Consider the following 72,089-nt stretch of genomic DNA (forward strand, 5'->3'; position numbering starts at 1 on the left):
TATGAAGAACTTCTATAACTCCACGCCAAAAATTCAAACAGTCCAATTTAAAAATGGGCATAAGACATGAATAGATAATTCTCCAGAGACACCCAGATGGCCAACAGGTACATGAAAAGATGCTCACCATCACTCATCAGGGAAATGCAAATCCAAACCACAAGGAGAGATCACCTCACACCCGTCAGAATTGCTATCAAAAATATAAGAAAGAAGTGTTGACAAAGGTATGAAGAAAAAGGAACCTCCGTGCACTGCTGGTGGGAATGCAAACTGGTGCAGCTGCTGTATGGAGATTCCTCAAAAAATTAAAAATAGAACTATTATTCAGTAATTTCACTACTATTTACCCAAAAGGATATAAAGACACCAATTTCAAGAGCTACATGCATCTCTCTGTATATTGCAGGATTATTTCAATAGCCAATTTATGGAAGCAGCCCAAGTGTTCATTGATAGATGAATGGATAAAGTGGTACACACACACACATGCAATGGAATATTAGTCATAAAAAATGAATGAAATCTTGCCATCTGGATGGATATAGAGAATATAGTGCTAAATGAAATAACTAAGAGACAAATACCATGATTTTGCTCAAAGAAAAAAGACAAGCAAAAAACCAAAACAAACCAAAACCCAAAAAACAAAACCAAAACAGACTCTTAGGGGCACCTGGGTGGCTCAGTTGGTTAAGCATCCGACTTCGGCTCAGGTCATAATCTCACGGTTCATGGATTTGAGCCCCGTGTCGGGCTCTGTGCTGACAGCTTAGAGCCTGGAGCCTGCTTTGATTCTGTGTCTCCCTCTCTGTCTCTTCCCCAGTTCGTGCTCGTGCTCTGTCTCTCTCACTCTCAAAAATAAAAAAAAATAAAAATAAAAACAGACTCTGAAATATAGAGAACAATTTGATGGTTACTAGAGTGGGGCACAGGGGGTGTTGGGTAAAACAGGTGAAGGGGATTAAGAGTACACTTATGATGAGCATGGAATAATAATGTATAGAACTGTTGAATCACTATGTTGTACACCTAAAACTAATATAACACTGTATGTTAATTATACTGGAATTAAAATTAAAAATGTTTTAAAGATGGGGAACCTGGGTGGCTCAGTTGGTTAAGGGTCCAACTCTTGATCTCAGCTCAGGTCATGATCTCACGGTTTTTGAGTTCCAGCCCCCTGTTGGGCTTTGTGCTGACAGTGTGGATCCTGCTTGAGATTCTCTCTCTCCCCCTTCCTCCTGCTCCTCCCCCATATTCTCTCACTCTCAATTAAACATTTAAAAAAATGTTTTAAAGAAAGATTTTAAAATTAAAACATCAAGGGGTCTATAGGGAAATAAAAATTTTATGAAGTCAAAGGGATCCACGCATTTATTGGGACAACGCAATTGTCTTTAAATTACTTTCATTCTTAATTTTACAGATTCTAATGCTACCTGTGTTTCACGTTGTTGACGGTGCATGAAGGTTAGGAATTCCACACAGAGACAATCTAGATCTCTTTTAGTAACACTCCTATTCACAGTTAGATCTTTGGTTCTGAGAATACGCACTGGCATCTACCTTGTGCCTAACGTTAGGACAGGTGTTTGGGATTCTATCAGCCTTTTAGAAGCATATAGTTTCGTAGGAAAAAAACAGGTCCATGGGGGTCGAAGTGCCTGATCAATGCGCCAGGGTCGGCTGTGCTGTCTGGGGAGTAGATGGCAGCTCTGAAATAGATGAAGTGAGGTAGCAGATAAGTGATAAACGGCCAGCACCGGACAGGTGAAACAATGGGTGGGGAGTCGTCCACACAAGGGGGTCAGCAGAGATACGGGGGAGTAAGTATTGCTTACGAAGTAGCCAAAAGCAGAGTAGCGGAGGAGAGAAGGGGGCCTAGAGGAGGTTGAAGTGGTGGGTGGTGTCAAATTACAAAGGTAGCAGAAAAAACGAGGACTTTCTCCTCCAGAAGCATCCCTTATCAGATATTCACCTGTTGATCTCACCCTGTTGTTTCCATACGTGACAGACCACAAAAAGTTCTTCACGGTAGAATGAAGTGATGTTATTCCTGTACTCCAGAATTTATAACAAGACATCCAGTCAGAATGTCAAAATATGAAGATGGCACAAGAACGTAACCAGAACCTAGAAGTTCCTCTTGCACCCACTCCGAATTACTACCCTCACCTCCTCCCCAAATTTACTACCTTAACTTCTAAAACCACAGATTCATCCTGCCTGTTTTTGAATTCATAAAAACGGAATCATGTGCTTTTGGCATCCAGCTTTTTAAAAAATGTTTAAGTGCACACACATGTGCGCACACACATAGGAATAGGGGAGAAGTGGAGAGAGGGAATCCCAGGCAGGCTCTGCACTGTCAGCACAGAGCCCGAGTCAGGGCTCAATTTCACGAACCACGAGATTGTGACCTGAGCTGAAATCAAGAGCCCCAACGCTCAACTGACTGAACCACCCAGGCGCCCTGTGTCCAGTTTATTTCAATCATTATTCTAGTTCGTTCACTTTCCTTGCTAGATGGTATTCCATTTCATGAACCTACCACAATTTATGTCTTCTACTGTTAGTAAACATGCATATTCTTTTTGCACTTATCAGTAACACATTTGTGTATATGTCTTAATGAGGAAAAAAACACATTAGGAAGGTCAAAAAAAGGCCCTGAGTCCAAGAATGGTGGCATCAGTTTCCACTGCTGGGGAAACCCACAAGCTGACTGGAGCTGGGTTTTGTGCCATCTTCTGTTACATTAATGGAAGACTGTTGTGCAAAATAACCCAAGGCCAGGAAGGAAACATGTTTTTCAGTTACACTGTGGGGGAGGCTAAGTCTAAGATAGGTCTTGACTTTTTTACTGCATGGGGGCACCCAAAAATTTGGAAGGAGATGAATATGTATACGTTACGCACATTTTGAGTGATTGTTAACTCAATGTTCATAGTCTTATATATCAATGTAGAGTTTAGATATGGGGATGTTCCGGCAGAAATAAGAATGTTATCTTTTCCTAATTGAAAACAGACAGTCTTACCAAGATAAAATTTTCTGACCTGCTTATAAAAATGTGTCAAGAAAACATGTATACTCCATTTCTCCTTGGGTTAATTTGGCAATTTGTCCACTGTTTCTAATTACTGAAAATTTCTAAATGAAGGTTTCCTTGTAGAGGCACACCAGTGTCACCTAGTGTTCAGAAGATCAACTTCAGGCTGAAATAAGCTTGTAGAACTCTTTCTAGCCTATTTTCCCACATAGTCCTGGGGTGGGGGTAGGGGAGGGGCAGGGCAGTAGAGGAAATGGGATTTGCATGTAAATGTCTGGTTCAGACTTCCTTCCCACCCCTGCCCCATCCATAGACGTACTTGTAAATGCACTGGGGAATGCTGCCCAAACCCTGAAAAGTGATTTAGAGGATTGTTTAGTCATTTGTTTTAATAGGATTACAAGCATAACGTACATTTTTAAGAGAAGATATGGACATTTAAAAAGAAGCAAAATTTCCCCATCATTCCAGTTATCCAATCCTTCAAGCGCTCTGTTTGCTGTTTGGACATGTTTTTAGACAGAAGAGGCTTACTAGAGGTTTCTTCATACTAAATTGGTAGAAACTTGGAAAAAACAATACAGTAGGAAGCACCATCTGCCACCATTTCCTCAGTTGTAGCACAGTCTCAATTAATAAGTCTAAAAATTCCCATCAGCTTCCAAAGATCCGAAGTTTGTAACAACTGACACGAATAGAGGAAAACATACCAAATCTCAAGCTTCATACTGTCTATTAAAATGATACCCTTTAAAGACAAGATGTGGCACATTTTCATCCTCAACTCTTACTAGTTTATATCCCATTTGGTTGAGACTTTTTTGCTGCCGACAGTAATGTATGAAATGTCGCAGTGAGCTGTCAAATTGAAGTTTTTAAGTCTTCTGGTCCTAAAGACATCCGCATCTCTGGGAGCCAGCTGAACCCCCAATTCTCTCCTCTCCCTACGTTGGTACTATTCACAAGACCTTGCGTTCAGGCTAAGGAAATTAACCAGAAGAATCCCCTTCAATGGTCTGTTACCACGTCATTGTCCTTTGGCCTCTATTTGACACTGTTATTCCTATGGTCCATTCTGACATCTGTCACATCTTAAATTCAAGCCAGTCCTTGCCCCCACAATCTAAGAAATCACTGACAGCCAGGAGAACTTTGGCTATAGAACCACCTGTAAAAGTTCTTTCGGGGCAATTGTGACTTCAATTCATTAACACGAAGAACATCTAGTATGTCCCACCAGGTGCTTGGCCACAAACTAACACCAAATCCATGCCCTCAAGGTGAGTTCATTACAGTGGGAAGAATGAATGGAGAAACACCTGGGGCATTAAGTTCTAAAGATGATCAGTTAAATCCATAGGAGTGTCGGGTGGTGATGTTGTTGTGCAAGCTTCCTGGAACGAGGGACTCTAGGCGGTCTTAAAGATGAAGTCTGTTTAATTGGGTAAAGTGGAGTGAACTCTAGACACGGGGAACAACCTGAGCAAAAGCCTAGAATTCTCTATCAACTACAGTAATTACTAAGGAAGACAGGTACACGTAGGCACAAAAGCCTACTGTTAGTTAGCCTACAATGGTTCTACCAACCTCCTAGATGAGAGGTTAACTCCGATGTTATCTGAAAGTTCATAAACTTCACTACATCGATAAGCACATAGAATATTTGTTTACCTCATTAACGCAAAGAAATGCATAAATTTATCTGTGCTTCAAACTTCATCATTAGGGGATAAATCTTAGATGGCATTTTGATAAAATAAATGTTAGGAATTAAACATGATGAGGACAAGAAGCTAGTAATTTATCTTCTTTGGAGAATGTCTGGTGGTTCACGCCTCTGAGTTTAGGGCAAACCTAAGTGGCCAGTCACGAAGACTTCACCCATAGCAGCCTAAGAGAACTTGTTTACCAAATTCAGAGGCGATGATGGAGTCAAATGGGCAAAACCAGATGTTTGGGGTGGCAGGAGGAATTTTCATTTATTTTTTTAACTTACATCCAAGTTAGTTAGCATATAGTGCAATGATGATTTCAGGAGAATCCAGTGGTTCATCCCCTACATAGAACACCCAGTGCTCATTCCAACAAGTATCCTCCTTAATGCCCTTTAGCCATTTAGCCCATCCCCCCTCCCATAAGCCCTCCAGTAACCCTCAGTTTGTTCTCTGTATTTAAGAGTCTCTTACACTTTGTCCCCCTCCCTGTTTTTATATTATTTTTGCTTCTCTTCCCTTATGTTCATCTGTTCTGCGTCTTAAAGTCCTCACATGAGTGAAGTCATAGGATATTTCTCTTTCTCTAACTTCACTTAGCACAATACCCTCCAGTTCCATCCACATAGTTGCAAATGGCAAGATCTCATTCTTTTTGATGGCTGGGTAATATTCCATTGTATATATACACCACATCTTCTTTATCCATTCGTCAGTTGATGAACATTTGGGCTCTTTACATACTTTGCTGTCAATAGTCGTGCTATAAACACTGGGGTGCACGTGTGCCTTTGAAACAGCACACCTGTATCCAATAGATTAATACCTAGCAGTGCAATTGCTGGGTCATAGGGGAGTTCTATTTTTTAATTTTTTAAGAAACCTCCACTGTTGCCCAGAATGGCTGTACCAGTTTGCATCCTGGCCTTGCAAGAGGTTCCTTTTTCTCCACATTCTCACCAACAACTGTTGTTGCCCAAGTTGTTAATTTTGGCCACCCTGACCAGGGTGAGGTTGGTTGCCAGGGTGTGGTTTTGATTTGTAGATCTCTGATGAGTGATGGTGAGCATCTCTTCACAGGTGGCTGTTTGCCATCTGGAGGTCGTCTTTGGAAAAACGTCTATTCATGTTGGCCCATTTATTCACTGGATTATTTGTTTCCTGGATTTATTTTATAGATTTGGGCTACTAACCCTTTATCCAATATGTCATTTGCAAATATCTCCCATTCTATCGATTACATTTTAGTTTGGTCGATTGTTTCTTCTGCTGTGCAGAAGCTATTCATCTTGAAGTCCCAAGAGTTCGTTTTTTGCTTTTATTTCCCTTGCCTCCAGAGACATATAAAGTTGCTGCCTGTTTTCTCCTGTAGGATTTTGATGGTTTCCTGCCTCACATTTATGTCTTTCATACGTTTTGAATTTATTTTTATGCATGGTTCTTTTGTACTCTTAGTATTTGTTGAATTTTTCACAAGGAGACAAACATACCTAGTCTTTTTAATTGGAAGCCCCATATTAATCTTGGTTACTATTCAAAGCGGGGATAGTTGTCCAACGAAGAAAATCAACTCACTAGGGCTGGGCTTTTTTTTTTAACCACTAGGTGGTGCTGCCACATCTAAGGATGAAACCCGGAGCCTCAGCTTCTGAGGACTGGATGAATCCGTATTTTTAAAGACTACTTTCATTTGGACAAAAAAAAAAAAAAAAAAACAAAAACAAAAACAAAAAACTATCCATAGTGGTTTTTGTTTTTGTTTTTTAAGAACTTCTTTGTTAAAAATATCCTTCAGGGGCACCTGGGTAGCTCAGTTGGTTGAGCATTCAACTCTTGGTTTGATTCAGGTCGTGAGTCCAGGGTCGTGGGATGGAGCCCCGCGATAGGCTTCGGGTGGAGTGTGGAGCCTACTTAAGATTCTCTCCCTCTCCCCCTCCTTTTCTGCCCTCCCCACTCCCCCACTCATGCTCTAAAATGTGTGCCTGTATATAGATATACATATATGCATACCACATGCACCCTCCATATTACAAGGAGAACACTTTTCAATCATAGTCCTTGAAGCCTGAAAGTTGAGTGAATATTTTCACTATCTGCTAGATGCAAAATCCTCACGTTCTTAACTTGCCCAAGCCTCAGTTCTCTCGTGTAGGAAATGGCAAAATAACTCTATTTGAGGAGGTGGAAGAGGGTCAGAAGTGTATCCTCAATCCCAAGAAGGCACTTTAATACCCCAAAAAATGAAGCCAGCTACTCCATACCCATTGACAATGTTATTCACAGCAACTTACTGACGGGTGGGATCCAGCTTTGCTCTGCCCCCCCCCCCCAGTTGGCTCTCCAGCGTCCCTCCCCCCAGCCGAGTCTCCAGCTCGCCTGGCCCTCGGCCCACGGCTGTTAGGGAGGGAGGGGCACGCTGCTGTAGTCACGGGCCAGTTATCTCAAGTCGTGCCATCTGTGCAGCAGAGGATCTCCATTAGTTTTCTCAAGTGGCGCCGTGTGTGTGCGCCAGAGGGGAGAACACGATGGGGAGCTGAAGCTGGAGTCACGGTTGGCAGCGCGCCTACCCTCCACCCCCAACATCTTTAGGACCCTATCATCTCTGCACGTCGATCTGTCAAGACCCTAGAGGCAGGTATCGGGAGGGGAGCGGCATCCCTACCCCACAGCAGCAATGTCAAGAGTAATAGGAGATTCCCCCCGTGACCTGGTAAAATGGGTTCTTTCCCCAGACTTAACAGTGGCAGCAATTGTGAACTTCTGTGTCAGTGGTGGCCCCATGACAGGAAGACGTTTTCCGACGCGACAGAAACCAACACCAGCAAGGTGAGGCTGCGGGCCATCAGACACCTGTCTCACAGGCAACAGCAATGACAAAGCTTATTGGGACACCACAGTGCCTGTTTGGGCCCCATGAGCCAACACCACCCCTGGCTTTTCATCAATCCTCAGTCTTGAGGTACAGATCTAGCCGCTTCCTGCCGAAAAGGAGCACAGAGCAGGATTTTGAGCAATGAAACAGTCTTGCGTCCAACTGCAGACATTCCTTAGTACTAAGTCGAGCCCCATCCTTCGCAGAGCCATTATTTTGGAACACTAGTGGATAGTCTCAGCACCTGTTCCCCCATGTCATGACAAGGTAAATTAGGTCAGTTCAGTTAAACAGTGGTCTCGGGTCAGGAGGTGGTCCTGCAGATGGCCTTTCACCGTTAGGCCTACAGTGTGCAAGCGATCAGGTAGAAATTTCGCCAGATACGCAAGGAAACCAGAATTCAGGATTCAGCCTGGTTTTAGAGGTAAACCATAAACATTCGAGGACAATCAATCAGAACTAGAATCCGACATCTACAGAGGTAGGTTACTGAAACAGTTCTGTTTCTCTCCTCTAAAGTCACCCCGATTTCTAGAAAAGGTAGTGAAATTAAGACCAAGTTGTTTGTAACGACAAGTCCGGTTTTAACAACCTTGGCCTATTTACAGAAGGGCAGCAAGAATAGTGACTGACCCTTTGGGTGCTTTTAAATCTGCTTTACTCGAACTTTTAATAAGGAATTTCAGAGTGAGCGTTTAACAGCCTTTCAAGGCTGAGCACCAAGGCAAATACTCTCCATCAGACTTGCCTGCTCTAGCTATAGATTTGGACTGCTTCCTCTCTTTTCAAGATCCCCCAAATCTCCTGAGGTTCCAGAGCCTGCCAGAAAGTTACCCTCACTTATTCACCTGGTAAGGCTCCCAGGAACCCTGTGAGCAAGGTACCAGGCCAATTTTTTTTTTCCAAGGGGCTTCTTAGGCTCCATAAAGTCAACCCTAGTCCCTTCAAGCTGTCCGGTCATACCCGAGTCTAGGCAGGTTGCTCTCAAATATAACATTCCAGTCAAAGCCTTACTAATATAACCAATAGTTCCAATGGTGTCATGTAAAAAGGAGAACAGATTCTTATTGAACTTGTGCAAATAATTACAATTTCCCATTTTGTCATTGCCACAGGCCTGGCCAAACCCTCTGGATATGAACTTACATTCAAAACTCACATCTGGCATTAATACCTGCAAGCTCTATACTCGTTTTACTACCATTTTGGCCTTTAAGAAAGCCTCTTGTTGTTCACCCCACGCCCATTGGCTTTTCTTCTTAACCAAGGCATATAAAGGTCTTAAGAGGTGTTCTAGATGGGGAATAAAAGGTCTCCAGTAACCCAATAAACCAACAAAGCCGGTAATTCCTTTACCATTTTAGGGACTGGGAAGGTTTGCATTTTATCAGGAACCCCCTCCAGCATCCCTTTGTTCTTCCCCAGGCTGACGCCCAGGAGCTTTACTGATTGACCCAACCCTTGGATCTTGTAGGTATTTATCAGTCATCCTCATGGCTTTAAGTATGCCGGTAATAATGACGTGGCCGCTTGAGACAGGGCGGAGAAATCGCAAGTTATGCAACTTGAACTCACCTGCTGTTGCAGTTAGATCCAGATCCTGTAGAACATCTACACCCAAAATATACTCAAAAAGGGAAATATGCACTAGAAAACAGGGAAGAAGCCTACCAATCAGTAGGCAAACACTACTTTGTCCCCCGTAACCATCAACAGCCTTTATTTCTCCCCCAAATTTTGAGGGGTATGCATTCAGCTCCATTGTCTATCAGAGTAGGACAGGCTGTGGAACCAATAAGTGGTTAATGCCACATGGAGCCTCTGGTCGCCCTTGACTGCATGCCCCAGAAGGCAACACCGGCCCAACCCTCGGTCTCTCGGGTTAGGGGTATCCAGCCCCAAAGTTCTTCAGTGGAGGGGCTCTTGGTAGCACAGCTAGCTTCTTAAGCCTTCCTCCAAGGGAGCACACGGCTTTCCCTTAGGCAATGCCTTCCATAGACTTAGCGAGACAATCAGGTTTTTTGTATTTTCTCTTGAGTGGCCCTGGATATTAGAACTTGACACAGTTGTTTACAAGAGACCTTGGCGGGCCCCTTTTCCACCATTTTATCGTCAGCAGGATCCTTGGTTCGTCCCTGTTTTCAACCCCATGAAAATTCTTTGGTCTTACTTACATCAGCCATCGTAGTGGCCACTGTAGCAATGGCCCAATTAACCACAGGGGCAAGGATAGATACTCCAATCCCATACCGTGTCCCCAGGGCTGACTGCGAGATACGACCTTTCATACCGGAGGAAAATAATTGTGTCCGGGCCTCTACAACACTGGGTACAGGGATCACGTTTCATTCCCCCGTATGATTTCTTGTCGTTCTTCCAGAGCGGTTCAGCCTGGCAGAGGGCGGGGGGAACATCTCCCTCCGTCAGGCCAGCTGATCTTAATGCTGGCATTCATCCACTCAATCAAATTCGTTAAGCGCTTACAGATGCTTTACCGTGCCTATAATACACACTCTTTTCTGAAAGTCAGGTTGAACAGTGACTGAGACCATTTTTGACATCTGGGACCCACTTAACACAACACCCTCTCCCCCAGGATCCCATAGTCGGGACACCCAAGGTGCCGGCCCTTCTAGGCCTGTTTGCTTCAAGCGGCTCAGTAGCTCCCCCAATTGCACGGACAACAGGAGTTCCCCCGGGGCCTGGACAAGGGGCTCTCCCCTGGCGGGGACCACAGGCTCTTCCCCAGCTCGGCCCCCTCACCCATGCTCGTTTGGTCTCCGGTACGCTGCTGGCTAAGGTGGAGGAAGGTGAGCAAACGTATCCTCCAGACTGAGAAAGCACTTTGAGACCCAAACAGGAAGCAACCCACTCTGACGCGTCTACAGTTATTCAGGGTCACTTACCGGCAGGGAGAGCCCCCGGTGGAAGATGCAGACAGAAGGCAGCCATGTCTCCCCAGCCAAGCTCCCCGTGCCGGGGCCCAGCCCACGCTCTTATGGAGCCAGGGGCTTGGTGGGGAGGTCACGTGGGAGTTACCTAAAGCATCGCACCTGGCTTCTTCTCTGCGAAAACCCCGGATGGCACGTGACACCGGAGCAGGGCAGGGCCTGGATGGGCGGCCACTGGCTTCTGGCACAGCCTTGGGCAGCGGCCTCCCCAGCCGGGGAGGAGACAAGGCTGAGGACGAGGAGTGGATCCCCTTCCCCAGGCTGGGCCACCGGGTCCGGAACACGATCGGGTCCCCAGAGGAGAGATGTCTCTCTTCTCCCGGCCCATCAGGGAATCTGAAATCATGGAGTTTTCCTGGGGGCCTCCCTCAAGGATGAGGTTTTGAAGATTATGCCCGCGTAAAAGCAGACCCCCGCCGGCCAGGGGACCAAGTTCAAGGCAACTGTTGCCGTCAGAGCTTACGACAGACACGTGGGTCTGGATGTTAAGGGCTCTGGGGAGGTAGCCGCTGCCACCCTTGGGGCCATTTCCCTGGCCAAGCCCTCTGTCGTCCCTGTGCGGGTGAGGCTGCTGAGCGAACAAGGTCGTCAAGCCCCACACTCCGTGCAAGGTGACCGGCTGCTGTGGCTCTGTGCTGGTGCGCCTCTTCCCTGTCCCCAGAGGCACTGACACCATGCGAGTCCTGAGCGCATGATGCTACTGGTGATGGGCTGGCACTGATGGCTGCCACACTTCAGCTGTATTGGCACGGCGGGCACCTATCCCAAAGCCACGTTTGATGCCATTTTCAAGAATTAAAGCCTATTAAGAAAACAAGAGAGAAAGAAAAGCCACCTGTGCTCTAGAGGATCTCGGCTAGTTAGCTCAAGTGGCACCATGCGTGGGCCAGAGGGGAGACGGGGGGGGGGGGGGGGAGCTGGAGTCACGTTGTCAGCGTCTCCACACTATATCTCAAATTTTGTAGGAGTGAAGTATCTATTACATGTCTCACAGGGGCATGTAGTGTCACACACACACAAATGCTAAGAATAGCAGCACAGAATAAATATTGGGCTTTTAAGATGGTCGCTTCAAAGGTCAATATAATTTCTGGCATTATTAGTTTGAAAGGTCAATTATTTGGGGGCGCCTCGGTGGCTCAGTCAGTTGAGCATCCAACTCTTGATTTCAGCTCAGGTCATGATCCCAGGCTCATGGGAGTGAGCCCCACATCAGGCTCGATGCCGAGCATGGACCTGTTAGGATTCTCTCTCTCCCTCTTTCTCTCTCTCCCTCTGCTCCTCTCCCCTGCTTGTGCACGCACCTGCTTGTGCACTCTCTCTCTAAAATAAATAAAAGGGAATTTTTTTTTTCTCATCCACGTCTCACTTGAATGGTAAAGGAGTTCTTTCTTTCTTTCTTCTTTTTTTTACCAAGTGAAACAATGAGTATGTTTTTTAAAAATCTGAAAATGGTTATATGTAAAAGTTACATGCATACCGTGAAGTGTTCTATAATCAGGGACCCCCCCCCCGAAATGGGCAGAGATCTTGTACACTCAGCAGGTCACATCACAGACATTTCTGGGGGTGTCTGATCAGCTCGTAGATTTCCCCTTCTGTGGGAATTGTCTATGATCCTCAGAAACGACGTGTTTTTATTTTTCATTTTTTTTAATGTTTATTTATTTTGAGAGAGAGAGAGCAGGGAAGGGGCAGAGAGAGAGGAGACCAAGAATCTGAAGTAGGCTCTGTGCTGTCAGCCCAGAGCCTGATGAAGGACTCAAACCCACAAACCGTGAGATCACGACCTGAGCCAAAACCAAGAGTCAGGCACTTAACCGACTGAGCCACCCAGGAGCCCTAGAAACTACTTGTTTTTATTATGAGACAACTTCCCAAGTCCTGGTTATTCAGTTCAGTTCCGTTAGAAACCACACCATCCTTACAAAAATTCCTTAACCTGCTTTTCTTAGTTTCATTTGGATTCTGTTGCTCATAACCACATGAACTTTAATGCAGCAAGGTGAGACAACAAATTATTTTAACAGCCCCAGAATGGCTCTTAGGGATAGAACTATTTTTGCCTGTGAAAATACCTTGAAAAGTAGCTTAGGGATTTATGGTAAAATTTCTAAGACACAGCTTGGCCGGAAAGAGCTGAGCTGCTAAAGAAAGATCGAGCAGGAATTTGACGTTGGAGGAGAGTAGAGCATTGTGTGTTTGTGGCAGCAGAGGACAAAGGAAAGGAGAGTACTTGCCGTTCAGATCCCCACGAGCTAAACGACTCAGCAAAAACGGAAGGTGATCCAGAGGTGACCAAGAACCAGGGTCCTCTGCCCAAACCCCAAGAGAGTTGGAGGGACTCAGAAAATCACAGCACGTGGAGTAGCTTTATGCCAATTTAACTTTGCTTTCAAAGGTTAGGCTACCTCTGACATTGGAATGGCACCTACTAGGACAAATGTTCATTCACAGATTTGCTGGTTTAAAACCCATCAGTTGCTATTTTGTGGTCGCGCCCTGATACCATCTTAAATTATTTTCCTTAAATGTGCTATTTCACTTTAACCCTTAGTAAGGATCTCGGTTATCCAATCTAATTGGCCAAACCAAATACATCCATTCAGCACGTGTTTACGAAGCATCTTCTAGGCACTGAATTTACGAGTTGAATGTCCGCTAGTTTCATGCATCTTAAAATCGAGCTGGAAGGAGAGAATATTTATTGCAACAATAAACAAGTAATTTAAAATTGTGACCAGCGCTGTAAAAGAATCAGGTAGGATATGGAGAAGGACAAGAATCAAATAGAATATGCAGGTTCCCTGCATCAGAGGAGAGAGTGGTCTGGTAAGGACTTGGGAGAGAAAGCCCTTCCCAGAAATCTTTCCAGTGAGTCGTTCTATCACCCCTTCAGCCATCGCGATAGACAGATTTCCTATCTTGAAATTACCTCCTCCCTCTCGTTCCCATAACACAGGGCCAGGCTTGGAGAGCTGACTTCACACAAAATATGATATTTCTCCTTTGTTGTAACATGCGTAACAAAGTTGCCACCACTAAACTGCATGCACTTGTCCCACCGAGGCTGCAAGATGACGTGTGCTACCCGACATCCTGATTCCTCTTTGCTTTCCAGAAGCTGCACGTGAAGATTAGCCTTATTGCGTTGTGGTCACACCTCACAGTCCACGGAAGCGCTAAACACGAGCGTAATGACAGTGAGGCAGGGCAGCCACCGTGGGATCCTTCGTTCCCCATGGAAAAGGGAGAAATTACTAGGAGACAAAACCAAAGTGCTACAAAGCAGAAGTTAAAGAGATCCTCTGGGTATGACCAGAACTCATCGATGGGAAGGATGTTATTTGCCTTGTTATTTGCCCGTTGCCTCACAACAGTGAGCTTGCAGAACGGTAATGATAACGAAAATTCTCAAACTGCTGAAGGGAAACCTTACTCTTCATGTGGGAATGTTATCACCGCGTCCTCAGCGCTTTACAGGAATTTCTATTGCCTGATAAGGGTTGTGGCAAAAGGCTTTTTAGATGATAATCAAGAAATCTGGGTCTTCTCCAAAGTATGTGATCTTGGGCAAATCTTCACTTTTGGGGGGGCCTCATTTTCCCCACCTCTACAATTAGGGAGTCTGAATAAATGTTTTCTGGCACCTCCTCCAGTTCTAAATTCAATGATACTAGGAGAAAAACACAGCGATGTAGTAAATAACTGGGGAAGATTGGAGTGAGCAGAGCTCATGTGAGTTTTACCACTTAGTAGTTGTTAGACTTTCAAAAAAATTCTTAACATTTTTAATCTTAACCTTTTAATCTAGATCTCGTTTCTAAGACAGAATCACAAAAGTAATACAAAACTGAGTTCCTTGCGGTTGAGGTCAAATGAAACGGCAGGTGGAAAACTTCTTAAACGCCCAAGCTCAGCATATACGTGAGTCTTATTACTAGAATTATAACGATGAAAATAAAGATAGTACCAACTAACATTTGCTGACCATCTTAAAGCCTGTGAACAGGTGGTCTCTTAATCTTCACAACCACCTTATGGGATAGTACGATTGCGATCACGATTTCCTGGAGGAGGAAACTGAGGCAGAGATTAAATGACATACAACCGACAAAGCGGCCACATAACTGGGCAGTGGCAGAAGGCAGTTGTGTTCCAGGCCACAGCTGGGCTTCTTGATCATTTCTCCTCCGACAGATTTGATGTGAAGGGACATCATAGGTCTAATGTGGCCACAAAGGATGGTTAGTTCTGCTCCGAAAGCTTCTTCAGTCATGTCCTAAATCAAAAATCTATGTATTTTGTTTTATCCCAAATTATTCAGATATTCACAAATTATTCACGTATTCACAAATTCTCTAATTATCCCAAGTTATTCATGGGTTCACAATCTTGCAGCAAAATATACTGGTTTTAAATTTTTTTCCTAAGGGGCACCTGGGTGGCCCAGTCAGTTAAGCATCCGACTCTTGGTTTCAGCTCGGGTTATGATCTCACGGTTCGTGAGTTCAAGCCCCTCATCAGGCTCTGTGCTTGGCAGCGTGGAGCCTGCTTGGGATTCTCTCCCTCCCTCCCTCCTCTCTCTCTCCCTGCTATCTCTGTCTCTCTCGAAATACATAAACTTGGAAAACATTTTAAAAATAAAAATGCTCCTAAAAGTTATACATCAAAAGAAATCAGGATGGCTGGCCAGCAAACAGAATTCCTTTTTGTAGAGAAATTCTGGAAAGGAAATGTAGCAAGTTTAAGCATACATTTCGAAAATCTCAGAAAACCAAAAGTAAACACGCAAACACGAAACAGCAAAACGGTGCCCGTGATTACATTTTTTATACAACCTCAGTCCCTATGAAGCCCTCCCATTTCCCCACCCCCAGCCCCAGCAAGCACTTGGGAAAAATGTCTGTGTCTCAATCCAACTCAGGCTTCCTGCACAAAGGCTGTGCTAATGACAGGCATGTTTCTGTGGCAGAATTTCAAAAGCAGCAGGCAGCAATTTAATTAGCTCTAAGTCAATAAATCTCCATGAACTCTAGCAAGTCGGAAGACCATAAGCCTCACTAGCAATTATCAGCAAGAGATTATTCATGTAGAACCATGATGCGTAACATTTGGCAATACCCAACATGAAATATTTATAATTTTCTGAGAATGACTAACAATGAAGAGTGGCATTAAAATGCATCAGAATTAATTCTACCAGACACCTTGATTCCGAAAAAACTCACCCAAAAGGATATAAGACACGGGAAAACCCCAAATGATAAACGGTCAGAGGATAGACGGGCTCTGAAAAGTTCTTCTCAAAAAAAAAAAAAAAAAAAGTGACTGCAGGAATATTTTGTGTAGGAAAATGTAATCCTGGTGGGAGTGGGTTATACTGTTACTCATATATGTATTGTATGTAGCTACTCATCATACAATTCCCTCCCTTCAATAATTCCTTAACTTTAAGCAGCCCTTGGAATCTGTCCCAAATCTCATTCACAGATGCTAAGCGCTGCCTTGGATTAAGAGGTGATTGTCAGCTTCACTGGAAGTATTCTTTTTTTTTTTTTTTAATAATTTTTAATGTTTATTTTTGAGAGAGAAAGTGAGAGAGAGAGAGAGTGCGAGTGGGGAAGGGAAAGAGAGAGACAGAATCTGAAACAGGCTGCAGGCTCCGAGCTGTCAGCACAGACCCTGACGTGGGGCTCGAACTCACAAACCGCGAGATCGTGACCCGTGACGGAGTCAGACGTTTAACAGACTGAGCCACCCAGGCACCCCTGGAAGTATTCTGACTTGAGAATCTGTGAGAGTTTTCATCAAAGGATCTAAGGAGATGAGCCAGAGGAGGCTCGTGTACCAGGCACCCAGCTTCACCCCGGTCAAGGTAGACGGACCCCCCCACACACACACACACACCTACCACGTGCACTGCAATTCACATCCATCACTCTGGTTCTGCAGGGCTGACCCCTTGACTACCTACAGAAAGTAGAATATGAGATTTCCCCCTACAAAGCCATAACAATAACTTCAGTTTTCAAGGGTGGTAGGCTAGTGGAACGTTATTTTTCCTGCGTTTTTATAGGATTGCTCTTACTCCCTGATCTTTTTAAGGTTTTCGTTGTCTAGTCCTGCTGACCTTGCTAATCAGCACGGGTTAGATTTGGCTGTGAGTGATGGAAACCTCAGAATAACATTTTCTGAAACAAAATAGAAGTAGGAGTCCAAGTAGGCGGTAAAGGGCGTGATGGTTCACAGTGACCCAGATTCCCTCCATCTTGTTGCTCTGTGGGTGGTGGCCTCACCTCACGGTCCAGGATGGTAAAAGCCACATTCCAGGTAGCAGCATGGAGGGAAGGATAAGGAAGAGAAAAGGGGTATGCACTCCCTTTAGAGAAAGGGTCTTTGTGATGGTTCTAAGACATACCCACAAATCCCCAGACACTCCCATCAAGAAGTGGCATAGAAGGGCCCTGGGTGGTTCAATCGGTTAAGCGTCCAACTCTTGATTACAGCGGAGGTCATGACCTCGTGTTTTGTGAGTTTGAGCCCCTCATAGGACTCTGTGCTGACAGTGCAGAGCCTATTTGGGATTCTCTCTGTCTCTCCCTCTGTCTGTTCCTCCCCTGCCTGTGCTCTCTTCTCTCTCTCAAAATAAATAAACTTAAAAAAATATTTGTAAAAAAACCAACAGAAACTGGCAGAGATACAGCCCTTCTCCTTGAACCTGCCCAGGCCTTTAGAAAGTGGCAAAAGTGATGCCGTGTGATCTCCCAGGTAGGAAGAAACAGAAATGAGACTTTTGCCAGTATCTCTTGGGATATTCACCCTGGGAGCGTTCAGCTATCATGCACAACATCTGACTACCGTGAGGTCTCCGTGGGGAAGGAAGAGAAGGAGTGGATGGGAAGATAGTGACGGGGTGGGGGTGGGCTGGGGGAAGAGGGACAGAGGCTGGCAGGGCAGGAGTCAAAGCTGGGAAAGGCAGTTATCTATTATTCTGAGCTGTTAAAATTCCATCGCTGTGCCATAATGGGAGAACAAACCTTAGGGGACAAAAAGCAGTCTCCACCACGAGCTATGTGCAGCAGCTTTTACAAATGTTTAAAATTTCTTGCAATTTAGCAACACACAAATTTGGATTCCAGAAGGTGTAGGATTATCAGGCTTTACAGATATCTATATAGATATTAAATGCTAACCACTCTTGCATTTACTTTTAGGGCAGAAATTACTCTGGAAATATTTCTTTTTTTTGCCCAATTCTTTCCAGACCTTTTTTCTGATGAAAAAGAATTTTTAAAATAAAGGTAATATATAAACCACATAAAACCTTCAAATGGTAAAGAACAGTACAGAATGAAGAAATCTTTGTCCTCTGTACCAACACCCCCCCCCCCCAAAACCTCAGTGCTCTTTACTTGGAAGTATCTATCTATCTATCATCTATCATCTGTCTATCTATCATCTATCTTAACAATAGAACAAGCGTGTACTAATGAACTATACATACTCCTATAAACTTTCCAATTCTTCCACATAAAAACATATTTTGGAGATTTTTCCATGTGACATAAACCTTTTTATTGATACACAAACCTGCATGCATTTATAGAATTTCAGGGGCGCCTGGGTGGCTCAGTCAGTTAAGTGTCCCACTTCGACTCAGGTCATGATCTCGTGGTCCATGATTTCGAGCCCCGCATCCTGCTCTGTGCTGACAGCTCAGAGCCTGGAGCCTGCTTTGGATTCTGTGCCTCCCCCTCCCTCTGTCCCTCCCCAGCTCACACTCTGTCTCTATCTCTGTCTCTGAAAAATAAACATTAAAACAAATTTTAAATTACAAAATTTCATAAATTTTGCCACAGGTGAACACTCATGAAGCTATCACCACCATCAAGCTAGGGAACATAATCATCACCTCCAAATGTTTTCTCATGCCTCCCCCCCAACCCCGCCCCGCCCCAGCCCTTCCCCTCACACCAGGCAATCACTGATCTGCTTGCTATCATTAGAGATTAATTTGCAGTCTCTAGCATTTTAGGCAAATGAAATCTACACGTGAAGTGCTCTTTCTGTGTGTGTGTCCAACTTCTTTTACTCGGCGTGTTCATTCGGGGATCCAGCCATGTAGTTGCACGTACCAGTAGTATGTCTCAGGTCTCTGCGGAGCACTGTTCTATTATATGGATGCGCCGTCAGCTGCTTGTCCCTTCCTCTCGTGATGAACATCCGGCTTGTTTCCAGTTTTTGCTGGAATGTACATAAAACACTGAAATGTACATATGTGTCCAAATCTTTGTCTGGACATATGCTTTCATTCCTCTTAAATAAATAACAAGAAATAGAATGGCTAGATCATATGGTAGGTGTATTTCCATCTTTTTAAGAAACTGTCAGCCGACTTTAGCTCAGGTCATGATCTTACAGTTTGCGAGTTCGAGCCCTGCATGGGACTCTGCACTGACAGCACAGAGACTGCTCGGGATTCTCTCTCTCCTGCCCTCGCTGCCCCTCCCCCACCTGTGCGCACGCTCTCTCTCTCTCTCTCTCTCTCTTAAAATAAAAACTTAAAAAAAAAACTGTCAAAATGTATTTCCAAATTGAGTGTAACATTTACCTTCCCAATGGCAGTGAATGAGAGTTCCAGTCCTCTGTATCCTCATCAACTTCCAGACTTTTAAATATTGGACATTCTGATAAGGGTGTGCAGCTTTATTTTGCATTTTCCTAGTGACTGATTCTACAGGGTATCATTTCATGCATAAATCTGCCACTCGTATGTCTTCTTTGGTCCATTCAAATCTTTTGCCCAATTTTATATTGGGTTATTTTTCTTATAATTGTGCTTTTGAGATTTGCCACATATTCTGGATGCTATGGTTCATCTTTTCATTACCTTAACTTTCTTAAGAGTAGAAATCATTTTTGATGATGTGCACTTTATCAAGTTTTCATTTGCCTAATCCATGGTCACAAATATTTTCTCCTCTGTTATTTCTTCTAGGAGTTTTACAGTTATCATTTTATATTACATTATATTTAGATTTATCAATTTTGAATTAATTTATATATTTTATATATAGAGAGAGATACATATCAAGGTTAATTTTTCTTTCATATGGATATATGAAGCACCATTATCTAGCACCATTGGTTGAAAAGACTATTCTGTCTCCACTGAATTGCCCTTTCCATTTGAAAATTTGAAGAAAACAAATGACCATATGTGTGTGGATCTATTTCTATTCTTCTCCATTGATCAGTTCGTTTATTGTTATGGACTGTTCTGTATTGATTGCTCTAGCTTTACAATATGCCTTGAAGTCAAATAGTATAAGTCACCCAACTTTGTTCCTTTCCAAAGTTTTTTTTAATTGTCTATTTTGTATTTCCTTATAAATTATATCATCGGCTTAGTAATTTCTATCAAAAAAAGTCCACTGGGACTGCATTGAATCTATGGAGCAATTTTAGGATAACTGACATTCTGCACTATTACTGTACATCCACCACTATCCCAATAGACAAGGCTATTGAGTCTCCTGACCCATGAACATGGTATATATCTCCATTTGTCTAGGTGTTTACTCTTAGCAATATTTTGACATTTTCAATGAACTGATCCTACACGTCTTCTCAAAGATGAATCCCAAAATATTTCATATTTTTGTTAGTATTATAAGTGGTCTTTAAAATTTTTTCGTAAAGGGGCGCCTGGGTGGCGCAGTCGGTTAAGCGTCCGACTTCAGCCAGGTCACGATCTTGCAGTCCGTGAGTTCGAGCCCCGCGTCGGGCTCTGGGCTGATGGCTCAGAGCCTGGAGCCTGTTTCCGATTCTGTGTCTCCCTCTCTCTCTGCCCCTCGCCCATTCATGCTCTGTCTCTCTCTGTCCCAAAAATAAATAAAAATGTTGAAAAAAACATTTTTTTTTAATTTTTTCGTAAATAAACAATTAAAAAAATTGTAATCTCCAATTGTTTGTTGCTACTGTATGGGGATGTAACTGATTTTCTGTATATTGACCTTGTATCCTGCAAGTTTACTAAATGCACATATTAGTTCTAAACACATTTTTTGTGGATTTCCTAGGATTTTCAACACAGGCATGTCATTAGTGAATTGACAGATAATTTCACTTCTTCCTTTCAAATCAGAATACCTTTTGTATCTCTTTCGTCCTTATTGCACTGGCTAGAACCTCCTGTAGGGTACTGAATACATGTGGTTAAACATACATTCCTGTTTGGTCCTTTACCATTAAGAGGTTAGATGTAGGTTTCTCATACATACACTGTATCTAGTTGATGAAGTGCCCTTCTGAGTTTGTTGGAACACTTTATCGTGGATGGGTGGATGGATTTCTCAATGTTTTTTTCTATCTGAGATGATCATATATTTTCTCTTAGACTCTTGATATATTTACTTCCATTGGTCAATTTTAAAATGTTAAACCAAATTTGAGTTCTGGGGAAAAACTCAAGGTCTCTGGCCCCTTTAAACGGCCCCAGGATACAGGCATTGGCACGCTACCTCCAGAAACGGAATTCCTACCTCCCCAGAGCCCCCTCACCCTCTCCTTTCCAACTCTGAACCTCAGCTCCTGGTTTTCTCCTGGTCTTCTTCACGGGCAATGTGCCTTAGACCTACTTTCCCAGCTTTTAGCTCAGCTTACCTTCCAGGACAACACCTTCCAGTATTTGCGTTCTGGCTGAACACATTAGAATTTGGGACAGAGGCACCCACCTCAGGCTTTGTGGGACCAACTAGGTTGTCCCTCCTGCTCCAGCCTCTCAGCGGAGTGGCATACAATTTCATAAATTATTTTGTAAATGACAAATGAGATCTTTATTCAACTGTAATTTTTTAGTTCACCCTTTATAACACAGAAGAGAAAACCACAAATAAAAATAAGATATATAGTCCAGTACATATATGATTATGGATACAAATACACACATTAATATAATAATTATATAATAATTATATAAATTAAGCATAAAGTAAATTAATGTAAATAAGCACATTACTCAGAAACCATGAATACCAAAAATCCAGTCTGTAGTAGAATAGAAAGGAATTTGCTTTATGTCTGTGGTTTCCATTTTTTAAATAATGGGTGACCATATGGCAGAATAAAATGGATATCTAATAAGGTTCAATATTCCAAGTCCCTGACTATTTGATATGATTTTTGTGCATGTGTGTGCCACTGAGGGATTAGGTCGCTGAATGTAGAAAACTTGTTTCAAATCTCAAAAAAGATTATCAAGTAAAGTGGAAGCTAAGCCAGATAGAGTAAATTACCCGTATGAAATGGCCACACAAGAAGAAAGTTAGGAATTAGCAGCACAACCGATTTTTCTGAATACAAAGACTAATCACTGTGGACTGTTACCCACATCTCAAACACCGTGTTGGGAAAGTATGCTTTCAATCGGTTTTTCTGGACCTTAGGACACAGTTCTCCATGGAAACAATGTTTTAAGAATTTGCAGGCTGGTCTTTGAGACCAGTCTTCCCTCTATCTACCATGTAGTTAAAATGCTAGCTATTGACAAACAAAAGCACTAAGAAAAATACCACTGTGTTACCAGGAATTTTTAAATATGAAAATGAAAAGAAACTATGGAGTAATTTTAAGTGTAAACTCTGTTGGCAATTGAAAAGGAGTCGCTTTTCCCCTCATGAGGCTGAGGAGATGGATAAAGACTAAGCTGATTCTGAAGGACATTTCTGGGTTTTAAAGATCAGTGGCCGGGATGTCTGGGTGGCCCAGTCGGTTGAGCATCAGGCTTCAGCTCAAGTCATGATCTCACCGGTTTGTGAGCCCGAGCCCCGAGTCGGGTTCTGTGCTGACAGCTCAGAGCCTGGAGCCTGCTTCGGATTCTGTGTCTCCCTCTCTCTCCGCCCCTCCCCTGCTTGTGTTCTGTCTCTCTCTTAAAAAATAAATAAACGTCGGGGCGCCTGGGTGGCTCAGTCGGTTGAGCGACCGACTTTGGCTCAGGTTATGATCTCGCGGTCCATGAGTTCAAGCCCCACGTCTGGCTCTGTGCTGACAGTTCAGAGCCTGGAGCCTGCTTCTGCTTCTGTGTCTCCCTCTCTCTCTGACCCTCCCCCGTTCATGCTCTGTCTCTCTCTGTCTCAAAAACTCTCTGTCTCAAAAACTCAAAATTAAAAAAAAAAATAAACATTAAAAAAAAGATCAGTGGCACTATTTATTGTCATATCATTGCTTGTGAAAACACATGGATTTTTTTTTTTTAACACAGTTGCTATTTTTTCGCTCTTCATCTCTAAGTTAAGGCTTTTCCTCCCCTTACCTTAGAAAGGGAGTGGGGAAAGGGTGGCGATAGATGCTCTCTTGTCTGACAGGGTGGAATAAGTCAAGGTAAAAAGAACAGTTAGAGGAAGGAGTGTCTTACAAAAAGAATTGGCAGAGTTGAGGCAGTAAAAGGAGGGGGCTGTGATCTTCCGAAGGGAGGAGGAAGAAGAGGAGAGGAAGAAGGAAGGGTGTGACTGAACAGGTGTCCATGGACGTTGCCAGAGGGAGCCGGGTTGGGGCCGTGAGGAGCCTTCAGAGAGGGCCCCCCAGTGGGGTGTGCGAAGATCACGTGCTTATATTCTAAAGCCAGAAGGCCTGGGGCTATATGTATATTTACTTTTTTAAAACTCTATCCACCAAACGATAATTGCATGTAACTACTTGTTTTCAAGGACCAAACGTGAGCAAGGAAATGGGCAAACCTTCAAAAGATCAAGCACTTAATGAATCACAGGATAAATATTTATGCAGATTTTAGGACCCTACTGTTGGCTTCGAGTTTCAAGTGCTTTGATATTAAGGTGCTATCTGAAACAGGATTCACGCTGCAAACCGTGGATTGAGGGCAAGCGAAAGGGCACTATTGAGAATCCTTCCAGCCAGCATTTCTTTCATACCCACCAAGCTAGGGACACGGGTGGTCCAAGACAGAGTCCCGCCCTCGAGGAGCTCAGGGCACATGTGAGCATGCAGCATATACACTCCTAGTTGCCATGCAAAGTGATAAGCGGCATTTAAAAGAGATAATGCACCCAGTGCCGGGGAGGACGGTGGGGAGGGCAGATGGCTTGACAAAGCAAAAGATTCCAGGAAACCTCCTCCAAGATCATTGAGACTCCGACTTGGCCCAGAAGGACCTCCTCTTAGCAATCTGCTGGAGGTCATTATGTTTGCAGCTGCTGTCTCTTGCATTTTCTTCCTCCCTTCCCCCGTGTCTCCTTCAGCCACCGAGTCTCAGCAAGTGGCAGGGGAAGGGGGAGAAATATGTTTCATCAGTGGAGCCATTTTACATCACAGGACGCTACATCTGCCGATGCTGATAGAGCATCCTCAGTAAAAATAGCTTCAGCTAAAAATACCAAGTCAGCTACAGTGACCCCCAAGCGATTCTGTATCCGTGCTTGTCTCAAAGGCTGAGACCAAGCACCGCAGAAAGAATCCACAGCCTCCGATTGTGAACACCAGCTCCATCCTTCCACAAAACAGGTACCCAATAATAAGTATTGTCAGCTGCAGTGAAACAAAAATCACTATTCAGAGATTCTTAGCACAGGAGGCTATAAAGTAAGGCCACTGATTTGGGTTTAACACCCAAGCATCCACAATTTAAAATGAATGAAATTCAATTTGAATTAGTGAAAATGAAATGAATGAAGTTATCTCTTTTGGGAAGAGGCGTCAAGTGCGGTTTGGGGGCGGGGGGGGGAGGGGCAAACATAATAAAAACAGCTCTATTGGTTGTGTTCAAGCAAGACGAGGAACAACAGGCTGATTAAGGTGCTGGTCTCCACTGCCTGGAAGCCGACCTTCCTAGTAAAGAAGCAGAGAAGGGAGGCTGAGAGTTCCTTACACCTCAAATAGATTTAAAAAAAAAAAAAAAAAGAGGGGCCTATCCCCTTAGATGGTTCTAGAACTAAGAAAATGACTGAAGAGAATCGGACTGGGACCACATCCACTGGAGAGATCTTCATCACTGCTATCTGCCATGGAAATGATCATTTTGGGAAAAAGGCACCTGACCAGGAACCCTATTCCTAAAGCCTCCTCCTTTTTTACACATTTTGGAAGCATTAATTGAGCAGCTACCATGTCCTGGGATGTTTGGGGATGTTTTCCTTTACTTTGGGGCAAAATCCCTGAACTTGAGTTCCTCTCTGCGTACTTCTAGGTTAATTAGAATTTTCAGGATATGGCGCATTCAAAGTAACATATAGAAATAAAGTGGATACTGAGAATAAACTGAGAGTTGATGGGGGTGGGGGGAAGGGAAAGTGGGTGATGGGCATTGAGGAGGGCACCTGTTGGGATGAGCACTGGGTGTTGTATGGAAACCAATTTGACAATACATTTCATATTTAAAAAAAAAAAGGAAAGGGGCGCCTGGGTGGCTCAGTTGGTTAGGCGTCTGACTTTGGTTCAGGTTATGATCTCACGGTTCGTGAGTTTGAGCCCCGCGTCGGGCTCTGTGCTGACAGCTTGGGGCCTGGAGCCTGCTTCGGAATCTGTGTCTCCCTCTCTCTCTGCCCCTCCCCTGCCCATGCTCTGTCTTCTCTGTCTCTCAAAAATACATAAAATGTTAAAAAAAATTTTTTTAAAAAGGAAAAAAAAAGAAGTGGGTAGTGAGGTTATAAGTATAGACGCCATTACAATTTGTTTTCATTAAAATTCATGTATTGATCTCATCGATGGCCCTTTTAACAAGTGAAAGGGATGCTTTAAACTTAAAAAGAATTTACTAATAAAATAGTATTTTGTCAATTGTGTCTATTGGAGTTCCATGACTGAAGTAGACGAAAACCACTGATCTACGCCACTGTCCTATACCCGAGAGGAATCCCTTCCAACAGCCCACAGCCATGGTCATCTGCCTTGTCTCTCCAGTGACAACATAGCCCGCTCCGTTTTCAAAAGTTCGACTCGAAATTTTTCTTCTTACCCTTTGCTACCTCACCTTTGGGTTTTTTGCTGACCTTCCCAGGAAATCTCATATAGGCATCTGTTTTTGGTTTTGTTTTCACATTTGTTATTACAGAAATGCAAAATGAGCGACCCCAAAACTTCCAGGCTTAAAACAAAAGCAGTTTCTTATAATTTCATGATTCTGCGGGTTACCTGGTGGGTTTCCTGCTGGTCATACCTGGAGCTGTTTGTGTGTCTGCATTCCGTTGGCTGACGGGCTGGGGGCACCAGCCAGGTGTCTTGGCTCTCCTCCCTATGATCTGTCCACACTGCTGGCTCCGGCTGCTTCACAGCACGTCGACCTCCGTGTAGTTGGGCTTTTCACATGGCAGCTGGCTCCTGAGAGAGAGGGAGCGAGCTGAGGCTGCCAATCTCTTAAATCCTGGGCTCGGAAGACCCAGAATGTCATTTCTGTTGCATTCCGACATGGACCGAAATGAAAACAAGTGAAATAAGGTGCAAGGTCAGTCCAGATTCAAGGCGAGAGGAAATGGATCGCACTTGAATGGGAGAAGCAGCGAGTGTAGGCATCCAAGGAGAGAATATTGGTGACCATATATGCATACAACCAGGTCATAAAAGGCTGTTAATAAGGCTTTTTTCCCCCATGTAGGTTCTAATGGCTAGGAGAAGTTTATGGCTATGGTCCTCCAATGTGTTGTCATCCCATAGGTGAACAAACCATTCTTCTAAGACCTTTAAAATCAGATAGGGTCTTTTCCTCGTTGCTAATGTAAGGGAGGCAAAACTTAACCTCTCCCCTTCTGGGGTCTGCAGACATAAGACAGATGAACAGGAGAAAAGCGTATGCATTTATTTTTACATGTACATGGAAGCCTCCACACACAGACAAAAACCCAAATACTCAAAGAAGTGGCGAAATGTAAATTATTTTATACCAAGCTGAACAAAGGCAGGCAATTATGAAAAAGTAATTAAGTCACCTGGGGAAGCCAAAGGAAGAGGAGAATTTATTTCACAAGATCTGTGTGTACAGAATCTTCCCCGCCTCCTCTCTGGTGATAAGAATGTTTCTTTCCTCCTGATACCGAGAGGACATTTTTATCTCTTGCTTCCCGGAAGAAAAGGGGAGGTCAGGGCAACGTTGTTGCTCCCGCTGTTTTTCGGGTGCCTTCAGCTCCAAATAATCCTTATGCCGAAGTGGCAAACGTAGGGGTGACAGCTTCTGCTCCCCTTCAGCAGTGTAACTTCTACTTGATACCCATTTCCAAATCAGATCAGTTTCAACTGTGCGGAAAATTTGTTGGGCACACGGCCCCTCTCCAGGATGATTGGCACATGCCCTGGAGTTACCCAGCAATCAATTTGTTTTTGCAGGTTGGTCACGAGCTGAGGTGGTAAAGGGAGCTGAATTCAGCTCTTGTTCCCCACACTGAGCCCCATAGCCCTGTGTGGGACGGAATCTTCTTGCAGAAATTCGCAGCTACTCCATCTGCCGTGGACACGGCCCCCCTGACCTACACAGTGTGCACGTCCGAAGACGCCTGGGCATCTGTCGCTTGTCATCAGGCCTTCTCAGCAAGCCCTGAAGGCTTGCTCCTTTTACCATGCTGAAATGCTGCACGACCTACTAGCCTTTTTTTCTTACACCTGCCAAGCCCTCCCTTCCTTTTGTAAAAATTTCAATTGGGTAGTTTATTCTTCCTAATCGTTTGCTAAATGTTATCAACGGATTAGAGTAATTCTTTCCACATGTTTTTTTGTGATACTGAATTGTTCCTATGGGCCCGTGAGTAATGTCTTCTGCACATGATTTTCTTCCATGTTTTCTATTGTTTCCACTTCTATTCTGCATTAAAAAAATTTTTTTTAATGGTTTATTCATTTTAGAGAAAGAGAGAGACAGAGCGCAAGTGGCGGGGCGGGGCAGAGGGAGAGGGAGACACAGGATCCAAAGCAGGCTCCAGGCTCTGAGCTGTCAGCACAGAGCCCGATGGGGGGCTCGAACCCGCCAACTGTGAGATCATGACCTGAGCGAAGTCAGTGGCTTAACTGACTGAGCCACCCAGGCGCCCCTATTTCTATTCTGCATTTATTGGAGATAATGGAATAAAGAACGTTCACAAAAGTACCTACATACTAAATGTGAATATAATAAACACACATTAGACTAATGGCTAATGTCAGGGGCAAAACTGTATTCAGACTAAAATGAGGACAGGTAACTGTTACTGCCCTCTGCTGGTGGTGGCCAGGGTTCATGTTTTTGCTCTAAAAATAGTTTTGCTGCTATTCCTGACAACTTGCAAGTTACAAGTTTGTAAGTATCAGAGTTTCCCCAAAGTAACTACATAGAACAGTCAGTCTTTAGGAGACACCTTGCAGTATGAGTCACTGTTTTATAAGCGCTAATTGTCTGCTTTTGGAGTGCTTAAGTATGCACGCTTGCAGTCAATTTTTAAAGTAATTGGGTTTTTGTAAAAATAACTCATAAAATGAGTTGAATGAGCCCTGAAACCTTAGTTAGCACAGTTAAACTGTCCGAGTCAAATGATGATCTATCCTTTTAGTGTGTGAGAGAGAAAAAAAGAGTCCATAGCGTTTACAGCAAATAATTTTTGGATTAACTTTCCATGCAGAGATGCTTTCCCTGATTTTATTTGCTTCTTTTGATGCTGCAAGCTAAGTTCATTCTCTCGCCTCATTTTGAGTATAAGTCAGCCTGTATTCACTCTAAAAGAGCCTCTCCACATATTTCTGGACTAACAATGATGGTCATGAGTGCATCTCCCATGGGAGATATTGCCTTTTCTTCCTTGGGTCCCCATTGAGCCCAGAACTTATGTCAGCCGTTCATAAGTCCTTAGGGACTATCCTGGCTGCCTCATCTTGCTCACGGAGAGACTTCACCAAGGTCTGTCTGAATCACCGCAGCCCCTACCTGAGTGCCTTAATGCACGCTTAATATATCGTCACCAGAGAAAACAAGCATTTCTAACTATTCCTCACAGCTTTGTGCATCACCACTTGCACCTCGGTTTTCTGGCTCTGTTTCAGGTCTCTTCCAGGCTCTCCAGCAGCTCTGGAGAAGTGGAGGAAGTCAATTTGTGTAATTTGATGATGATTGCTATTTTTAACTTGATCAGCGTGGCTTCATAAATGAGGGCGGCCAGTGGCTGCTCCTTCTAATTGTACTCCCACTGAAATGGCATATTTAAAGGCTTGTATAGAAATAGCATCTCCTACGTTTTGAGCAAGAAGCCAGTGAGACAGCCAGGTGTGGGGCACCGCGTGCCAGGACTGATCTCTCTGTCCCTTCCTGCAATGTGGCTTCGGAGGTGCCCCCCACAAGTGGGCTCCATTTCCTTGCTTTCCGAGGGAGCAGTGTGGGTGGGATGACCTCTCAGCTTTCTGCCAGGTCTCCTGGTCTCCGATTCTACTGAGATTTTACCATATGGAAGAGGTGGGACTTGAGTCTCTGTCTGTCTTCAGACTCCTACTCCAAGGATCTTTCCGCTGCACCAATTAGTTTCTCCTCTTATGTGCTTTATAGAGTCTATCCAATTAGAAACAAATTAGCTTTGAAAGCTTCGCTCTAGCATGCTGACTTGAAGGTATTTTCTACCAGGATTCCATTTCTAGTTTTCTTGATGTTTGACAGCCCTTAGTAATTGTTCCTTTTTCCATCTTAAGTTTTTCCCCTTTCTGCAGTACTCTGCTTTTCCTCTGATTTAATTGCATTCTGCTTCTGCTATCTTTCCCAAGCACTATATTTCCCTTGAATCAAAAGCTTCTGAATATTTTCCACAAACGTCATGAACATTTTGCTACGTCATGAATATTTTGTCATCGGAATCACTGGTGGAAATATGATTACAGAATAAGTGAAATGAAGCTGTCTGAAATAGTTTCCTCATGTTACTCCCCCATGAAAAGCCTACATTCCATCTTTCCCCCAACTCCTCTTCCTTTGTTTGAACTCAGCCGTGCTAAGGCCCAGTGGTCAAGAAGAGATGTCTGCATTCAGGAGATGCTGGTGGTTGAGAAAGGCTGGGAAGAGAGTGCAACGTGAAATTATGGCAATAACCAGACGAGGCTTTTACAACAGGGCTTGCATCAAAATTGAAGTGTAGGTGCCTGTATGAAGTCAACATGAGGATGTCCAGGAGGCAGTGGTTCTGAGGGTAGGGAATTCTACAGAGAGATCTTGGTAAGAATGATGAATGTCAGGATGGTAACTGCTGCCCTGGAATCTCACTGGAAGGCTAGGAAAAAAGGGAAAAACAAGGATTGAGGACAGAACCCTAAAGAACTCTGATTCTTGTGGGATGGACAGAGTATGAGACGCCCACAATAGAAGCCTGAGTAGGAGAGTACAAGGAGATAACTGTATTTAACATTCATTCATTCCCTCAACCATATAATGCACTATTTTGAGACCTGGGAATCCAGCAAGGATAAGAGAAACAAGCTTATTTTCCTCAAGTTTGAATCTAGAGGAGCGGCGGCCATTAAACACATAATTGTCCATTTACTTAATTACTCTCTGGATAAGTACTTTTCAACGTTTATTTATTTTTGGGAAAGAGAGAGACAGAGCATGAACGGGGGAGGGGCAGAGAGAGAGGGAGACACAGAATCGGAAACAGGCTCCAGGCTCCGAGCCATCAGCCCAGAGCCTGACGCGGGGCTCGAACTCACGGACCGCGAGATCGTGACCTGGCTGAAGTCGGACGCTCAACTGACTGCGCTACCCAGGCGCCCCTCTGGATAAGTACTTTTAAAGGGACATGGAGTTTGCATGAGAGAAGATGGCAGGGCAACTGGACCCATTCCAGGGGATTTGGGAAGGTCTTCTTGAAAAAGTGAAGTTTGATCTGACCTCTGAAGGCTGAGTGGGTGTTAGCTAGGGTACAGTGAGTTCACCTCAGGCAGACAAAACTGTGTGTGGACAGGAGAATCAAGCAAAGGATGGAAAGACACACAGACTTGAAGGACAGAGATTTGGAGGGAGAGTGCCTTGAGAAAAGCCTGGTGACTTAGGTAGAGCACACAGGCTGGAGACTGTTCTCTTTATCTTACGGGAAGTAGGATGCCTTCCCCCTGCCCCCCACCAGGTCTACAATAACTTTATTTTTTTTTTAATTTTTTAATTATATTTTTAAGTTTATTTATCTATTTTTGAGAGAGAAGAAGAGCACACGAGCAGGGGAGGGGCAGAGAGAGAGAGGGGGAGAGAGAGAGAGAGAGAGAGAAAGAGAGAGAGAGAGAGAATGAGAATGAGTGGGGGAGGGGGAGGGGAAGAGAGAGGGGAGAGAGAATTCTAAGCAGGCTCTGCTTAGCCAGCACAGAGCCCGACATGGGACTCAATCTCACGAACTGTGAGATCATGACCTGAGCCGAAATCAAGAGTCAGACACACAACCGACTGAGCCAACCAGGCGCCCCAACAGTAACTTTATTTTAAGAGAAACCAGGCTGCAATAATCTACCTGATTGGAGTAGATGGTGGTTATCTTTCCAAAGGGTGAAGCCTGAGCCCAGCTCATAGCACACAAAGGTTGAAACCAAAGCCCAGATAGCCTCTTTCCTGGTTCTGCCCTGCATCACCTGCTCATGGTGTGAGATGAGAGGCTTAACGACCGCTGAATGAAGTCAGGGGTCCATTGGGGCAGAGGCAACCTCCCGATAGGAGACGAACAATCAGTGAAGAGGATGCTGAAAAACAAGTGCAGCGACCTACTCTCTGCTATTCTCTGATGAGGAAGCTGAGGGTGTGGGGTGAGCCGTAAATTATGTTCTTCATTCTTCAAATAAGTTTACCCTATACGATGGGGTTGCTGGTCAACCAAGCAGTAGAATAGGGTGGAAATCTAGGCTAGTTCTAGATCTTGGTACCTAAGGAAAAGAATAGTAGTGATAAAGGGGAAGAGAAGAACATGAAAATGTTTGAAAGTATTAAAAAGAAGAGCATTTTTTTTTTCTTAAATAAGACAGGAAACAGCATCTTTTCCTTGCTGCAGACTTGCTGGTTTTCATGAAAACCATTTCTGGAACAAAGTCTGTTGCTAAGCTTACTCAATCATGGGAGGACACACACAGGGCTAACTGCTCATGTTAGAATGAGACTTTCCCACAATGCCTCCTGTAGGTGCTATTCTCATGCTGGATCCACAGAGGTGCCCCCAACACCATAAGGTGCTCCAGTTAAAGCTTCTGAAATATTGGAATGGCATGATTGGCAGCTTTGGGGGGCAACTATGTCTTTCTTGTATAGGTACACTCTTAGAACAGCTAAAAGATGAGCAAGAGTTTGGTTTTGAGCCACAAAGTTTCAGACACCAGCCACAGATGCCTCTGCCCTATTTCACTACACATTCTTTTCTGAGAAACACATTCAATGGTTGAGTGTTAAGCACTATGGTTGAAAGAAATGACCAGCTCACCACCATCCACCCTCCTTCTCCTTCCATGTGAATCTCACAATAGCAGAGGCTGTAGACAAGAAGGTGGTCTCTGTTTCCTCTCACCAAGCAAACTCATGACCTAGTGAATGGTGTAGACAAGGTAGTCCATGTTGCCCGAGGCGACCCCTGCCACAGAGTTGCGGCCATCCTTTGTCACGTAGATGGAGAACTCCTTGGTCAGCCTCTCCACCTGTTCAGGCTTTAGTCTTGTGAAACAAAACATGCCATCTGGTCAGTGATGTGCTACCCGTTGTGGGAGGAGCCCTCTTTCTCGTGGTTGGAGACCAGCATGCTAATGATGTGGTCAGCCATGCCTTTACTTCCTGCAACCATTGTTTCTGCAGGCCAGGGCTGGTCAGGATGTTTGAGGCAATCTGGGCCCCATCGATTGGAGGGTTGGACCACATGGGATGGATCGAGATCTTCAGGTGTGACTCCACCCTTTTGACTTCATCAACATCTTTGCCCACCACAGTGAAGGCTCCCACATGCTCACCATATAAGCCCATGTTCTTGGCATAGGATTGGCAGAGACAAACGTGAATGCCCTGTTTGATGAAGTGGCATACAGCCAGGCATCCTTGTTACCATGACTACTGGCAAAGCCTTGGTAGGCCATGTCAAAGAATGCAAAGAGGTTGGTCTTCTTCACCAATGTTGCTATTTCCTTCCACTGCTCACTCCCCCATTCCCGTGGGATTGTGGGCACACAATGCATGGAGGAGAAGAACACTTTGCTACGGCATTTTTGAATGTCTTCTAGAGCACCTGTGAAGTCAGAGCCACATGTTTTGGGGTAATAGTATCGATAACCATGTAGTTGCAGGCCAGTATCCCTGAAGATGGGTATGTGATTTCCCTAGGATGGTTCAGGCAGAAAGACATCTTGGGGGAACTTAAAATAATCTTTGTAGGAAACCGGCTCCAATCCTCAAGGCCCCCAGTTCCAGAAACGGTCTGCATGGTGACATAGCAGCTACTTTTCAACACTTCGCTGTTCTCACCCAGGACTAGGTCTGCAGATGCCTCAACAAAATACAGCAAGGATTGCAATGGGCGGGTATTTGCTGTCCAAATTTTTTTTGCAGCAATCTGGGCCTCTGCTTTCTGGACATGAGAGAGCACATAAGGCTCCATTATCATCCCAGTGGGGCACCAACTCCCAGATTCATCTTTAAAAAAAATTTTTTTAATGTTTTATTTTATTTTTGAGAGAGAGAGAGACAGAGAGACAGAGCATGAACAGGGGAGAGGCAGAGAGAGAGGGAGACACAAAATCCAAAGCAGGCTCCAGGCTCTGAGCTGTCAGCACAGACCCCAACGTGGGGCTCGAACCCACGAACTGCTAAATCATGACCTGACCCGGAGCTGGATGCTTAAGTGACTGAGCCACCCAGGCGCCCCCCAGATTCATCTTTTTGTTTTTGGTGTCTCTCATAAGAGCTTCTGTGACTCCCAGCGTGGGATCTGGGGCCAGCATCTCCACATGGGTCCATCAGGAGCTGGCTCTGGCAGAAGCCACGGCAGTGGGGCTGGGTGGAAGGTAGCAGTGACCGTGGACAGGCCGTGGCCAGAGTGCAGCATGGCCATGGTGGAGGCGAGAAGGCCGTGGGAAGATGCAGGACAGAGCAGAGGGCCACAGGTGGATGTCTTTAAACAGGAGAATAATGCGATCATATTCTGACTTTAAAAGGCCAGTGTGACTGTGGTGTTTCTTATACCTCTTTATGAACACCACCAGTTCCCTGTCATGTGCTACGATTATGTGCTGAATAAATACCTGATAATGATAAACAAGCTAAGAAACAGCAGGCCCCAAACTGGCCTGGGCACACATCATTCTTATACCTCGTCTTTGCCCCCAACAGCCTTGACATTCTCTAAGCTCTCTCCTTTCTTCTTCAGCCAATATTGGTTGAAGGGAATTGCATTTGTAGAAATATCCTTAGTTTTATGCACTTTGTTAAAATAAACTATTTCTTTCTGCTTACCTTCTGCATAGAAACCGAGTACAATCAGTGATCAATTTCCTTCCTTTATTGCAATTTACTGAGCGCCTACTAGGTTCCAGGCACTACTAGATTTGGCTTTAGAAGGAGCCAAAATCGCCACCACCTCCACCGACCAAAAAAAAAAAAAAAAAAAAAAAAAATCACTTCGATACAAAGCAATAATTATATCTTACCAAAATTCATATGTAGTAGTTATTTTGGGGGTACTCTCAAAGTATGCTCCAATAAGAAATAAATTACACATGACAGTTAAGTTTTTAAACCAGTCCAGAAAATCTTATATAACTCCACTGTAGTAACAAAAGAGTTTGCTCAGGTCCCTTCTGCGCGTGTGTGAGTGTGTGTGTGTGTGTGTGTGTGTGTGTGTCTTGATGATAAAGATGCTTCTTTTCTACATACAGATTTCTAGCTAAAATTTTGAAACAGATGAGGTTTACCTCTGGTTTCCTTTCATGTCCTTTCTATACTGTCACAGTGGTGTCCTCTCTCTAGACCCCCAGGCCTCCCGCCTTCTCCTGCAGCCTGGCCTCAGACCCACTCCCCGGCCCACGCACAGCCCTGTACGCAGAACCACCCCACTCCCTAGAGATGTCCTGTCTGTTTGGACAGACGCACTCGTGTCACCTGGCGTGAAAACCAAATAACTGGCTGGGTGGGGGCGGGTTCAGAGGAAAGGAGGCACAGAGGACGGAGGAATTTATAGTCTTCAGGGAAGACGGACATCAAACGATTACCTAATTATGATTGGGGTGAGTACAAGAAGTTCAGGGTACTATGAGAGCATATAATACAATGAGCCACCAAACCTGGGATTAGGAAACCCTCACTGAGAAAACGGCATTTAAGGTGACTCATGAAGCATGAAATAGAGGTCTTTATGTAACACAGAAAATTCCTATTCTTTCATGTGAAGTCCTCTTTTGTTCTCACCTAAATCCCTGGTTCTCCTATAAATGTCCTGGGCTCCAAAAGCACCGCGCTTATCAGATCAACCCCAGGACGAGTAGACTGACAAGGGGTCAGCTACCTGGTTGGGGAACCCCCGCATGAGCGTCCTTGGCCCACGCCTTTCTGACCAAGAGTCAGATTAATTGTGTCAACCAGGGGCTCTAAGTTGCGTGTGTTAAGAAAACAGCCTTAGGGGTTGGGCCACACTGGGTTCAAATCGTGTAGAGCTAAGGAGCTGTACTACTTTGGACGCATCACTGAACCTCTTCAATCTCCAATTTCCTCATCTGTAGCACAGGGAGAAAACACGCCTGCCTTTTATTGCTGTACCAATAGGATGATTTGACAGCAATAAGCAGAAACCCCAGCTTAAACCAGCTTAGACAGTCAGGAGATCTATTATCTCATAGCAGGGACCGTGTATCAGGACCCTGGTTGCATTTCTCTGTGATTCTCTTGGTTCATCCCCCCCTCCTTCTGTAAGCTTCAACCTCAGGCAAGTAGCAAGATTCCAGAAATTAGACTAAAGTTCATCATGGCCTAGAGAAAGAAAAGAACCTTCTTTCCATGGCTCCTCATAGGAGGGAGGATACACTGCCAGGACCTCTGGCATACTTCCCCCTCAAGTTCTGTTGGCCACAATTTGGTCACATGACCATTCCTAAAAGAGAAACCGTCAAAAGGAACGGAAGCATCCTCAGACAAATCAGAGCCAGCCTTGTGCTGAGCACGGAGTGAATTCTCCTGGGGCACATGGCTGGGTGAGGGGTGGAAAGAAGAAATGCATCGTGGATTCCGGGGAGCGTCTGCTGTAGAATGTGGGAAACGTTCCACGAGAGTCGCACAGGAAGCCCTATTACTGTGCTTGACTTACATAGTTAGTCGGCATTAACTTGGTAAAAGGGCAATGGGGGGAAGCTTCTGTAGTTCTACAGAAGCCACAATAACCGGGGCATCCACCTCAACTCAATAGCCTTTGCTGTAACAAGCCCTTCCCCAACAACATCCGCTCTACAACAATAGGCCCGGCAGTTGACAGGTACCTGGGGGCAGGAGGGAGTGTGACACTTAGAAAGCCCTCTGTAAAACCCTGTAGTATGTGGAGGGTCCAAAGTCATAAACTGACAGCTGTCCATCCCTAAAGATGCCTGGCTTTCCTCCAGAAAGCCTCATAGACCCTACACTTCAGAAACCAGAAGTCCACTTGGGCCCTGCGAGCTTTCTGTTTCCATCTTCCTTCTGCAAACATCCCCACCGTGCCCCCACAGACCCCAGGCCACCCTCAACACCTCATCCTGGACACTGGATCCCAACGAGAGCTCTGCTAACTTATCCACTAGGACAGTGGGAATGCCCTTCCAGCTTAGAAATGCAAGCTTCAGACTTTTTCAGAGCCTTCTACCAGGCAAATCCAGGAAAAAACCCGACAGGAGAAAGCCTGTGATGGTTGGCAAGGGGGTGGGGTTGGTGTTAGTTTAGAACTAAATTCTTCTAAATGCAGTCAGCGTGACCTCAAATAGCTGCCTCCTTGGGTACTGCCTGATACTCTCTTTTTTGTTGTTTTTCCTTTTCTTTTTCTTTTTTTAAAGTTTATTTGCTTTCAGTGTGTGTGTGTGTGTGTGTGTGTGTGTGTGTGTGTGTGTGTGTGTGCAGGGGAGGGGTAGAGAGAGGGGGACAGAGGATCCAAAGTGGGCTTGTCACTGACAGCACAGAGTCCAACGTGGGGCTCGAACTCACGAACCGTGAGATCATGACCTGAGCCGAAACTAGAAGTCAGACGCTTAACCAACTGAGCCACCCAGGCGCCCCTTGTTTGTTTTTCCAATCCATCTGGCACCTTACCTTAGTTTCTACTTGTTCTCTGACCCCTGGGGTTGCTGACCCAGCGTAGACTGTTTGTTTTGGCTCTGACCTTGCTTTCCTCTGCGGACTTGACCTTCAGTATTTACCTGTCTACACACGGCAAAGCAACCACCGGCAAGAGATGCCTCATTCCTTGGCCGCATCCAGACCCATACACCGAAGCCAGTCCCACGTGCCCCAGGAAGCCAACGACAGAAGAAACTTATGTGACGAAGTCCCATCTCGCCTTCCCCCCTCCTCCCTGGGGAAGCTCTGCTCCTTCCGGGCTCTGCAGATGGAAGGGGAAGGGGATCCGACTGAATTGATTCCATCATGCGTGAACGAGCAATACCCATTTCACACTTACGCTTCTATTTTAGATGTATTTCTGGTTTTTAGAAGTAAACAAAGGCAGCAACGCAAAGCGAAGTATTCCGTATTTGGAGTATAGGAAGTCTCAAGCTGGAATGTGTCGCTCCTTCCTGGGAAGGGAAATCTCCCCATGGCTCTCCTCAGCTGCCTCTTATTTTCACCTCTTTTCTTACTCCTGACGTCACAGATCCCATAAATGTCTGTTTTTCAAATGACTTCTACGGTTGTCACGGTGGGTACACAGATAAGGGAAAATATGCCTACGCTTTTTTTGTGTGACTTGGCATATGGAGCGATTTGCTTCCAATTCTGACTTGAAGGGTCGCTCTGATTAGTACCTTTGTGTTTTCAGCCTCACTTAATAGAAGGGCTCCACAGAATGAAAGACAAGACAGGGAATAAATTAGACTTATCTTAAGAAAGGAATAAGTTAGGTTTTAAAGTGTAAAATAAGGACTTGAATTATGTCTCGAATTTGAGCACAGCAGCACCCCTCTTGCCTGTGAAGGATGTATTCCAAGACCCCCAGTGGATGTCTGCGACCACAGCCAGTACCAAGCCCTATATATACTATGTTTTATCCTATACACCACACACCTATACACCATATCTGCGATAAAGTTTAACTTATAAATGAGGCGTAGTGAGAGATTAACAACGGCAACTAATAACGAAGAAGAGCAATTATATAATATTGACACTATACGATTATTACAATATACTAAAAGTTACACGAATGTGGGGTCTCCCCCTCAAGATATGTTATTGTGCTGCACCCACCCTTCTTCTTGCAACGATGTGAGATGATAAAATGACTGTGTAATGATGGGACGTGAGTGGTGTAGGCATTGTGATGTAGCATTAAGCTCTCTTGACCTTCTGATCAGAAGGAGGCTCATCTGCTTCCTGTCCTTGGTTGACCAAGCATAACTGAAACCATGGAAAATGGTCTTTGACCCCAGTTCCTGGCACTTCCTGGATGACAGGAGTGTGTTTGGTTCAACTGAGGAGACTCTGGGTGGCTCCTGGATAGCTTCAGGAAGTAGGCGGGTTACTAGGAAGATCACACCATGATTAGAAGCTTGGAACTTTCATCTCCACTCCACATTCTCAAGGAGGGGGTGGGGGCAGGGCCAGAAAACAAGTTAATGATTAATTATATCTACAGGATGAAGCCTCCATAAAAATCCCTGAAGTGTTCCAGAGCTGCTGAGTTAATAAACACACCAATGTGCTGGGAGGGTGGCACACCCTAACCCCATGGGGAAGGAAGGTCCTGTGCTTGGGACCCTTCTGGACCATCCTATGTATCTCTTCATTTGGCCATTCATTTATTTGTATCCTTTATCATATTATTTACTATATAATAAACTGATAAATGTATGTAAGTGTTTCCCTGGGTTCTGTGAGACACAATAGCAAATTATGGAACCTGAGGAGGGGGGTCACTGAAACCCCTGATTCGTTGTGCCCAAGCCAGAAAGAAGTGTGGATGACTTGGGGACACACTACTCAAAATAGGCATCTGGGTTAGTCTCGTGAAACTAAGCCCCTAACCTGTGGGGTCTTCTGCTAACCCCTAGTAGACAGTATGAATTGTAGGACACCCAGCTGGTGTCAGAGGACTGACTGGTCGGTATGAGAAAAAACCCACACAACCGGTGTCAGAGGAGTTGTGAGCATAGAGCACAGGAATAGGGTTTTCTCTTTCGTTTAGTAACTAACGGTTTCAGGGCCATTACCAGGCGATGCCTGGTTGTACACATGAACCACATGTCGCTCCCTGAGTCAGAGGTACACACAAAACTGTGTGATTTTAGAGACTCTAAAGCTACAAAAATATCTTTAATTAACCATTTACCTGTACTTCTCATCAAACCTTTACTTGAATGCCAGAACAGGAAGCCTCTGAAATGATCTACACAAATCCTTCTTTCAATAACTGCCAACTCTGGGTAGTAGTAGGAATAACTCCAGATGTTTTTATAAAGCTGATTAATTAGCAGTTTGAATAAACTTACAGAACTTCCTACAATATATAAGGTCTGTGTAACTCTCGTAATGCAAATGGATATGATGATACTATGGAAGCCAATGGAAGAAACAGACCTGCTTTGGCATCTGATTTAGTGTCCAAATGCAAGGACACTGGAACATGACTATACTAGAGAAAATTTCCATGAGCCAATGAACCATTTTCCAATAACTGCTCAGGACTAATGATAGTTGTATAGGAGGCGGGAGGTTTACACCAAGTCCAGACTGACACCAATAGGCAAGTTTGTTTCAACTGGATGGGCTTAAATTGGAGAATAAGCACATTCTTGGTGTAGGATGTTTATCTTCCTTCCTAAAATGATACTAATTTTGTTATCTCAAAAAAAAAATAGACAATTTCTGGAACATTCATCTATTCACCATGCCAAAGCCAGGAAATATATCTATTGACATTCAAAATAAGAAACATATTTGTAGCTAGGAAAAAAAAACAATAGGAAAAAATAGTTTCCAGAATTCAATACCTTTCAAACATTTATAGATTCTCTGTTTAATTTGAAACACTGACAATAGTCAAAGGGCATAGCAACTCTTTATTTTCTGTTTGGGAAGCACAGACTGAAAGGAGCCAAAGGCTGAGAAATTTGAAACTACTCTAAAACTGCCTTCATGTTTCCTAATTAAAGAGTAGGTTGCTCTGATTCAGAAACGGGCCTGAATCAGTGAATGTTTTATAAGAAATGTAATTTATGGCCACCCTTGACAGGGATAAGAGAATTAAATTAAAAGCCTGACAGAATTAAATTTTTTTTCCATAAAATAAAGACTCATCATTTGGAGTTCATTATCTGTATATAAAGGCTACCACTAGGTTCATTTCCATTTTTTTTTTTCCTTACAAAATGCCATTCACTTTAGCGCTTAATAGACTAAACACGTCCCTTCTTGGATTATCACTGGCAATGTAGTCTGTCTGGAAGGACACCAAATTCCAGAATAATGGAGTCCAAGTTAATCAACTACGTTGGCTTTGCCTACATCATGTCAGAGATGTATCAGTTGCTGGCTTTGTTGGGGGCGGGGGGAGAGGATATTTGTTTAACATTCTCAGAAAACGAATTTATAGCTGCATGACAAAATAATGGCTCATTTCTGCTATGGCCACCAGAGGTCTACTTACCACCGCAAATATTCCAGGCCTTGCTGAGGCAGTGTGAGCAGTCCCACTGGTAAGAGAGACGCTCCAGCCATCCTCCAGAACTACTGAATCAAAGTCTGCTTTGTAACACCCCCAGGTGACTTGTGGGTGCAGTAAAGTTTGAGAAACAGTGTTCTACGTTATGGAAAGAGAACATTTCATGTTCTGCACATGATCAGGATGAACAGCGAACAGCTTTGAAAACTCAGAGGGTCTTGCCATGCAGTTCCAAACTCCATCTCCTGACACCAGATTAGCTGGGTTTCCGTAAAAGCATTCACGCAAAAACTAGTCTTTTCTTAAAAACACTCGCCCTAAAGGGTTTCTTTTATGACACACTCTAGCCCATAAATTAGCATAGTCATGAATGCTTCTTATTTAATTTTTGATTTATAGATTTGGGGAGCTGAAAGATCTCTTAAGTATTATGTCACACTAGTCTAACTTTTCTTATTTTACAGAAGAAAGACCTAGGCAGGGGATTTTCAGAATACGGCGATCTAAATGACATTCCCCTCCCCTCCACTTCCAAATCCAAAAGATTTGCTTCTCAAGAGCCAGGCTCTACTGTGGATATAAATGAGGCTTTGGGCCCTCCGCAGGGCCCCCCGCCTCCCTGAAACTTCCCTTGGAGCAGGGAGAAGTGCTGAGCTGGGTGAGCTCAGAAAAGGGACTGGACTTATCAATCAAGATGTGTGGACCGCAAGGGGTAGGGTGCCCACCATGTCCTACTGAAGTGTGCCAAGATTCTGCAGGGAACATAAAGGTCTGGGCAAGTCCTCTCTGCCATGGGTGCTGGGAGAGCCCAGGGTGACCTGCTTCCTCTAGGTGCCCCAGAGGGGGCTGTCTGCCTCTGTGCCAGCCTCACAGGGATGGGACCCCCTGGCTTGAGAGTTGCCTGATTTTTTAGAGGAACACTAAAAATAGGCTTGAAGTCCAGTTGCCAACGGAGACAAAAATGAAAAAACAAACAAAAACAAAAAACAAAAACAAAAAAACCCCACATAGATCTAAAGATGTCCAGGAGTCAAAGAGGACAAATAGATCCAACAATCGGATGGCACAGCCAACGAAAGACACCTGATGGAGCAGACAAATGGGTTCCTAAATCAAGCAATTAGAAGCACTTAGGAACAAGACTACAGAATAACAGATAAAATAAAATGATTTCCTAGAGCTTTTAAAACCCTCACCTGTTCAGTGCCTGAATCCAGAGGGTAGAGGGTGGCTGATGAGATTTGTGTTGGTGGCCTACAAGATGGGGGACCATCCACATCACAAATCACAGAATAGAACACACCATAAATTGGAAATCACAAGGGGCAAGGAGACGATTTGGGAAATGGAGGCAGGATACCAGCCATTTGAATAACAGACATTCTAAAAGAAGAAAGAACATATGAAGTAGGAGAAATAGTTTTAGGGGCACCCGGGAGGCTCAGCCAGTTAAGCTTCCCACTCTTGATTTCGATTCGGGTCATTATCCCAGGGTCATGGGATTCAGCCCTGCTTCGTGCTCTGTGCTCAGCATGGGATTCTCTCGCTCTTTCCTTCTCCCCTGCTTGCATGTGCCCCCCCCCTCTCTCTCTCTCTCTCTCAATAAATAAATAAATAAATAAATAAATAAATAAATAAATAAATAAATAAAACTAATAATTTTAAATCACTTAGAAGATTTTCCTAAGCCTAAGGAAGACAAGTTTGCAGAGTAAAAAGATTCGGAACGTTCAGTTAGATTGATGAGATAAACACCTCTTTAGGCATATCCAGGTAAAACAAGTTTCCAGGCTTTTCCTTTTTTGGCTGTTGCTGGACTTCTTATCCATAACACTGGAAGCTAGAGGGAAGTGGGCTCATATCTTTAGAAGACTGCAAGGGAGGGGCGCCTGGGTGGCTCAGCCAGCTGAGCGTCTGACCTCGGCCCAGGTCATGATCTCACGGTTTGTGAGTTCAAGCCCCGAGTCAGGCTCTGTGCTGACAGCTCGGAGCCTGAAGCCAGCTTCGGATTCTGTCTCCCTCTCTCTCTGCCCCTCCCTCGCTCACTCATGCTCGTTCTCTCTCTGTGTCAAAAATAAATAAACTTAAAAAAATTTTTTTTTTAAATAAGATTGCAAGGAACCCCACCCCCCCCCCCCACTCCGAACCCTATACTGGGCATTTTCAGTTGTTTACCTGCTAAGGTAAGCAGAAGATATTCAAGGACATGCATGGATTCAGAGCATAAATCACAGAGTGGCCCATCTGAGATAAATACTTGAGAAAAAGACCTTTCCAAAGACCAATGAACTGGAACAGAGACCTCAAGATGGGGAAAGGGAAGGCAGGAAACAATTAGAGATGAAAAATGCATTGGTTTTAGAAATATGTCATTAAATATTAATGGATAAGGATATAACATATAATGTAAATCCTGCACATGGACCCCGAAGACAAACACACAAACAAATGTGAAATGAAATTCTGTGTCCAACTATTTCAGCAAAACCTCAGAAATAAGAGCACAAGGGGAAGCAAAAACATTCCAGGATTTAATTAGGGGGTGAGAGATGCCTGGAAGGAGGAGAAAAGGAGGGGAAAAAAAAGAATTCTAACGATTTCATTCCATTATGGTTTGAGCAAAACATGGAGAAATCAGAAAGAGGAAATCAGGAAGGATATAGTGGGTCTCAGTGGGAGAAATAACTTTGAAATAAGAGAGCAGTAGAGGTACTTGATATGATTTATAGAACTGGAAAAGGCCAGGCCATTAGTTGAGTGAGCACATGATGGTAAAACTTCTGAATTAAAAAGATGAAAATGGAATACCTAGCAACATAAGCAAACCAATAAAAGTAAGAAAGGAAAATGAGGAACGACAATGTTCAGTAAAAACTGTAAAGAAACAGGAAAGGAAGAGTGTTTCCTTTTTTCTTCATTATATGGGGTTTTTTCTGGTACTCATCTACTCTCTTTTTTTTTTTTAAGTTTATTTATTTTTGAGACAGAGAGAGACAGAGCATGAATGGGGGAGGGGCAGAGAGAGAGGGAGACACGGAATCGGAAACAGGCTCCAGGCTCCGAGCCATCAGCCCAGAGCCCGACGCGGGGCTCGAACTCCCGGACCACGAGATCATGACCTGAGCCGAAGTCGGACGCTCAACCGACTGAGCCACCCAGGCGCCCCGGTTTATCTCTTTTTAATGCTTTTCTTACTCTTTTGGATTATGTTTTTTTTGTTCCATTCCCTAATATTGTCTTTCTAGAATTTCCTAAGAAATACACTCCTTCCATTTTTTATTAGTGACTCAGAAAATATCACATGGATATTTAACTTAACAAAATGTAAAATTAACCAATAGCTTTACCCTCCTCCAAAAATATTAATAGTCTTACTTAGCTTTTTAAAAAATTTACCTCTCCTCCAGACTTTTATGCTATTTTTGTACAGAAATTTAGATCTATCTTATTTTCGTAGCCTTATACACTAGGCATTATTATTGCTATTACTTTTGTCAGCCAATGTTAGTTTAAACTTTCTTTGTTGACTGTTTTGCATCTCAGACTCTTTCTGGGCTCATTTTCCTTCTCTTACAAGGAAGTTACTTTAGAGACATCTGTTGATCATGACCTCTCAGTTTTCACTTACCTAAACATGTCTTTGTTTTTTAACCCTTATTTTTAAAAGAGATTTTGCTGATATGCAATTCTAGTTGAATACTTTTTTTCAGCACTCTGAAGATCTTATCCATTGTCTTCCTGGCTCTCCTTGTCCTTGCAGTCAATTGAATCGTTCTTCTTTTACAGATTTGGTGACCAGGTGCTCTCATTTATGTGGTGCAGACCCAGATTACACCTGTGGTCCTGGTCTCTGTTGGGATAGCATCGCCTTTCCTTCTCAAAAGCATCCTGATTTGAGTGATATATTATGTAGTTAGCCAATTAATGGGCAAGCTCTCTCTCCCTTTGGCTATTTTGAAGACAGTCTTTCTTTATCTGTAGCAGTCTGCAATTTTATTATATGCCTTAGTGTTGAATTTCTTTTTATTTACTCTGCTTGGGGTTGGTTGGGTTTCCAGAACCCCAGGACATGGTTTCTTCCATCAGCCCTAGAAAATTCCCAATTATTATCTTTCCAAATGCTTCTTTCCTCCTCTCTCTCATTTCACCTTTAGAAAGCATTAGATGTATTTTTAAAAAAAAATTTTAATGTTTATTTATTTTTTGGAGAGAGAGACAGAGTACTGGCAGGGGAGAGGCAGAGAGAGAGAGAGAGAGGGAGACAGAATCCAAAACAGGCTCCAGGTTCTGAGTTGTCAGCACAGAGTCCAATGTGGATCTCGAACTCATAAACGGTGAGATCGTGACCTGAGCCAAAGTCGGACTCTTAACCGACAGAGCCACCCAGGCGCCCAGGAAGCATTAAATGTATTTTCACATTGGCTGATTTTGCTCCACTATCCACATCTCTTCATCGCTCAGATTTTCCATTCCCATGTTTGTCCATGCTGTCATCTGGGAAATTTTACCAGCTCTATTTCCCCATAATTGACTAGGTATCCAGTCATCAAGTTTCCATTTTCCAGTTTTTCGGTTTGTTTTTTTTTTACACTTATTTATTTTTGAGAGACAGAGCACAAGTGGGGGAGGGGCAGAGAGAGAGGGAGACACAGAATCCGAAGCAGGCTCCGGGCTCCGAGCTGTCAGCACAGAGCCCGACACGGGGCTCCAACTCACAAACTGTGAGATCATGACCTGAGCCGAAGTCGGACGCTCAACCGACTGAGCCACCCAGGCGTCCCCAGTTTTTTGTCTTAACGTACCCATTTGGTTCTTTTTCAAATCAATCTGATCGATCTTCATAATCTCTTACTACATTGTTACTCTTTCTATTTGCCTTTTTTCCCCCAAGCATATTAAACATACTGATTTTATATTCTTTGACAATTCCAATATCTATCATCTTTGCATCTCTGACTCTACGGTTTCCTGTTTCTGCTGAATCTTCCTTGTAACAGCCTCATCCTCCTTCCTCCTTCCTCCTTCTGGTTTTCCAGGGTGAACTTTCTGCCAGCGGTCCGGGAACACCACTTCCTTAAGGTCTCTACCAGCTCAGACCACGTTAAATGTAAACGTATGGTTTTTCAGACCACACAAATAGTAGAAATTCTGGTCTTAAATACTTGTTAATATGGTCTTGAGGTTAGAAATGTTCACAAAGAGCACTTTCCTACTTTCTTCTAGTCCCGCTGCAAAACCAATATAAGCAATTCTGCTCAATGTCTTCCTCTCCAAACAAGTTTTTGGTTCAGACTGATGATGCCACTCGTGGAAATGTAGTTTTATGAAAGGGGTCTCATTAGTGATCTCTCGCAATGTTCAGGCTCTGGGCTTTGTCTCCCAATCCCTATATGTGGACCGTTAAATTTCAGGCTGTCTGTCACCAGGCCACCAGCATGCCTCCAGAGAAAACTCCAATGCCAGTGCATGTCCCGTGGATTCAAGATTTCTCTTCATTTCTGGACACTAAAGAATTTCCTTACTTCGACCAGCTAAGTCATGTAATATACATCTATCAATGACCTATCTATCCATACACATATGTTGATACAAATATACATCTAGCATTTTTAGATGAGTTATATTTAAAGAGACTAATGTGAATATCTTGTCTGCCTTATTTCCAGAAATGGAACTGGTCTTCTGCGTGTGTGTACGCGCGTGTGTGTGTGTGTGTGTGCGCACTTGTTGCCTTGCTCAAGGAAATCTAACACTACCCAGGGCCTTACCCCACCATATGAATGATTTCAGTGTCTGAAATGAATTGCCTCACCCTCACACGCTGCTTCTAGCCTCTCCTGATACCCTGAAGCATTCTAAGGTAGATTTTTGCTCTGACTGAATTTTTGTCACATCCAGTGGCAAGAATTCAGGAGCTGTTCTCTAGTGGAAATATAAAATGAGAATCACATGCTTCAGTGAATTTCTGGGCTACTGAATAATTTAATAATTATACTTACTAATGAATGCTTGCCAAACACAGAAATGAAGACATGAAAAGAAAAGGCAGGTACATGTCAGTAACCTAAAAACATAAACATCTCTACATCTTACAGGACACTGGTCTATTGATCACTGATAAGTGACTGTGATAGATATTACGTAACTTTGAAATTACACTCAAGGTAAGATCATTTGAAGTATACTTTAGGTCATGAAAAGTATCCTCTGTCTAGACCTGCCGCTCCCTTGAGGAAGGAGACTTTTTTTTTAACTCCTACAAAAGCTCAATGGCAACTAAAGCATAATATCAAAACTTTCATTAATACAGAATTATTTGAGATACACGTAAGGTTTCATTCCTTCCTCTTCATGCCTTACCTCATTTCTTTCTCGTTTGTTCTCGGTGCTCTAACTTTCTGTCAGAATCTACCTCAGCTTGGTCTACCTCAGATCAAGCTCATTGTGTCATCTTAACCTGTTAAAACTCTATGTGTACAGCTCTGTCTGAATGTCAGGGCAATGTTTATTTCATTCTTCCCACATTCTTGAATCACGCATTGTGACATGATTGCCTTTGGATGACTTTGCTCAGAGGGAATCCACTGACCTTTCTCTGAGTGTCGGTCTCGCTCCACAGACTCGTTTGTATTGTGCCACTCTGTCACATGCCTTCGATATTTAATTTTCAGATCTAGGAAATGAAGGAAAGGATTTTCGGGTGTCAAGAAATTATTGTGGGTGGGTTTTGGTTTCTTAGCTGAAGGATGTGTGGCAGGATAATTCACTGAAAGATTAAAATGCGTTTCTTCTTCACGTTTCCCTCTGGTGTTCTTAGCTTCCAGACACTGACCCTTGCCTCAGACGCCTTTGGCAGGGCAGAAAGTAGGAGCTAATGGAGGGCAATGTCTCCACTTGTCTTTTACAAGAGTTGGAGCTCACTGAAGACACAATAGTCTGTGTCCCAGGGAGGGAAGAAAGTCTCTCTGTTATTATGGTTGTTTCTCTCCTCCCTCCCTCCCTTCCTTCCTTCTTTCCCATTCCTTCTGTAGTGAGATTATAAGGTACAAATGTATTGGAGACCCACACTCTCACATTGGCAGTGCCTCGGGGGCAAATCCGTGTGGTATAACCAGACACCTATGCTTAGTGGCAAAGCAAGAAGCAGCTTAGTTTGAACTGAGAGCGTTCATGTCTAGGGCTCGCAGGCTCAGAGAAACGTGTGATCAGGGGCAGCCAGGATGGGCTGAAAACACCAGGTGGGTTCCTCTCCCTTCTCAGTACCATTTAGGCCTTCTGGGCTCTTTGTGCCCCAGAGAGGAGAGAGGGGCACTTGGAACGATAGAAATGGAATTTTCTACTCGTCCCCTCAGAACGGAAAGCCTGAATCAGAATTTCTTTAAGTTAACGAAATGGATACGTTCCCAGTGTACATGAATTTAGGTTTGTGGATGCGGGTCCTCCACAAGTATCTGTTAGAGAACAGCAAAACCATACTCGGCCCCGCTGCTGTAAGGAAGTGTTGAAGGGCTTGAGGCAAAGACACTCACCTTTGAGATTCTACCCACCCCTGAGAGAATGTATGTGAAAATCTGTGTGAAGTCTAAAGTGCTAAAAGTGATTATAATTTTTAAAATAAAATATGTGTCAGGTATTGCTTGAAGGACTCGGAGTAAGAATTCCCCATGAAACAGTACTCAGAAAATTGCTTTAGAGATTTATATACCCGAATTTCCCAAACTGAATTGTAACACAAAACATCATAATCAATCTCTAAAACAATTCCAGGGGTCCCTATACCAGCGCACTCTGAATCTCAGATTTGGCAATCGCCCTGCACTCTTAATTTGCTTCATTTGCTTGAGCTTGGTGGAGCGCGTGACATGGCCATTTGATTGGCCAAACATTGTAGACTCTGTGATTTCAGTTTTCCTGCACAAGTGAGAAGACTTCTGGTTTCTGGTCTGACATGTGAAGAGCTTGAAACTCATCATTCCTGTCTTTACAAGAAAAAAGCCAAGCAAAGTGAAGATCAGTGACCCTTCTCAGACCCATCAGAGAAGTGAGTTCATAAGCCGACTGGTGGCCCTAAAACCGGAGAGACAGACACGTAGGCATAGAGAGTCACGGTTTACTTTGAGAGTCAGAAACTCCCCCCAAGACTGGAACCCCACACTTTCATGAATCTGACCTCCAGGAGCTTTGCCAGGTTTTCATTGTGAAGACTGAAGAAAAATCTCCTTGTGTTTCTGGCAGGGTAAGTATTTTGAAATATAGCCAGAGCATTCTGTTCTCCTTAATAAGGAATGCCCGAAGGGAAACTATTTTACCAAAGCCTCACCCACTCCAGCTGCCTCCCCGACAGACTGAGACCTAATCACAGGATTATAAATGCCTCCCCTACTCCTACACCCCACTACCACATCAGGGGGGCTCCTGTATCATAACAGGGGGATGCCGCTAAAGAGCTGCAAACCTCAGACCCTGTTTTACGGAGTTTTTACCTTAACCCCAAGACAATAGGGAGGAGGCCCAAAAGCAAGGACACTTCAGGAAATTTTAACCTCAGACACCACAGCTAGAGCAAACAGTACACACGGCCTACTTCCTGGCCAGATAAACATAAGGCCTTCCGTGAAGGCGTCTGTACCCCAGCTCCTTTCACCCCACGTAATGAGAGAGGCTCCGATAGTCAGGCAGCACTCAAGGACTACCTTAGAGGTGAGGGTGGGGACATGCCGTGGACCATTTCCCCAGCATTTAAGTACAAGTTACCCGTTGCTACACCAATCGTCATGCGCACCACTGCAAAAGAGTCCCCAAGAGACACCATCCATCTTGAAGGATGTCCACCAAGCTCCGGGGTCACAGATTATCATCTGTATGGGCCAGTGGTGTGCTGGTCCAACCCTAACTTTGCAGATGAGAACAATGAATTCTGGAAAGTCAGAGCACTGTCCGGCATAATGTAAATAGTGTGTGTGGGGGGGGGGGGGGAGGAATAAAATAAATAAATAAAATAAAAAATAAATAGTTGGAGAGTTCCATCTAGAACCTGGCTTTCTTCTCTGAAGACATGTATGCGAAACCAGCAAATATACTAAACAGGCTGGACTCTCAGGGCGTTAGCTTAAAGCTAAATTCATTTTTTTCCTCCCACTGTTCCTGCACATTTGTTCAGTGGTGGAAGGTCTTTCCTTGCCTCTGAATGAAAAACACATTTACTTTTCATCAACGTGTTCTCAAGATTAGTCATGAATAGTGCCCAGGCCTCCATAATAAGCAAACTTTCAAATCTAAGAGTAAAAACTCTCACACTGTCCAGTCCTCCCATGCATATGCCCAAGCCCGAGGGCTGACCCCTCACAATGGGACAGGAGGGCTGGCTCGGTTCCGCCTCTCCTGCCACAGAACTTTCTGGCTTTCTGACCCTGTCAGGCTGAGGCAGGGAGAGCAAGAAGCAGTGGGAAGTTCTAAGACAGTCATTCGTTCTCTGAGTGTGAAAACGGTTGAAGTCTGACTCTTTTCCCTATGGGGCATTTCTGAGAGTCTGTTGAGAATCTTTCCCAGCCATCAGCAAACATTTTCTGTAAAAGGCCAGGTAGTGAATATATTAGGTTTCACAGGCCATACAGTCATGGCTACTCGATATGAGAATATGTGAAAGAAAGTGTCTGGCTGTGTCCTAGTAAATACGTATTTCCGGAAACAGGCAGCCAGCCTTCTGGCCGTAGTTTGCCGGGCGCGGTCTCTCCAGCCTTGGGCAACTTCCATGTAGGGTCCCCTCACCCTGGGCAAATGGAATTTATTTTGTGGTTGCTCACTCCCTTCTCGAGCCTGTGGAAAGAGGAGAGCGCCTCTGCATCTCCTCTCCTGAAGGCTGGTGCTTTCCTAGGGGCCCCTTGAATAGGTTCAAAGACAAGCGTTCATTCCTTCTCTTCATTGGGGGTTCACCAGATGAGGTCAATGGGAAACGCTCAGGAATGCTTTGCCTACCCAAAAGGCTGAGCCGCCAGGCCCCAACCTGACAATCTCCTTCACTCTGCCATCAGAACAGATAGCCAGGTACTTCTGGACCTCACGTTCCTCAGCCATGGGTCAAATCCAAGTCCGCTCTGTCTAAGGCTGGGACACAAGTTTGCTAAGTGGGCTTTAGAGGCCCCCCTGCTGCTAGAGACAAGAGGCATGGGTAGAATTTGTAACACACCAGCAGCAATCTCCAAATAATCTCCACCAATCCCTTCAATCTCCAACCACACAACCCTTTTGACCCTTAGCGTAGGTGAAATGTCTGACATGGTTTAAAATTTCCATGGGCTCGTACATCTCACAGCTCACCTGGCACATAGCAGCTACTGCCTTCGTGCATCAGACAAACCAAGAGAGGAAGTGCCCATTTCATACCGTGTGAATAAAGCACCCATCCCAGGCCCGCCCTCAGTGATTGCCGGCTCCTGTGTTTCTCTTCCTTCCATCTGAATTCCACCTCCCCCAGCACGTCCCACCCTGGGGTCGTCTCTTTCCCTAACAAAAATTTTTACTTTTACTGTAATGAGGACCTAAAAGATGTGATGAACGCACACAAATTAACGCATGCGTGCTCACAATCTCCCGCTTTCCTCCGCTGCACATGTTCAGTGGCAGGGAGGGGTGGGCAGGAGGGAAGAGCACCGATTTGTGGGGCAAGAGGAGAAAGAGACAGTGAACAGCTGTGAGACAATTGTATGGAGGAGGGAGGAAGGACATGGTGGGGGTGACTGGGAGGCAGCCACCGTGCAGACTTTGGGGAGACTGAGGTGGGAGGAAGAATTTTCGGATGCTTCGCTATGTGTATAATCCACTCCTTGGAAGCACTGAACCCCCGTTTCAAGAATATCTGTAAGAAATATCTGTATTATTCTTTGAGGTTTCTGGAAGAGTCTGCATCCCCCACCCCTGCGTTATTGGTGGTGGTGGGGAGGGTTGGTGTCAGTGGGCAGAAGTAGGCTTCAAGATGGCTGAGCTCTCTTTAGGCTGCCTTCCAGGCTGTTTGAGAAATACGGGTACCACCACTTGATTTTAGTGCCTGCGTATGTCTTACCAATCACCTTTAGGTAGGGTATCCTTGTGGCCCAATTTATCCAAACGGACCCTGTTATCATTTCTTGTCCCAGCGTAATGACTAACGACACCATCTTTCACTCTCAAGAGCGTCCTGGTTTAGGCGATACATTACACGGTCACTCTTCCTTTCAGTGACAGCTTTTAACCTTACTCCACAGCTTCTCACTGCCCAGCCTGCCGAAGATTCAAATGTGCTTTCTACTGTGAGAAAAATAGCAGTCATTAATTATTTCTATTGACCAGAGCCATTTGTGGCTTAACGCAACTGTTCGGAGAGTCAGTAACACGTGTGATCCTCACAGGCTGGGGAAACAAGGAGGAATGAAATTAGCCCCTGTTGCATAGGAAGGAGCCGTGGCTGCGCATAAGCGTGGCCCAAATGTTGCTGTGGCTCGCCAGCCTGGATACACTTCGGCGTCGGCAACACAGGCAACCTGTTCTGCCCACACTTCGGCACCACAGGCTTCCTTCCTGCTTCCTCCCAACCGAAATACTTCTGGGACTTTCCCAATAACCAGCTGGTCCACAGCATGCCCCCAGAGACATCTGCTACGTTCTTCTCTGTCTACTCTGCCTCGCCCTTTTCCACATGAGCTGCCTCCACGGGTACTTGCAGGAGCCACACGCTTGCTACAGCTGACTGAGTCGCATACGAGGCTCGATGTCTATGCGAAGGTGCCTCCCTCCTCCCCCGCACTGCTCCCCAGGCTGTCTGTCCTGGGTGGGGGGTTGCAGCAGAGCTGGGCTCCATGGAGAAGCGCAGTTGGTCGCTGGGTTCCACAGTAGCGTGCTTGTGCATGGAGCCCTTCTTCATTTTCTGGCCCTTACTCTTTATTCTTATTGGAGCGCCAACCAGGCCAAAGGGCTAGGTAGGAAACTCTGTGTAGTCTTTAGTTTCTTCTCTCCCCTATCCATCCCTCTTTGTGGTCAAAACAAAGCTCCCAAACCTATCGCTTCATGCACATGGGTACTTGGTGAGAGACATGGAAACTTTCAAAAGTATCTAATCCCTAGCCAATCCTATCCCATGAGAGCTTTTCTAATAATCAGAACTATTCGAAAATAGAATGGCGTGCCTGGTTAGGTCATGATTTGTCCGTAACCCTGGCAATTTTCAAGGACTAACTGGATCTGAGTCATTCTGCACAGTATTATAGAAGGAGTCCCTTCATTGGGTGAGAACTTCAATATCAAGGCCACCAGGTACCCGCAATTCTGGGTCTGCTGTTCTAAACCTAAGTTACTTACTGTCCATTGACATACTCAGAAATGTGAAAAAAAAAAATCTGTTTCAATCACAACACACTGATGAAATCATGTTATTTATAAACTGAAAAAAGAGAATAGACAAAAGGTGTATTTTCTAGGCAAAGCTACCATTTTGCTTGCACGATTATGCTTCTCCCCTCACTTTTAATTAATATTTTGGTTTGGGACAAGACATTCATTTTGGACTCTTTCTACTCTTGACTTATCGACTGAGACCCGAATGTCAAATCCTTTTATACCTATACTTTATAACAGAGCAGGGGCTGTCCACAGCGGTATGGGTGATGGATGAAACCAGCCCCCACGCTGTGGGATATGGGGCAAGGTGCCTGGTATGCAATCACTCAGTGCTGCACCTTCCTTTCAAGGAGATGGGGTTGAGAGGTCTTTTATCACTTCCTCGTTTCCCGTCACAGACTATTCACCAGGGCAGAATAATTGACAGGATGTATACTGAGTTATGAGTAATATTCTTTCCCTAGCAGCACCCAATCTTTTATTTGGTTGCTGTGGCCATATCATTAGCATTTCTTACCAGGCAGGGCAAGAGGTCTGCCCCGCAGCAGAGAGGACACATTTGTGAGGAAATTAAGTTGGAACAAAGGTTACTCCTTCAATTCCCTTTGCAGAAAACTTAAGACTTTGGGAAATCAAAGAGCTCCAAGGCAGTCTAAATAGTTTTTAATGCTTAGTCACACCCTCACATTTAAAAATACAACTTGACGTGAGTTGTGCACATGCAAACCATATGGGATAGCCATGCCAACTCGCTCCTCTGTGCACGAGGAGCTGCAGCACCCCTGTGCTCTCCTCCCTCCACCCAGCAATCTGATATGCACTCAAGCGTTATGAATGCGGAAATAATTAATTCTAGAAAATGGAACCACATCAATCGCCATCATTTAAATGTGTTTGTGTATACAAATATTTGCATTTACCCTGCAGAGACAATACAGTCAAATATTAAAATAGATATCTCATCTGCAAATAGTCTAGGAGAGTGACTCTGCTGGTGCACGGTGACATGAAAACATTTTTAACTGAGCCAGGTCTGGCCAAGTGGCGCGCTGCTGAGAGGTGCTCCCCTGCCTTCCTGAACCTTCCCTGTTACATTCTCCATTCCCAACCTCATTTCCAAAGCTCTTCTCCAGTCGGTAACTTCCTAGTGATACATTTTGGAAGTTTGCAGCTCCTTATGTGGTGCTATAATGTCTTTGGAGAACAGCTGTTCTAAAGAGAGAGAGAGGGAGAGAAAAAGAGAGAGAAAAGAGGGACGGAGATTCCTTTTCATTCCTTTTATCTTTATTACCATCTTCTGCCTTCCCTGTTACTCTCTCCTTGTTGTCTCTTTAAAACTATTCAAATAGGGGCTCCTGGGTGGCGCAGTCGGTTAAGCGTCCGACTTCAGCCAGGTCACCATCTCCCGGTCCAGGAGTTCGAGCCCCGCGTCGGGCTCTGGGCTGATGGCTCAGAGCCTGGAGCCTGTTTCCGATTCTGTGTCTCCCTCTCTCTCTGCCCCTCCCCCGTTCATGCTCTGTCTCTCTCTGTCCCAAAAATAAATAAACGTTGAAAAAAAAAACTATTCAAAGAATCTTAAGTCTAAATACATGAGAAAAGCGCATATTATGATTCACTACTTATGCAAAAACATTTATTAGCCAGCTGGTGGGACTGACAGCTCCTATCTGCTCTGGCCAGCAAATTTCTATCACCATTTGGGTTACAGCATAGGGTAGTGCAGGGGACCCCGGAACCAGCCTTAGAAGACCAAAGTCTGAATTCCTGTTGAGCTATTACCTCTCCATTCCATTTCTGCCTCGCAGATTTAAGCTGCATGCAAATACACACATATATGCACACATATGTAGATACACGCACATTTTCATGTGATTATATAGTCAGGATAAGCTTCATTCTCTTCTTCTGCTTTATTCAGTATAAAACGACAGAGATTCGTTTTGCCCCAAATTTCCCACAACGAATAGGGTGGATTTTTTGAGGGTATAGTAATACTCTTCTTCATTTGGTTTTCAAAGAAACAACCAACATTAGGAAATTGAGGTGTATCGTATGTGGAAGGCTGTGTTCTCAGAGCAGAAAGTGTCAGCTGCATGCTAACTGTTGTGTAAAGAGATCATCTAAATCCCTTGAGTGGCTGTTCAGCTAAAATTTAGAGTCTCTTAATCTTATATTTGATGCTAAACCAAATAGGCCCTTAGGGAAGAATTAAGAACAAGCCAGACAGTATAAAATTCTTATGTTGTTAAGGTTGAATAGTATTTGTTGCATTAGGTATAACCGGAGTGATCATTCTGGGGGTTAGTTGTGTATACTATCTACCCTTGAAAATAAAGTGCTCTAGGATCCAGACGGACTAAAGAGATTCAATACTTTCATCTTACTATTTGCCATTCAGAGTACTGCCCTTTCAGAAATCAGAGTGTCATTCAGATTATAGATAAGGTCATGCCTCCAGGACCACAATGAATCAAAACTGGGGGGCGTGCGGGGGCAGGGAAGGGAGAGGTGAGTAGCAAATCTTGACCTAAATGCCGTGAACCTTCTTTTTGTACTCCTGAGTCTTGGATTTTGTCCACAGAAACACGAACATTATCCAAACAACAGAAAATGGAAAAGATTCATTGGTAATTAGCAAAGCTTTAAGGACACAAAAATGAACATGAATTTCTAAGAAAACATTTTTTTAAACACTAACTCTTTGAGTAAATACTGTAATAACTTAAGATCTGTTTTCTCATCTCAGGAAAATTATTATTTGCGAGCATGTTTTTCTTTTTAGATGCAGACTTTGCCTAAGGTCTAAGTTGAAATGAAAGCAACCCAAATACTTCTCCATAAGGCTAGCTGAATTTTGCTTTTTTTGATTGGAGGTCACATGTACAGTTATCATTTGTATTTATCACTCTTGCCACAATTTCCGCCCCCCCCCCCCCCCACCCACTGACTCTTTGGGGTTTGTTCCTACATTTATTTGGAAGATTCTTTCTCTTGTTTACATCTCTTCTGTTTGGACATAGCTCTGCCAGATGCTTCAGTAACTACCAGGTGACATCACTGCTTTCAGACAGCACAGCAGCTCTTACTGGGTACCAGAGTCCCGGTGGGGACTTGCCAACTTCATCCAGATACCACGCTGTGTGCACCCAGTGCCGTCACACCCTTGCTGGGAACTGCCAGGCTGTTGGTCGCTACAGTCTCTGCCCCCGTCAGCAGGCACCATTGCCCCCCCTGTTCACTTTCACCCAGACACCCTGGAGCCCATACAGAAGGAACTGAGATATGGAAACCTCAGGGCTTGGGGTTGTGGGGGGGGATGGGTTTGCACGGAGGTTGATTTCTGAGTTGTAGAACGTTCCTTCCTGGATCACTCCATCTCTAGTCTTATAAGAAGGAAGTCGGCCTGCCCCTCTCTCCTCTAGGACCCGTTTTGTGTGTGTGTAGGTTTTTTCTTTCCCAGGACTCACTTTGGCTTTCACGTCAAAAGAACTGCTATTGACCCAGGCCATGTCTGAGTCCCAAACTTGGACTTAAGCAAGGTGGCATGCCAGTCCATCTAATGCAACCCTCTCCAGGGAGAACACGAAGAGCACAAGGCGAGAATTCTCGCAAACCCCTCAAATAAACTTATTCTTTGTGAACTTCTGTCGTGTGCACACTACTAATTCTTTTCCATTGCATATAGCCATTCTTTACTTCCCTTCTCTGTGGCTCAGTCTCCCTGTCTATAAAGTGGGGATAACAGTTTTCAACTCACAGGGTTTCTGTGAGGCTTAAATGAGTTAATATGTGTTTTATGCTTAGAAAAGGGCTTACACGGGGACTGCGATTTAAGTGTTCGCTATGATTACTTCCCTAGCTTTTTCTAATTTACTTTGTCACATCCTGTATTTCATTAGCTAACTTAGTGGTTTTTCACAGGTGGCCTAAGTTTGTTTGCTTTTCCCTTTCTCTTTTTTATTTTTGTCTCCCTACTTCCCTATGTGAAGATTTTCCTTTAACACATCCTTCCTGCTTTTGTTTAACATGTTTGCTAGGGTTCCTGATGTGGTTGCTTTCTCCTTCATTTAGTTGCTGACCTCACTCAGCTTTTCCTCCCCACCCCAGGCAAAATGGGAAGGCCGGCATCGCTTAAAAGTCAAAGCAAGGACAAGCCGGAAAGGGGACCTGTGGAGCCGGATCCAGGAGAGAGGGACGGGGATTAGTTAATTATCCCAGAGGAGGCAGTGGGGAGGTGGCTGAGGGGAAAGTGTGCTATGCTCCCCTAAACTCTGGGACTGGATGAGCCTTTCATGACCCAATGGAGGCCCCTCAGCTGTGCTCTTTCTCCAGATCAGCGTGCTTCTCAAAGCTCGGGCCTCCGTGAGTTTTTCCCTTCTTCCCGGAATGAGTGCCACCTGTCTTTGGGGGAAACCACGGGCTACCTTTCAGGTCCCAACTCCTGGCCGAGAAGCCTCCCCGGCCCATCTCCCTTGGCAGTCTGCTGTCCTTTCCTCTTGCCACTATCACAAAATTGATCAGGGGTCCTCATGCTGCCGTGGGCTTATTTCCCTAATGCCAGCGCGAGCCCTTGGCAGGCTGGGACTTTGTGTCCCCAGGCCTGCTAAAGGGTCTGGCACGCAGTACCCACCCAATCTGGTGGCTATGTAGCACACTGAATAATGGAAGAGAGGTAAGTTGGTAAGAGCGGAGATTGTCCACAAGGAAAGGACGCATGGCAATTGGAAGCAAAACTCTCAGTCAACCCAGGATAGTAGGACATCTCCACGTTGTAAGAAGCAAGTGAGAACAGTGGGCAGAGAACATCGTCAGGAAGAAGTCAGGGCCCTCCCTCCTGGGAGCGAGGCCATTTGGTGGATCCCCCCCAAGAACCTACGTCTACCTGACTGGTGCAGCTGGGGTTCCTCCACCTAACCCCCATGGTTCGCTGGGGCTGAGGTCAAGTTCAGGCTCTCCATTCCCCCCTTCCAGACTAAGCAATCAGCGGCTCCCAGCAGGGGGAAGGACTCTGAGAACAGAGCAGGGCCCAGCCCATAAAGCATGTTCTGGGAGGCTCCGGGGCCAGCAAAACCAGCTGACGTCCCCACTTGCTGGGGGAGGTTTGCCATCTCTGGGCACCATCCTTCAGGCCCGTCCTGCTCCCAGGAGTGGCTTGTAGGGCCTCTCAGAACCTGAGGCACCACGCCCTTGAGCCCCAATCAGCCTAATTACCTCAGCCCCAGGTTTGGAGTCCCTCAGCCTCACTTTGCCTCGGGGGCCTCAAGCCCAGGCGCTTGTCCCAACTCAGCAAGGCCTGTAGCAGCTCTGTGGAAACTGCTGTGAAAGAACAAAAATTCAGCCGAGTAAATCCGAAGATCTACTTTGCCTTATTTAAGAACCAACACATCAACAGGCAGCATCCCACCTTGCAAGTCGAGGGGAGCCCTGAGGAGTTTTTTATAGGAAGGAGGTGGAGCAAGGACGTTATCAGCTTAAGAAAATAAAGGATTATGCCAGGCAAGGTCTCCTTTCCTTAGCGGGAAGGGCAGAGGGTCCTCTTAAGTGGCTTACCTCATCTTCCTTTGGGAGATGGCGAGGGCCCGTGTGACAGATCACCTCCTTGGCGACCAGACATTTCCTGACCTTTCTGCGGGATGTTGAAATAGCAGTTTGGTTAGGTGATCCGCCCCGATTTGTCGGCTTGGCCTAAGTGATGCCATTTGGGGCCTGTGGTTTTCTTTTTAACACTACTTTTTTTTTTTTTTTTTTAAGGTCATAGGCCGTGACCCACAGTTTGGCCACTGTAGGGGGTCCCCAGCTGCCGGATGTCATCTGTGAAAGTGCTGAGCCCCTCACTGCCGTTTCTGGGTCCATGAGCTGTTCTGAGTTCCGGTCCATTCTGTTGAGAAAACGTGACTGTGAGAGTAGAGGGGGAGTTCTATGGCAAGGGGTGCCAGTGCAGACACCCCATTTCTCAGCACAGTGAGTCAGTATTTGCTGACTGCTTACCGGGTGCCAGGAGCGAGGCACCCCTGACCCCGTCCTACAGACTCTGCCTTCCTCACGGAGGATGGCTGGTGAGGGCGAGTGGCTTCCTCCTACTGGCTGGCAAGGAGTTCAGCGGCTTCTTCCTACTGGCTTGCAACCCGGAAGACCAAACCCACCCCGGGGGGCAAACGCAAGTCTCCGTTGGTTGGAAACAGAGCCACGCAGACTCACCGGGTGTGGCTGGAACCAGGGCAGAGCCCCGCCCGGGGCCCTAGAGCAGGGGACGGAGATTCACCCCCTGCCCCTGTCGTGGGGGAGGGGCCAGCCCGGCTGTCCCGCTCTTCCCGCTCTTGGGGCGCAGTTTGGCTCACAGTCAGGCTGGGCTGCGCTCTCAGCCTCTGACTCACTCTACCTACACGAGGGAGGGCGTGTCACCTAGAAGCAGTCTGTCCGCCTGACTTCGGTGGTCAGACCTGATCTCACCCCAGTCTGCAAGGGCGCTCGGGCCGCTAGTTCAGGACCACTGCCGCTTCCTGCCTCCCCTCACACCCACTCTCCGAGAGTAGGCAACCTTCCTGTGAATTTGGCAAGTGGCACCTTCTCAGACTTTCACACGGAGACCCGGTGCAGAGCCGACCAGAAAGGGGGGCTCACCAGAGCAGCGCTTGGTGGGGGTGGGTTCTGTTCCACAGTTGGGGGTCACGTGTGGAACGAACCATAGGACATGTTCGTGGCCATAGGCACCTGTGTGGGGAATGTGGCTGCTGAGGGACCGTCCCCTTCAGCCAGTTGGGGAGAACACCAGGAAGGCAAAATGGGGCGGGGGGGGGGGGTAAGACCTGGGGGAGGGGAATTCTTTCCCAACTCCGTGAGTCCATGTGGAGAATCTCGGCATAGGAACGAAAACAGGGCCCTGTGAGGGGCAATGGGAAAGGTTAGATTGGTTCAAATGACACAATAAGGTCTACTGACTCATGAAAAGTATTGAAAGAAAACTGACAAATTTAGGCCTCAGGTGGCCCCTGAGTCAGATGATGTGGTGACTTCGATGTCCTCCTGTTTCCTTCTTTATTTAAATGGAGTTAATGTCATCTCTTGCCATCATCCAAAAGGACACAGAAGGAACATAAACACTTAAACGGTGGTGGCATTATAGTAGAAAACCACTAGTGTTCAGTTATGCCAAAGGGGGACCTGCATTGACCTGGTAAGTGACCAGGAAAGAACAGGTGTGGTGGAGAAATGCCTCGGTGGGTTTTAGCTGCTGGGTTAGGATTTCAGGTCTGAAGCTCTGCCTAGAAAGATGGGCAGATTCCGAAAACAATGCACAGTGTCCCCTGAGGTCTGGCTATCTACACAGGGCAGATGGGTCAGCTGGAAAATTCCTATGGGTAGGGCAATCCTCAGGGCAGTATTTTCACAGGTAGAAATGTTTCCCCACTAATGGAAGGTGGAAATCAAGAGAAAGCCAAAGAGGGTGAGAGAGAAAGATAATGTAAGAAGAGGGAAAAAGAACAAAAGCAATGTCTGGTGTAGGGGGACCCACTGTCAGGAGAAAACTGATGTTAAAATTCCAGGCAGTCTCTCCTACGGTAAGCCATTCGGCCATCTTGAAAGGAAAGGTAGTGAGGAAGAAGAGGAGAGAAGCTCTTATCTTTAGGGGCCTTAACTGCTAACAGTGCCTATAGAGGATCTTAATCATCCAGACATTTAAATAACTCTAACCATAAGTTAAAAGAATGGTTGCATCCAGCTATTAACAGTTTGTCTTGTACCAGCCCCTATGTCCCAGGACAAGGCCCTCAGAACTCCTATGACTGACTCTCAGGCCACCCGGGACCACCGGCCACATGGAGGGCTCCAGCCACAACAAAGGGGCAGATTCTAATTTTCATCAGTGTCCCTCTGATCAAGGTCCCCCTGTGGGCCAGGAAGGGCTCGCCCCTTGCACACGGCCCTCACGTGAGTCTGCTAGTGTTTAAAATGAACTGTCGTGTCTACTCCCTTTTTAGGTTGGAATGAGCCATTTGTCTAAGGAGACAAACCTCAAAGTACTGCCAGGCTGTCCCTATGAAGAATTATAGTGGGTGAAAACTGGACAGGAAAGATAAATCCCTGAATTCTCAAGCTAAATGTCAAGGCAAGGTGCGGGGGCTGCATTAACGATAAAGTTCCCTAACATCTGTGAAAGGCAGACTTTGCTGAATGGACAGAAGCAATAGTCATTTGGTTTTGTTAAGGAGAAATAGCATCCAGAGAGCCACAGCACCGGAAAAGATATTACAGATTATATTCTAATATTAACCCCAGGCTAAATATTTCCCCGAAGGATTTTAGATGGACTGATCATAAAAAAATAAACATTGGAGCCCCTGGATGGCTCAGTCAGTGAAGCATCTGGCTTTGGATTTCAGCTCGGGTTATGATTGCCCAGTTCCTGGGATTGAGCCCCGCGTCGGGCTCTGCGCTAACAGCACAGAGCCTGCTGGGGATTCTCTGTCTCTTTCTCTCTCTGTTCCTCCCCTGCTCACTCTCTCTCTCTCAAAATAAGTAAACATTAAAAAAAAAAATAAACACATTCATAAGTGATTACCAATAATGAGGTAGTGCTTGAGAGAAAAATAAAAGCTGTAGTTGTAATCAGGCTTTAAGGAACGCCAAGTGTTGTAATTGGGCAAAAGATCATGGTACGGAAGTCAGCCCTGGAGGCCCATAACTATGCTTTCCTTTTCCCCCCACGATCTGTGTTTCTGGCTCTCTACCCCACCACATTCCTACTACCTGGTGTAGGAGAGTCCTTACCCATGTAGAGATTCCTGGAAAAGCAGGGCCACAGTGGAGGCCCATGATAATATCAAGAACCCCTCGAAGACCCTTTACACATATTGGCTCCGTGGAAGGATAGTACGTGGGGCCTTTCAGTACAGGAATTCTCAAGGAGACGAAGGAGGGTTTTACAATGTGAAGGCCAATGAGATGAAGTCTTTGTTAGGAGGGTAAATGAATGAAGAATTTTATGGAAAACAATTTGCCATATGAAGCAAGAGATTTAAAATGTTCGTATTGCCTCAGTGATTCTCTCCCAAGGGAGTCATCAGACATGCCCTCTCCCACCACATGTACAATTAAAATGAAAAAGACCAGCCAGCCCACATCATGTGGAGGAACCAGACCTCTCATACGCTGCAGGTGAGTATGTAGGACGGTGTGCCTACTTTGGAAAACTATCTGGCAGGGTCTCAAATGTTAAACTAACATCGACCCTATGACCCAGTCATTCCACAACCAGGTATTTACCCAAGAGAAAAGAAAGGAACACTTGTACATGTGTGTTCTCAGCAGCAATGTGATAAAAGAAACAAACTCAAATATCCACCAAAAGTTGATGAATACCATGCGGTAAATCCTTACAATGGAAAGCTGCTCAACAACGAAGAGGAAGAAACTATGGATATACGTGACAACATAGGTGAATCTCAAAACGACGACCCCTGAATGAAAAGGGTACATGTTCTATGATTGCACGAACATACAATTCTAGAAAAACGTCAGTTAATTTTTCTAGAGGGAGAGAAAGCCTATCAGTGGCTACCTGGGGATGGGATGAGTGTGAGATGAGTGGAGCCAGGCAGGCAGGAGGGAGGGATTACATGGGCCACAAGGAACCTTTTGGGAGAGATGATTCAATATCTTGACTGTGGCAGGATTTCGTGGGTGCATATACATATCAAAACTTACCAAATCTGCAATATAAATATGTGTAGTTTAATTAATATCAAATAAATACACCAAATAGCTGTTAAAAAAATCAGATGTCCTTTTCACGCTCTGTCTCACATTGTTTTAATTCTCCTTCAAAACTCACCTCCGTATGTCTTCCTCTGGGATCTTTCCCAGTTCCTCCCCTCCCCCACTCCAGAAGGCAAAATTAGCTTTTCCTCCCCTGTACTCTGCTTGTACCTTGGCTCACATCTCCGTGATAGTTCATATTGTGTTTGTAGTTCACATGTATGTCGCTCTAACAGTTTCTTTGTTGCGTCTTCTCTTTAGTTATACTGGGAACCATCCCTGTTGGCTGTCTAGTCAACGTAAGGATGCTTAGACGTGTTTATGATAAAAATAACATCCTGAAGATTACATGACCAGTGTCATGAGCTCTTAAGTGGAAAGGCACTACAGAAACCTAACAAATAAATCATAAATAAACGCATCAAGCTGTTGTTTAACTAAAGACAAGCAATGCCTCATTGACACAAATTCATAATGCCTGTCAGAAGCAGAGGGCACAGTGCAATGTACTTAATGTAAAGGAAAGGAAAGGCTGGGGACAGAGAGCTTGTCTTGGGCATGCCTTCTGCATAATTAACTTTAAAAATGGCTCCCCTTCAGACTGCCTTTAATTGCTAATTCAACGTTTTCATTCATCAATTAAAAATTAAAAGTTATGAAAACACCTTATTTTTTAAATGTGAGCACAGTCTAAAAGCTAGAGACACAAGCTTTTCGCTAGGCTCCTAGTCGCTCCTTAGGACTGGGAGGAGTAAAATTGTAAATTCAAGATCACAGTTTTCTTTATTAAACTAAATCTTTTGAGGGCGCCTGGGTAGCTCATTTGGTTAGGCATCTGACTCTTAGTTTCGGCTCAGGTCACATCTTGCAGGTCTTGAACTCGAGCCCCATGTCAGTCTCTGTGCTGACATTGCAGAGCCTGCTTAGGATTCTCTCTCTCTCCTTCTCTCTCTGCTCCTCCCCTGCTCTCTCGCCCCCCCCCCCTCTCTCAAATCAAATAAACTTAAAAAAAAAAAAACTACATAAAACAAACAAAAAACTAAATCTTTTGGGTAAACTTGGAAAAACCAAATAACCTACTCTTTTTTAATTATACCGTTTACCAACCTTCTGACCTCAAAGTCACAAGACAGAACTAGACATCTTTCCTCTTCCACAAGCAAGTCAACCTCTTGGACTTGTTTCCTCATCTTTTAAATGAGAACAGCAGCGCGTGCACTCTCTGAATCACAACACGAAGACACTTTAATAACATGAGGTATGACCCAGCGATTCTACCCCTAGGTATATACTCCACACAAACATTTGTACGTGATGTTCACGGAAGTTTCTTCGTGATGGCCAAAGAGTGGAAACAATCCAAACGTCCATGCGTAATGTCCATGGACAAATCCAATGTGGTATAGCCACACCACAGAATATTATTTACAAATAAAAAGAAATGAAGTGCTGATACGTGTTATGACATTGATGAACCCCGAAAATATGCTGAGTGCAAGAAGACAGTCACAAAAGAGCTCATATTGCATGGCTTCATTTGTGGGAAATCCAGAATAGGCAAAACTATCAAGACAGAAAGTAGATTAGGAGTTGGCCAGGCCTGGGGGAGATGGGAGCTTGGGAGGCGGTGGCTAGCATGTGGGGGATATTTTGGAGAGTAACAGAAATGTTTTAAAATCAGGGTGATGGGTGCAAAACTCTGAATTTACTAAAAGCCATTGAATTGTAAACTCTCAATGGGTGATTGTTTGGCATGTGAATAATATCTCAGTAAAGTTTTTTAAAAGGAAAGCATTTAGGGCACCTGGGTAGTTCAGTCGGTTAGGCAGCTGACTCTTAATTTCAGCTCAGGACATGATCTCATGGTTCATGAGTTCGAGCCCTGAGTCGGACCCTGTGCTGTCAGTGCAGAGCCTGCTTGGGATCCTCTGTCTCCCTCTCTCTGCCCCTCCCCAACTTGTGGTTGCTAGCTCTCTCTCAAAAATAAATAAATGTTTAAAAAAATTTTTTTTAAAGGAAAGCATTTATATGATATTTATCAGGCTTGAAGATTAGCGATCTAGAGTTATAAAAGGCACAGTAGTACTTCCCATATTTAATGTGCACACACATCACCTGGGGATCTTGTTAAAATGCAGATTCTGGTACAGTAGGTCCAGGGTGGGGCCTGAGATTTTGCATTTTTAGCAAGTTCCCAGGGAAGCAGAGGCCACTGCCTCATGGATCACATTTTAAATGACGTAAAAGAGTGGAGAATGGGGGCGCCTGGGTGGCGCAGTCGGTTAAGCGTCCGACTTCAGCCAGGTCACGATCTCGTGGTCCGTGAGTTCGAGCCCCGCGTCAGGCTCTGGGCTGATGGCTCGGAGCCTGGAGCCTGTTTCCGATTCTGTGTCTCCCTCTCTCTCTGCCCGTCCCCCGTTCATGCTCTGTCTCTCTCTGTCCCAAAAATAAATAAACGTTGAAAAAAAAAAAAAAAAGAGTGGAGAATAGTTGTTGGTTTTTTTTAAAGACTTTGAACAAGAATCGGCGAAACAAGGCACACAGCAAATATTGATTAAAAAAGAGGCGTTTGAAAGGTGTTTGTGTGCAAACTTTAAATGCTGTACAATTTTGTGAGACTTGACCAAGTTCCGGTGGTTAGAACTCTAAGAAAATGAACATCACTTTTTTCAAGCCCTTAGTACTGACTAATTTTGGTCATTGTTTCCTGACTATCCCTATCTTAAGCCAATAATCTTTTCCTTGCTTCTATCAATCTCATGTAAAAAAGTCATAGTAGGGGCACCTGGGTGGCTCAGTCAGCTGAGCATCTGTCTTTGGCTCAGGTCATGATCTCACGGTTCAAGAGTTTGGGCCCCGCATCGGGCTTTGTGCTGACAGCTCGGAGCCTGCTTCAGATTCTGTGTCTCCCTCTCTCTGCCCCTTCCCCACTCACACTCTGTTTCTCTCTGCCTCTAAAAAATAAAGAAATGTAATAAAAAAATAAAAGTCACAGGACATGGTCATGCCTTTGATCTCCAGGTTTTCCCATAGGGCCATCCTGTTCCTTACTAAGGACGCTGGACAGGCAGTTGATCCTGTGTGTAAAAATGACTTAGGGAAACTTTTATCATAGCTTTTAGTCAGTAACATTGCTATACATTTCTATCAATCAACCAGTCAATGACTGAGGGAATTGCTTAGGGCCCAGGACATCAAACAGTGATCACATTACAGCTCAGTGATTGACAGAGAGAAACTTCTCACCCCGGGATCATGGCATGTCACATGTTTCATTGGCTTTTGAGTACAAACAAATTTCTTGAGGATGTCTATGGGTGCAAGAAGGAGTTCAATAGGAAGATTTACATATTTCTACCTCTTACGTATTTTTTAAAAATCTAATTTTAGCATCTCAAGATCCCAGATTTTACCAAGAACTGAATATTACCAACTCACAGCTTTAAAAGAGGATTTATGGCCTCTGTGGCACCCCCAGCAGCCTCTGCACACTGTGAAGATCTTCAGTCCTTGTCAGGACCCTCGTATTGTCTTAACTTCCTCTGACCTTTCTGGATGATGGGAACTGGGAGAAAGGCAAGGCACCTGCAAATCCACCGGCTGCGGCCAGAAAGCACCCACTGCAGTCAGCCCCTGGCTCCAGATGCAGAGAATATAGTTGTTCTCAGCCAAAGTAAACACTTCCCCATCTGGGAGGCCCACTGAGTGACAAGCAGCTTTGATGTAGACATCACTCCCCCAGAGAGCTATTTGTTGGGAGGCTGGGGCGGGAGAAGGAAGACGCCTGTCTGCTAAGATGTCCTGCTATCGTGTGTTTGCTTCCTGCAATGCAATCCTCATGAGTTTGGGTAGAAGCGATTACCCTGGCACTTTAAAAGGGAAGTTGCTTCTAAAACCAGATTCTTCTTGGCAGCGTCCTGACATGCCTTTATTGGGGCTGATGAAATAATCTGCTGAGGATTTAGCTCACTTTCACAGACCTTCCTGACCAGAAATGGAGAGAAACCAGACAGAGGTCTGAACTCCACCCGGTGCAGCTGTCAGGGACACTGGCATAGGTTCATGAGGTTTGTGGGTCCCTTTATCCCAGGGTAAAGGACATTACTTTGGAAAATTGAATTCCTGCTGTGAAAACATAATGCTGAGAAGCAGCTCAAAAACAAGGCACCCGTGGGCCATTGTCAAGAAATAAGAGTGTCTTTTTTTTTTTTTTAATTTTTTTTCTACGTTTTTATTTATTTTTGGGACAGAGAGAGAGAGAGCATGAACGGGGGAGGGGCAGAGAGAGAGGAAGACACAGAATCGGAAACAGGCTCCAGGCTCCGAGCCATCAGCCCAGAGCCTGACGCGGGGCTCGAACTCACGGACTGCGAGATCGTGACCTGGCTGAAGTCGGACGCTCAACCGACTGCGCCACCCAGGCGCCCCAAGAGTGTCTTTTAAAGCTCACCCAAATTTGGGGAAACCCAGAGTGCGGAACCCTGCATCATGGAATTTTTCATTCCACAGCATTCCTTTAAAATCGCTGACAAACGTTTCAAATGATTTGTAAACTTGCGTGTGCTTATGGATTTAAGTGGTTCTCATAAAACTTCATCCTAAGTTTTGCCAAAGCATTGAAGACAAATGTCCTTCCTGTAGAGGGAGTCCCATGCATAGGGACTTCCTGGAGAGCGAGTTCCTACTGCAAGCAACTTAGTAAATGTGCTGCCTGTAGAGCTAAGATCACACTGCGTTCACCATGCCGTTCAGCACGGCGCCCTGCTATCCGGAGCCTCACTGAAGAGGTTCAGTTGCTGGGAATGTTGGGATAGCCTCATCATAAACCAGAGATGTCCCACCCAGCCTGGTATCTTACCAACACTCAGCCTTAAGAAAAAAAAATCTCACAATACAGAGTGAAAAATCAGCAGGTTGGGAAATTTGAAGATTCTTGCTCCTTTTCTGCCCAGGTAGCCTCAGTGTGATGCAGAAAACGGAATTGGTGTTTTATAGCAGTCTGGTAAGAACCAAAAAACCAACAAACGAACCAACTGTGATGCTTCCAATGTCCAGCTGTCCTGCTTGAGGTTGGGCACCAGGCTGACAAGCCCAAGGGACGGAGACCCCTCAGAGGGTGACCATGGAGTCACAGCTATTTCAATGCGGGCACGCTGCCTGCAGGGCCAGAAGCAGAGTCTGGTGCAGGGTTCGGCAGGGGCTGAACTGGGCAGACACCTTGGACATCCCCATGTGCCCATCTGATAGGCCCCAGGAAGCCTCAGTGAGGTGGTGGCTGGCAATATGGCAGAGCTAATGGCCTGGGTAAAAGTGGATGACCTAAGAGAGAATGTGCTCCCTCAGGGGGTACTGCAGGGAGTACTGATACTTTGGGAGTGCATTCTAGGGTGATTCAATTGAAAATCGTTCTAATAAAACTTGTGCACATCTATTACTACCCACCTCAACACTACACATTTCAGAGAGAGGGATAGTGTTTGCATGACATGCCTAAAAAAAAAAATAAATAAATAAAATGTTCCTTTGAATTTAACTTTTGAAATTAATAATGGAGAACTATGCAGTCACTGTTGCAGTGGAAGCTGCTCAATGTAGCAAAAACAGAGCAGCTTTGGTGTAAAAGACAGAGACCATGGGGGTCCCAGAGTGAAGGCAAGGGCACCATACTTCAGAAACAATGGGGTGGCTGTGTTGTGGGGGAAAGAATGCTGAATTTTAAAACAGATGATCTGGTTCCAGCCTGAGTCCCATTACTCGCCAGTCATCAGGACTCTCCGGCGAGTCACTTTAGTCTCTCTGAGGCTCTTTGTCATGCTCTGTGCTTGGGGACATTGTATGACTCTGGAGAGGTGGTGTGAGGTAAGCTGTGCGAAAGTGCTTTTTCAACCATAAAGCCCGGTGTGATTTGTGAGGCGTCATCTTTCCTCAGCAGCGGGCATAGTCATCAACTGTAAACCATGTCTAATCATAAATGTCATTGACACGTTATTAAGCATCTAATGTACAACAGAAAGAGACAGGGAACGGTGCAACAGAGTGGTTTCAGATACGGTCACTGCCCTCAAGGAGCTCATGGTCTGCTTAGTGAGAAAGAATATACTACATTGCCACTCTCATTTTAATAATAAAACAACAACAGTTACCCGTCTCCTGAAAAGTGATCAGTAGTGGGTCAAGAGTACTGGGTCATGAACGACCCAGGAGTGAGTGAATGCAGAGGAGAAAGGGACACTAGCTTTCATGGGCAGGGTAAGACTTGGGCTCAACACTGATGGACAGCCAGGATGTTGATGGCTGCCCAGTGGACACTGGACTGCAGACATGATACATGGTACTTGGAGGAGAATGGAAGGCATGCAACCTAGACACTAGTTCTGGGTGAACACTTCATTTATTAATTCATCTTTCCAGACCTCAATTGTCTCTTTAAATGTAGGTCATCTATCTGGATTCCCACATATATCAGAGAAATATTGTAAGAAGGTAAAGTAATATTTCAAATAACAGGACTTTAAGTCTTTTGGAACAGAGAAGTCAGGCAAACAAAAAGACTATTATTATGTCATTCATAGTTTTCTAATGTTTTCATTAGATGCCAAACCAATAACTTCTGTTTGTGCAATCCGAGGGGTCTATGAATGAAAGGTTGCCCATTATGTCAAAAGAAATCCAGAGTAGCAATACTTATATCAGACAAGCTAACTTTGAAACCAAAGATGTGACAAGAGATGAAGAAGGACGCTATATCACAATAAGGGGAACAATGCAACAAGATCTGACAATTGTAAACATTTACGCCCCCAACTTGAGACACCCAACTATATAAAACAATTAACAACAAACAAAAAGGAACACATTCATAATAAAACAATAATAGTAGGGGATTTTAGCAACCCACTTGCATCAATGGACAGATCATCTAAGAAGAAAATCAACAAGGAAGCAATGACTTTGAATGACATGTTGGACCAGATGGACTTAACTGATATATTTGAAACATTCCTTCCTAAAGCAGCAGAGTACACATTTTTTTTCAAGTGCACATAAGATCACACACTAGGTCACAAACCAGGCCTCAACAAGTACAAAAAGACTGAGATCATACCATGCATCTTTTCTGACCACATGCTATAAAACTTGAAGTCAACCACAAGAAAAAATTTGGAAAGACCACAAATAAATGGTGGCTAGAGAACATGCATGATACTAAAGAATGAATGAGTCAACCGGGAAATTAAAGAAGAAATTTAAAAAAACACATGGAAACAAATGAAAACTAAAATACGGCGATCTAAAACCTTTGGGATGCAGCAAAAGCAGTCCTAAGAGGGAAGTTTATAGCAACACAGGTCTACCTCATGAAGCCAGAAAAATCTCAAATAAGCCACCTAACCTTACACCTAAAGGAGCTAGAAAAAGAACACATGAAGCCTAAAGGCAGCAGAAGAAGGGAAATATTAAAGATTAGAGCACAAGTAAATGATATAGAAACTAAAAAAAACAAAAACAAAACAGTAGAACAGATCAATGTAACCAGGAGCTGGTTCTTTGAAAAAATTAATGACATTGATAAACCTTTTACCAGACTTATCAAAAAGAAAAGAGGAAGGATCCAAATAAATAAAATCACAAATGAGAGAGGAGAAATAATAGTGAACACCACAGAAATACAAACAATTAGAATATTATGAAAAATTATATGCCAACAAATCTGACATTCTGGAAGAAATGGATAAATTTCTTCCTAGAAACATATAAGCTACCAAAACTAAAACAGGAAGAAACAGAAAACTTGAACAGACTGATAACCAGCAAAGAAATTGAATCAGTAATCAAAAATCTCCAACAAACAAAAACCAGATGGCTTCCCAGGGGTATTCTACCAAACATTTAAAGAAATGTTAATATGAATTCTTCTCAAACTATTTCAAAAAATAAAAATGGAAGGAAAACTTCCAAACTCATTCTATGAGGCCAGCATTACCCTGATTCCAAAACCAGATAAAGACTCCACTAAAAAAAAGAACTACAGACCAATATCCCTGATGAACCCAGATGCAAGAATCCTCAACAAAGTACTAGCAAACTGAATCTAACAGCACATTAAAATAATCATTCATCATGATCAAGTGGGATTATTCCTGGGCTGCAAGGGTGGTTCAATATTCACAAATATATCAGCATGATACACTACATTAATAAGAGAAAGGATAATAACCATATGATCTTCTTTTATGCATCTTCTAGATGCATAAAAATCATTCAACAAAGTACAATATTCATTCATGACAAAAACCCTCAACAAAGTAGGGACAGAGAGAACATACCTCAACATCGTAAAGGCCATATACAAAAGACCAACAGCTAATATAATCTTCAACAGGGAAATACTGAGAGCTTTTCCTCTGTGGTCAGGAACAAGACAGGGATGTCCACTCTCACCACAGGAAGTCCTAGCCTCAGCAATCAGACAATAAGAAGAAACAATGGAATCCAAATCAGCAAGAAAAAAAGGCAAACTTTCACTATTTGCAGATGACATGATAGTCTATATAGAAAACCCAAAAGACTCCACCAAAAAATTGCTAGAACTGATACACCGAATAAAGTCACAGGATACAAAACCAATACACAGAAATCTGTTGCATTTCTATAAATCAAGAACGAAGCAGCAGAAAGAGAAACCAAGGAATTGATCCTATTTACAACTGCACCAAAAACTATAAGATAGCTAGGAATAAACCAAAGAGGTAAAAGAGTTGTATGCTGAAAACTATAAAACATTAATGAAAGAAATCAAAGATGACACAAAGAAATGGAAAAACATTCCATGTCCATGGATTGGAAGAACAAATATGGTTAGAATGTCGATACTACCCAAAGCAATCTACACATTTAATGCAATCCCTATCAAAATACCACCAGTATTTTTCACAGAACTAGAATAAACAATCCTAAAATTTGTATGGAACCACAAAGGGCTCCAAATAGCCAAAGCAATCTGGGGGCAGGGGTGGGAAGCAAAGCTGGAGGCATCACAATTCTGGACTTCAAGTTATATTACAAAGCTGTAGTGATCCAGACAGTATGGTACTGGCAGAAAAACAGACACCTATGTGTCAATTTCCTGATCAATGGAACAGAATAGAAAATCCAGAAATGAATCCAGAACTATATGGTCAACGAATCTTCAACAAAGAAGGAAAGAATATATTTCCAATGGGAAAAAAAAAAAAAGTCTTTTCAACAAATGGTGTTGGAAACATTGGACAACTACTTGCAAAAGAATGAAACTGGACCAAAAGACCTAAGTGTGAGAAAGGAAACCATCAAAATCTTAGAGGAGAACACAGGCGCTAACCTCTGACATCAGCCATAGCAACTTCTTTCTAGGTATGTCTCCCAAGGCAAGGGAAACAAAAGCAAAAATGAACTACTGGGATTTCATTAAGATAAAAAGCTTCTGCACGGCAAAGGAAACAATCAACAAAATTAAAAGGCTACCTACAGACTGGGAGAAGATATTTGCAAATGACGCATCTGATAAAGGGTTAGTATCCAAAATCTATAAAGAACTTATCA

At 44.4% G+C, this 72,089-nt stretch overlaps 1 long non-coding RNA gene and 1 pseudogene across 1 annotated transcript; both read right to left on the reverse strand.

The window, feature by feature from the left end:
- Positions 1–18,557: 18,557 nt before the first annotated feature.
- LOC121039764 (uncharacterized) lies at positions 18,558–58,420 on the reverse strand. Its single transcript, XR_005794975.1, has 4 exons — positions 58,302–58,420; positions 46,972–47,055; positions 25,766–25,926; positions 18,558–18,856 (listed from the first exon to the last, which is right to left on the reverse strand). It is a non-coding gene; the product is annotated as an uncharacterized LOC121039764 (long non-coding RNA).
- Positions 31,866–33,782, reverse strand: LOC121039763 (aspartate aminotransferase, mitochondrial-like; annotated as a pseudogene).
- Positions 58,421–72,089: the final 13,669 nt, after the last annotated feature.

This window comes from Herpailurus yagouaroundi, unplaced genomic scaffold (genome assembly GCF_014898765.1).
Source record: "Herpailurus yagouaroundi ecotype Mexico unplaced genomic scaffold, PumYag 181, whole genome shotgun sequence".
Classification (NCBI taxonomy): Eukaryota; Metazoa; Chordata; class Mammalia; order Carnivora; family Felidae; genus Herpailurus; species Herpailurus yagouaroundi.